The sequence below is a fragment of the Phoca vitulina genome, unplaced genomic scaffold, assembly GCF_004348235.1.
Source record: "Phoca vitulina isolate PV1807 unplaced genomic scaffold, GSC_HSeal_1.0 scaffold23, whole genome shotgun sequence".
Taxonomy (NCBI): Eukaryota; Metazoa; Chordata; class Mammalia; order Carnivora; family Phocidae; genus Phoca; species Phoca vitulina.
The window spans coordinates 18,246,339-18,318,083 of NW_022589726.1; the positions used below are offsets into that span (position 1 = coordinate 18,246,339).

Sequence of the window (71,745 nt, forward strand, 5' to 3'; positions counted from 1 at the left end):
CCCTAGATCAAGAGTCCCATGCTCTTCCGACTGAGCCAGCCAGGCACCCAAGGTTCTAATCTTTAAAGGTACCAAGGGAGAGACTGGGACTCAGAGAAGACGCACTTGATTGGATCCCAGAGCCGTGGGCAGGGCTAGAGCCTCACACTCATGCTGGTGGTGTTGCCCCTGAGAGGAACTTTTGAGGTTCCAAGGAATTGGGAGTCATAAGATGGGTAGCTGAATTTCCAGCTCAGACTTGAGGGACCTGGGGACCAGGTGGTTAGGGGGCTGCTGGAGGGAAGGTGATGAGGAAGGTTGAGAGTGAAAAATTATATATAGGAGGTGGCTTGGAGGGATGAAATTAAAATGGATGGCATATGGAGCCATCCAGACATCCTGACTACCACTTCAGAGCGGTGGGAGCTTCAGAAGGGAGGGGAAAGGGAGTAGAAAGACAGGATGATGTTAGTAAAGGTGGAACAGAATTTCAGAAACACCCTTTGACCCCTCCCTCCATGCAGGTTTTCTTACCTTGACTATGCAGAGGGGAGCCCATCTGGGGACTGAAGGCTGAACCCCCTCTTCCAAGGTCTGGGGTGATCCCATGCCTGGGACTGAGTGTGCTCAGATCCTTGGGGTGGGGGTACTATTGGAGGGCTCTGAGGGGCCTGGGCTGTCCTGGCTGGAAGAGCACTGGGCCAGGGGGACTTTGGTGGAGGGTTTGGGTGCTGGGAACCAGGAAGAGCGGGGGAAGGGGCAGAGCTCAGTCCAGAGGCGGATCGGCTGGCGGAGGACAGAGGGTGTATTGTCCAACCAGGAGGTTGCTGCTGCTGGGCGTGGAGCTGCACAGTTCGCCTCTTCCAAACTCCTTTCTGGTGAGGCGGGAGGGCGAGGGAAGTCGAGTCTCCCCTTCACTTGTGGCCCTGGTGGGGGCTATGACGGTTGCCAAGAAACAAGGTTTTATTTGAGAAATAATGCTTCCCAGGAGCAGATGTGTAGCTCTCCCACTTCCTGAGAAACCAGATGCTGTGAGCTTGCTTAGTGCTTGAGTTGAAGCCTTCGGCACTGACTGGGACCTCCCTGCCTTGGGACCGGAGCCTAGAGCTTGATTCTGTTTAGAATCTATGCTGTGGACTTACAGGGGATCCAAGCAGCTTGGAAGTGACCCTTGTAAAATAGAATGCCATAGCTGAATCCTTCTGGTCACTCAAGATTCATTGCAGGATGACAGGGTGCACCAATCCTGGGATCCATTTCTGCAGCTATGCTTCTGAGAGCGTCCACCCATCCTTCTGAGGATGGGGCCATATGAGCACCTACCTTTTCCTTGAATTTCGAGTGCCCTCTTGGGACACAGTACAGGGAGCTCCTTCTCTACCCTTCCTGTGCCCAACCAATGTGAGGCTGTAAGTTAGATTTTCCCACTTTTATTCTTTCCATTATTTGCCTGGTCCTCTGGGCAGTAGCTCAAAATGAAGGCTTGGAGAAAGTGGCAGACTGATGCCAGCGGTGGAGGTGGGTTCCCCATGCAGCCTGGGTGTTTCTCTCTCACCTAAATCCACGTGGAAGGCTTGCAGTCAGCACAGAGCCCTGGGCCTCTTATCCCTCCACGTTTGAAGAGATCAGTGCACCGCCAAGAACCCCAAGAGCAGCTACTGTGAAAGCCACGTGTGTAACTGGGCTCCCATCTGTCTGCACATCCCCATCTTCCTCCAAATTGCTGAGGTTTCCGGGGTTCTTTGCTCCACCCCCTTGTGACCTTAAGGATTCTCAGCCACTGTCCTCTTTCCTGCCTTGCAACAACAGCCTATCTCTAGCCATTTGGAAAATTCCCGAGTCTGAGCTATAATGGAGAGAGAAGAGGAAAGGGGGCACCTGGGTGGCTCAGTTGATTGAGCATCTGACTTTTTTTTTTTTTTTAAAAGATTTTATTTATTTATTTGAGAGAGGATGAGAGGAGAGAGAGCACATGAGAGGGGGGAGGGTCAGAGGGAGAAGCAGACTCCCTGCTGAGCAGGGAGCCCGATGCGGAACTCGATCCCGGGACTCCAGGATCATGACCTGAGCCGAAGGCAGTCGCTTAACCAACTGAGCCACCCAGGCGCCCGAGCATCTGACTCTTGATTCTGGCTTAGGTCAGGATCTCAGGGTTGGGAGATTGAGCCCTGAATTGGGCTCCACGCTGGGCAGAGTCTGCTTAAGATTTTCTCCTCCCCCTCTGCCCCTTCCCCACTTCTCTCTCCCCTTCTTAAAAAACAAAAACAAAAACCAGGCCAACTTGCTGTGAACTATTAACAATTAACCTCAGGTTAAAAAAAAATTAAGAGGAAAGGGGTCTTAGTTGTAACGCAGCCCAGCTTGTCCAGGGAACTGCTCCCCTGTGCTGTGTAGCGCCGGAAAGCAGAGGTGGCACCTCTCCAGACCGAAGGGCAGAGGTTGGAAGGACGGCATCGAGGCCATGAAGAAGGAAACGCACAGCAGATTAGTTCAAATAATATTAAAGGTTAACACCAGGCAAAAATGCTGGAGGGGAGTGGGTGCAAATTCCCAGTCATGGGCCTCAACAAACAGCTTCCCCTGGTAACCCCACCCTCTGTACTTGCACAGGACAGAATCTAAGGCCGAGAGGACTACAGAGATGGGGGTGGGGAGCCAACAGAAAGGCATAGGGATAGGATCACAAGAATTTCAGCATTAAGGTGAACTTTAAAGATCAGATTTATTTGGAGAAAACAAAAAAAAAAACCCACAACCCAAAGGATGGGATTTTACATCTCAAGACATCTCCCAAGTATTAAGTCTACAGATTACAAATCATTTTCATAGAAGATATTTTGTACAAATTTTACATGTATTAAGGAGTGGGACAAAACCCCCATTTCTGTGGTAATGGGGGCAGGAGGGGAAGTGGGGAAGAAGTTTTGGATACAACCATTTGGAAGGAGTAGACCCAAAGAGGGCAAAACCTACCTTTTCAATGGTATTAAAAAAAAAAAAAAAAAGCAATCCCTTTCAGCCTCGGGTATTTCTCTAAAAGCCACTTCCTGGCTACGGGCCAATCCAAGCCAATTATTTAAAGTTACTTCACTAAGTCTTTTCTGTCCACGGGGTAAACGATTCATTAGCTCACTGCTGCAGCACTCCACCGACAGACACACCTGCTGGCTGGGCAGGTTCTAACCTAGGACTGATGGGAGAAGGGCTTGCGAACAAGAGACCAAGGTGTCATTTCTCTGCCTGTCCCAGTATCACCCATAGGGACACTGTCTCCTGGGCTGACAGTACAAAGGTGCACATAAAAGCAGGCAAGTTAAGCTATTGTGTTGCAACAGAAACCAGGACCTTGTTAAACAGTTCTCTCCATTATCATTTGTTCTCTCTAGGGAAGCTAAAAAAAACAAAACACCAACCCCCCCTCCAAAAAAAAACCACACATTGGTCGAGGCCATATTATAAGTCCAAACAGTGGTGTGGGATTTCAGTGGAGAGAAGGAAACTTGTAAGAACAAAACCAAAAAGCCCCCACCAAGGTTAAGAACAGCTCACAATTTGTCCGTTTATCCACCCTCACTCACTACCTAAGACCATTAATTCTAGAGTTTTCCGAGGTGTAAAAGGGGTCAAAGTAGAAGCAGGGATGGAGGGAAGGAGTGAAAGTCCAAAGACACAAAAAAGCCACGATTTGCTGGAGAAAAGCAGTGATTCCTCATTTGCTTCTGCTCCCTGGGGCGGACAGAGAAAGCCAAGATCAGGTATGTGGTTTAAGTAGAAGCTGCTTTGGGGGAGGTAACAGCAAAGAATAGCACGAGGAATGGAGGACCAGGACGAGAGTCTACATTTTTAAAGCTTCAAGATTTCAACAGAATGTGGATATATGTGAACTTTCAGAAAGGACAGTGTTAAGGGCAAAACCAGGACATAGAAAAGACTTGGGAATTCCCATGACTCCTAAGTGCTTCCTGCTCCAGTATTCACTGGAGGTCATGCCATTTCCCCCATCACCGGTGCAAAATAATTCGTCCCTTCCCCACAGCCTCTTTTCAAACCACGATTTCCCCGCTTATTTTGGTCACCAAGCAGTCCTGTTCTTTAGTGGCCCATAGACTCACTCCCAACTACCCCCCTGGGGGGTAAAAATGAAGGAATTCCCCCAGGCTGGCCCCAGTAACTCAGAATTAAATAAGAGGAGGGGCAGGCAGCCTCCTGGAGACTAAAACAACTTCAGAGACTAAACCTATCTTTCCAAGGATGGAAAATTTATTCAGATAATGTTTGAGAATTCATATATGCCACAATAGGATAATAAGACTTCAAAGGTAGAAATCTCACTCTTCCTTAAGCCTGCCCTACTGCCCAGCCAGATTCCAGACACTGTATCGCTGTCACTGCCATTTGCTAAATGGAGGCTCCCAGGCACTAATCACACAGGCAACTGCATGTGTTGTAAAAACGCACAACTTTTCCATGAAAAGCTGTACGTCTCTTTCTCTCTGGCTACAGTGGCGATTCTCCAGTTAGTTCAATACTTTAAAGGCTGCAGCAGCATGCAAAAGGATTTCATTTCATTTTGTTTTTTGTTTTTTGTTTTTTTAAAAAAAAGTTAAGAAAGGTCTCCAGGAGATGGTGAGTTTTATTGTCTTGTCTGGATAGAGGTTTGATTTGCTCTCGAATGTTTCAGGGTGGAGAGATTAGGAAAAAGCACAGGATGCAGAGGTCTATTCGGTATAATCTCCCTCGTTCTCATCTTCGCCATCAACAGAGAGAGCAGCATACTTGCTTGCAGAACTGAACTTCTGGAATAGACAAGGGTGAGACAATCACCAAGGCCTTGAATTCTCACATCAAAACCCAAGAAACAGGATAAGGCCACTTGGGCAAAATGGAGGGGACAGCCCAGGCCACACCCACTCACTCGCTCAGCATTTTCCACTGGAGAGTAGCTGGGGTGAGTGGCTCAGAGGCCCATGTGCTCTTACTGAAGTTCCTCCACCATCTTTCATCTTGGAGAGGGGATGAGAGGTGTGAAAGGGAGCAAACGGGGACACTCCGCTGCGTTTGCTATCTTGAACAAGCAGCAGGGCCTAACTCCCCACCACTCTGCTTGTAGCCCCAAACGTAAAGGAGTTCAAGGGCAAACATGAGCAAGCACCCAACACTTACGGAAGCTGGATTTTCTTCAGGTTTCTTTGGCTCAGGTGCAGATCGGGAGTCTTGATCCTTTTTGCCATCTTTCCTGCAGAGGTGTAAGTGTAAACCCCATCTTTGAGAGGACTGTCCCAACCCCCACAAGCAACGGGAAGCACCGCATAGGTACCTCCAGTCAGCAGTCCTTGCTACCTGGACTTTTTTTTTCTAGATTCTCAGAAGAACTGAAACTGTCCACATTGGTTGACTTTCCTTTGTTTACAGTAGGAGATCTGGCAATGCTTGGAGGACTGAGAACTTCTTAACTACAAAGATGCATGTACCTAGCATCAGATGAAAGGTTACAAATGACGAACGAGAACACACATACCTATCGGACTCCTTCCAGTGGTCTTTGTTCCCTCCATCTCCTGGACCACGGCCGGAGTTCCCACTTTGGCCTTTTGGGACACTCACCCCATCTACTTTGTTTTCATCTGCTTGAGTGGAGATGCAAAAATAAATGAAAAGCAGGTAGAGTAACCACTCTCCTTCCCCTAAGCTTCCCTTCGGCTGCAGAAAAGTGTGCCCCTGTGTACCGAGGGCAATTCAGCCTCACCCTAACCCAGACTTCCTTTCCCAACCCTTCTTCCCACGTTCCTCCTGGGACCCACTAAATAAGACCCACTAAAAAGTTCCACGGTAGGGTTATGTCATCATGAAGAGCAAACTAGAAATGAAGGACTGTGATGCCGTGTAGTGACCTTGGCCTTACAGATGGTGACATTTCTAATCTGGACTGAGCATGTTAATTTCCTTCCTATTCTTTTTTTCCCCTTTTAAAGAAATGTTCTACCAGGAAAGGGCAGGGCTCCACGCTTTCTCCAAAGAGACCACTCCTGCCCTCTACTGGCAAGAAAAGGCAGATAATCTAAGAATCCTTAACACAAAAACAGGTGCAAATTACACTGGAGTTCTGTATTTCATGAATCCTCTACAGGTTTTTTACTGAGGCCTGTAGCTGAGTGAAATACTGACTTCCTGTTGGTCTTACCTCTTCTCGCTGGTCCTTCCTCAGGTGGCTGAGCTGGAACTACTTTCCCCCCACCACTAGAAGGAAAACATGTAATTATATTCATCAGTCTTAGGGAAGGAACAGATGAGAAACACATAATCGTTCTCCAAATAGTAAACTTTACAGAGAACCAAAAATACATACTGAACATTAAAATATAGGAAAGACAACAATGAAAGCAATTATCTGAACACTCACCAAGTACCATGTCCTGTAGGGTCATCATGATCATGCAAGGTGAATATTATTCTATTTTACAAATGAGGATCCTAAGACTTAGGAAAGTAAATGGACCCCCAAAGCCATGCTGCCAAATGTGGCAGCAGCAGGTTCTGATTACCAATTTGCAGATTTCGAGTAGCCAAAGTGATGCCAACCAGTTATCAAAACTCTAGAAAACGAACAATGGCTTAAATGAGCCACTTCCAGCACAGCACTGAATTTGAACTGAGAGCAAAGATAGCATAATTTAGAATATGCTATGTAAGGCCAACAGCTAGGGCACTCTCCATCATGAAATCACAATGTTTAAGAGTCTACAGCTAAGGAACTGTTCTGCTTCCAAGCTGACTCACCTTGTAGGGGACTGCTGCTCTGTGTCTGAGCTCTGAGATCGAGCAGGAGGGTTAGAACTTCGCTTCACCCAAGCATTCTCCTTTGGTGGAGGGGCTGGCATTACCTTCAGAGGCTGCTCAGATTTGGGAGGCTTAGAAGTTGGAGAGTGACAGTCTTCCTCCTTATTGGGTGCTTCGTTTTCTAGAGACTTTTCACTCTCTCTCCTTCGTGCATCTGTGAAGTCAGAGTAGGAAAGTTACATTATCAGGAAAAGCTATTATACAACCATCTATTCAGGATCTCAAGAGAATGGAAAATGGTCCACCCAAGTTGACCTCTTTTCATCATTATTCCTAAATACAGACCTGTATCTGGCTCCCAATAGATGAAACTATCCCCAAACCAGTGGTTACCAAATGTCACTCTGAGAAAAGTGACATTTTTTATTGATTCAAGAAAACTAATGGCTCTCCAAGGATAGCCACCCGACCTTTCCTAGGAACGAGTGCTCTTTATTTTAGGATCACAGCCTTACTACATTTTCAGTACAGTGTTAAAATGTCTATACTTGGAGAATATGTACTGTGTGCGAAGAGGACCTCTGATGAACCTTAAACCCCAGGTACCACTGATCAAACTTCAATTTGGAGGCTCAAAACACACACACTGTGATATACATTTACAAAAAACAGAACATACATTTTATTTTTAAGGGCAACAAATGTCTCCTCAAAACTAAAAGTTATTTTGTCAGATTCTACGTTTTAGGTGCAGCCTCCTCAGGAGGTATATAATCAACCAACCATCATACTCCCACCTGGCTATAAACAGAGGCATTACCATCCTGTTACTAAAAGGCTACTCCAGTATGAGTCATTTCCAGAAAACTTCTACAACAATCATTTCAGCCCGGAGCCATGCTTTGAAATGCTCAAGTACAAATCAATTTAGAGGTGGGAGGAAAAAATTTAAAAAACACTGGTTCGCAGTAAGGGAGGTGTTATGATTTAATCACTCAGTTTCCAAAACACTAAACATGCTTGTGACCAATTGATAAATTCAAGGAAGGAAGAAAGGATCAAGAGCAGAAGATCATCGCTTGAGACATTGCTCTGGTCATACGTGACATCCAAAAAGGCTGGCGAGAGAGCTGTACGACTGTGACTGCTCTAAACAAAGGAAAACTCTGGAATGTCAAGACATAAAAGGAAGGGAGAAACCTAACCATCAAGTATACTCATTAGTGGAAGATTATTAAACAGATCACCTAAGTCTCTTCTGGTGCCCATTTGTCAGATTTTTCAGACCAGGAGATGTGACATTCTGATCAATCTATGCTAATCCAAATAAAGCTTCCATGACTCTTAACACCCTGAAGTCTCTGCATAATTTGGTTATGGCTAGTTTAGGGAAAGGGGCAATAACACGATACCCACCCTGGTCTGACTTACTTCTGCCAGATGTGGCCGAGGTTCCAGTCTGTGATGACTCACTTCCTGTCCTGGACCGTTCCCGTTCCTGAGTCTCTTCACTTCGCCAGCTGGGGTGTCTACACAAAGAGATTAAAAAAAAAGAAAACTTATGTCCAGCTCAATGAAGGCCACTTTGGACCCATGCTGACCCCTCAAAAACTATCACTTATTAATATTCTATCACACTCACTGTATTTGTGGGTGGGTGTGCACATCTTGTCTCTCTCAAACCACTTGAAAGTTGCAGACATTAAGACACTTTGGCTCTCAATACTTCAAGCACCAAGAACAGTCTCCTATATAACCTACAGCCCTTCCTTACTGGTAACGCAACTCTACAAGCCACTGAAAACTAGACGATTTTTCAGAATGTTATTACAGGAGGTTTCTACCCTATTAGATCCAATTCCACCTTTTAATAATAAACGCTTCAGTAATGACTCCTTTAACATACACGCAAGTAAAAATAGATGGAAAATAATTTACAGTCGATGTTTAATATAAGTGAAAATATTTTCTCTCTACTCTATCGCCAGTAATTTGGAAAGAGGCACACCCACTCACCTCACCACGGTGGGGTTTTACTCCATATACTAAAGCCAGGTTTGGCCAATTTTTTCTTAATGGGTCAGATATACTTTATTCGTAAAAAAAGGAACAGGCTGTATTTTGCCCACTCCTGTATTAAATCACTACCAATTTATATTTGTCAGAGGTTAAGGCTGGTTAAGCTCTTTTAAAAATTGTTAAGGGCCAGGCAACTAAATCTTCATCAGGTGCGACTCTCCCATATATTGCAGCACCCCTAGTGGACCTAGGCCGTGTACAGTAAATGCTGGTAAGTGACAACTAGTAACATCTACATGAGTTTCCCAAGGGTGCCCCGGGGATGTACCGCCCCCGCCCAACAGGGGGCACTGCACTACCAGATGGGAAACCTACCATCCAAAAGAATCTCACCTCTCCCGGGGCCGTCGTTCTAGTTTTGGCTCATCCAGCTGGCGCTGCAGCTTCTCCTGCTCTTTCTGCAGCCGCTCTTCTACTTCTCGCTCTCTAGCAGCTGTGTCAACAGGCTTTGCCCCTCCAAAGATAGAGGCCGCTCGACTGGACTGGGAGGTGCTAGCAGAGGAATCATCTTCCTTAGGAGTACTCCGAGGCTTTAGATTCAGTTTGGGTCTTTGGGGGGGACCTAAGTTAAATAAAACTCTAAGTAACAGTTTTTCAAAATCACCAGAAGCTGATGGCTGAAAGCCAGATGCCCAGACAGAGCGCTAAGAAAATGCCATGTGGGATTCAGAGTAGTGACCTGGCCAATCCAGCCGAGAAGGGAGAACATTAGAAGATGGCTTAAACAACCAAGGACAATCAATCTTTCCACTACCACATCCATGAGGCAGTGCCACACTGAAGGGAAGACTGAGAAAGGTAAACACTTACATGGTGAATCATCACAACTACTATTACCTGCAAGAAATGTCCAATTATGATAAACTACTGGATGAAAGTATCTTGGTGAAAAGTGTGGTCTAGAAGATGGACTACTTCAGGAGGCTAAGAAGAGCTTGTGACAATAATGATGGGAAAGACTCTAGTTCCTATACTGTTGTCTCTGTGTAGAATCTAAATCTGATAGTGATTCATGAAGCAAAGCACACAGCACTGAACAGCTGATGTAAATACTAAAGGAATGTGATTCCTTCTTGGATCCAAGCTGTCAGAATATTTCAAGATAAACCTTAGTGTTTCAAGGGAATTCTATTTCTCAAAATTAGTGTTTATCCTAAATATTTCCAACATACAAAAGATAAGCAAGATAAAACCTATGTGGTCCCAAGCACCCACCTGGCTTAAGTAATAAAACACTCTAAAATCCACACTAAAGGCTCCTGAGTATCTTTCCCCTGATGACATGCCTAGCTGTGTTCTGTCCTCTCATAACCACTACGCTCAAATTTGGGGCTTATCATTCCCAAGGATGTCTTTATACTTTTAGTACAGAACATATATATGTACGTATCAGCAAAGAGGGGATAATTCAGCAAGATTTAAACTTTCCTTTTTTAAAAATATATGTATTTTAAAGATTTTATTTATTGACTTGACAGAGACAGACACAGAGACAGAGAGATAGAGAGAGAGAGTGAGACAGCACGAGCAAGGGGAGTAATAAAGGGAGGAGGAGAAGCAGGCTCCCCACCGAGCAGGGAGCCTGACAAGGGGCTCGATCCCAGGACCCGGGGATCATGACCTGAGCTGAAGGCACATGCTTTACGACTGAACCACCCAGGCGCCCCAAGATTTAAATTTTCTATAAGGATTTTAAGCTGGCAATTTATATAAACTTCCGAAATACAGTTTTTTTAAAAAAAAGATTTTATTTTTAAGTCATCTCTATATCCAATGATGGGCTCGAACCCACAACCCTGAGATCAAGAGTCTCATGGTCCATCAACTGAGCCAGCCAGGAACGGCCCCCGCCCTCCCGAGGTCCAGTTTTAATATGTATAACTTTACGAAGGGCCCATTAACTTCCCTTTTATAGGGTAAAACTGGGGGTCAGAAAGAGTAACTCATTTAAGCCATACACCTAATACTTGGAGGACCAAAGGATGACATCTGTATTAACAAACCAACTCTATGTCCCTCCCACTATAGTACATAATGTCCTTTTCTTCTTTCTTTGATAATTTCCATTTATTTTAGCTACTCAACAAATGACGAGCACCTATATTTCAAATACTGTGCTAAGGCCAGGAATATGACAGTTGGCTAGTTTTTAGTTCCTGCCTGCAAGGAGCCCAATTCAATGGGAAGATCAGAATAAAAAAAGAACACAGTATGCTAAGCTCTACAAAACAGATTTATCCACATGGAAGTTCTTAGACTGGGACTGTGTTTGGGGAAGCCTGTCAAGGCTTCAAAGTGGAACTCCTGAAAGTCTAGAAAACTGAGCAAGCACCTAATGGTACACAGCACTAACAAGGTAAACTGTAGGCAGAATAATCTAATTAGCTCTTGTTCCAGAAAGACAATTTGGGCTAGTGTGAAGACAGAATGAAGCAGGGAAATTGGTTAGTAATGTGGGTATAAGCAATGAAGTCTGAACAAAACCAGTGGCAGTAACTCTGGAGATAAGGGGGCAGATCTTAGAGGGACCACAGGGCAAGATCACCGGAAAAAAAGATGAGGCATGCAGTTACTGAGGGAGGGAAGAATAGCTTGAGAGAGGAAAAGGTCATGAATCAAGGAGACCCAAAGCCCACACCTAAGCCTCCACTATACTCTCTAGTAAAGTGGAAATGAGAAACATTATCTATACCAGATAGAATTCTTTTTTTTTTTTTCCTTTTAAAGATTTTATTTATTTATTTGACAGAGAGAGACACAGCGAGAGAGGGAACACAAGCAGGGCAAGTGGGAGAGGGAGAAGCAGGCTTCCCGCGGAGCAGGGAGCCCGATGCGGGGCTCGATCCCAGGCCCTGGGATCATGACCTGAGCCGAAGGCAGACACTTAACGACTGAGCCACCCAGGCGCCCCACCAGATAGAATTCTTAAGACTGTATAATACCTGTGGGGTGCCTGGGTGGCTCAGTCGGTTAAGGGTCTGCCTTTGGCTCAGGTCATGATCCCAGGGTGCTGGGATGGAGCCCCAAACTGGGCTCCCTGCTCAGTGGGTTGCCTGCTTCTCCCTCTGTCCCCCCACAATAAATAAAATCTTAAAAAAAAAAAAAAGAAGACTATATAATATCTGCGAGAGCGCTCAGCTTACTGCTGGTACAGAGTAAATGCTCAATAAGTGTTAGTATTTCTAGGTTGCATGCATGGGAATAGAGGAAACCGCTAACAGCAATGAAAGTTTAAAAAAAAAAAAAAAGCACTTGGCACACAGGGCTAACATCGGGATGTTAAAAGGCTAGGCAAGGGCGCCTGGGTGGCTCAGTTGGTTAAGCGACTGCCTTCGGCTCAGGTCATGATCCTGGAGTCCCAGGATCAAGTCCCGCATTGGGCTCCCTGCTCAGCAGGGAGTCTGCTTCTGCCTCTGACCCTCTCTCGTGTTCTCTCTCTCAGATAAATAAATAAAACTCTTAAAAAAAAAAAAAAATAAAAGGCTAGGCAAGCTGCTAAAAATAATTGAAGAGAGGGGCGCCTGGGTGGCTCAGTCGTTAAGCATCTGCCTTCCGCTCAGGTCATGATCCCGGGGTACTGGGATCGAGCCCCGCATCACGCTCCCCGCTCAGCGGGAAGCCCGCTTCTCCCTCTCCCACTCCCCCTACTTGTGTTCCCTCTCTTGCTGTCTGTCAAATAAATAAATAAAATCTTTAAAAAATATATATATATATAATTGAAAAGAAAAACTCTGGGTCAGACACCTTACTTTTTGGATGATATTAATGAAGTCAGAACACAAATGTTGGCCATTTACTGACACTTTCTGAGAGGAGAGATTTGCAACACAATAGGTTTTATATAAATGTTATGACATGAGTGGCCTAATTTTAGAAGAGGTATGCTGACACTTCATTAGTTAACAAGTATCAATGACTGTGGTGTAATGGCACTGAAATCACCAACACTTGGTATTTAACCCCGCCGTGCCAATCACTGGCTAGGAGACTGTGTGGCAAATGTTTTCCTTTTCTCGTTTGTATATTCAACCAATTTTAACTGAAAAATCTCTATGCTAAGGCAACTCAGAACTAGACTTTGCTCTATTTCCATTAGGTCACCCTCGTCCCATGCTCTTTCTGCTGTGCTCCGCCACACCTTTTACAATGTATATTCTATCCTGTTTCAAAACCCACCTACATAACTGATAATTTTCTAATCGGTTTCTCCAGTGGGCTGCTTTATTAGTAAGCAAAAGAAAATGATTACCTCTATCATCACGCCTATAGTCATCCCGAGAGTAATCATCTCTGGAGCTCCATGACCGATCGTCTCGTCTGTCATATCTGTCTTCATAGCGGTCCCCACCTCCTCTGTAGTCATCATCCCTACGGTACCCACTACCAAATGCTCTTCTGCCACTGCCTATCCTGGAATCATAGCCTGTGAACATATCCCAAATTATGATCATCACATCGGAGGGAAGAAAGGCAAGAAAGGGGTTCTTGAAAGAAAGCAATTTCACTTAGTTGTGTTTTGTAATAACCTCTGTCGTAGTCCCTGCTGCCTCGGTCATCATAGCGATCCCGGCCCCCGTATCGATCCATATCTCGGCGTGGGCCATCACGATACCCGTCCCGATACCCATCACGGTATCGGTCTGAATCATAACGATCTCGATACTCTAGAGAGAAAACAGACCAAGTAATGTCATTCCCTTTTCTTTGACACCATTAACAGAAAGAAGCTTGATAGCTCATGAAGTCAATTTGGTTTCATGAGTTTACAGTCACTGCTATGTTTTTATAAAAGTAAATCACTTTATGGGATGCCTGGGTGGCTCAGTAGGTTAAGCGTCTGTTTTTGGCTCAGGTCATGATCCCAGGGTCCTGGGATTGAGTCCAGCATCAGGCTTCTTGCTCAGCGGGAAGCCTGCTTCCCCCTCTGCCTGCCGCTTCCCCTGCTTGTGCTCTCTGGATACATAAATAAAAAAACAAACAAAAAAAACACCCCAAAACCAAAAAACAAACCCAAAACACTTTAAATCCAAAGTGGAAAAATGTGAACTGAATTAAGTTTCCTTGGTACTAGTTTGATTCAAAAAATTTTCTCTGATGATTCAATAAATGTTGCCAAGCTAGTAATTTAGCAGTTAAAGAAAAAAATCTCTATATATCTCATAATGAATTTCCAGCATTAAAGACTTAAATACACTAGAATATAATTGGAATCTGTATTTTTGATTGGTTCTAAAGAACCAAAGACTACTTAAAAAGTTTAGCATGGGGGGTGCCTGGATGGCTCAGTCAGTTAAGCGGCTGCCTTCGGCTCAGGTCATGATCTCAAGGTCCTGGGATCGAGCCCCACAATGGGCTCCCTGCTCCGTGGGGAGCCTGCTTCTCCCTCTCCCACTCCCCTGCTTGTGTTCCCTCTCTCGCTGTCTCTGTCAAATAAATAAAATCTTTAAAAAAAAAAAAAATTTAGCATGAGAAAACACACAAACCTCAAATCTGAGAGGCAAACCAAATGAGAAAAATATGTATGACATAGGACAGTGGATTAACTGGCTATCATTTAAGGAACAGAAACTATAATTAATAGGACATTTCCCACCACCAAAATGGCAAAGATTAAAATAAGATACCTCTGGTGTTGGCAGAGTTTAGGGGAATAAGTCAATTCCTTTGCTGCTGCTGAGTCTAAAATAGCACAACCACTCTGAAAGTTGTTTCAGAACTATACACTAAGAGCTTTAAAATCACATATACTCTCCGGGACAACAATTCAATTTCTAGGAATTTAACCTGAGAAAATAACTGGACATATTATAAAGACACATGTACAAGGAGGCTCACGGCAATGTTGTTTATTTTGTTTTAAATTTATTTGAGAGAGAGAGAGAGAGAGAGAGAACGAGTGGAGGGCAGCGGGAGAAGGAGAAGCAGACTTCCTGCTGAGCAGGGAGCCCGATGTGGGGCTCGATCCCAGGACCATGAGATCATGACCTAAGCCAAAGGCAGATGCTTAACTGACTGAGCCACCCAGGCGCCCCTGCAATGTTGTTTATAATACTAAAACTGCTGAGTGCACAAGCTATGGATTAAACAAATCAGGGGGCATCCATACAAAACAATCATTAAAAAATGGAACAAGGAATGTATTGATTGTATGTGTTCATGACACTTGAAAACTGTATTTTACACACATATGTGAATATCAGTATCACAGATGCTGAAATGCCAGAAATTTGTATAAAAGAATGTAGAGCTCCGGTGGGAAGCGACATGGTGTAAGGCATTTATAAAAGGAGGTGGGGGCTACTTAGCTTTGGCTAACTTGCTAGATCTTCCGATTTTCTGAGAAAGTTGGGAATCCCAATTTTTACATGAAAAACCTCAATTTCCAAACATGAATCAAGCAATTAAAACAAAAAAACTTAACATTTTGAGTTTATTAATTTATGTACGCAGACCAAACAAGGACTTTATTTTTATGACTACTTCCTTTTAAACAATGATTTTATTTTGGAAACGGTATCATTTTGTCTACATTCTGTTAGCTTAAATTTGTAAGTTAAAGGACATGTTAATGTTGGTAAAACAATTATACACAGGAGAGAATCTAAAACAATTCAAAAACCAAATATCAGCCTTGTATCTATTTTGAAATATGTAGCTGATTTCTAGAGAGGCAGATGAACTATATAACTTAATTTTACTTAGATAATAATGAAATGATAATAAGCTTGCCCTCACCAAAACAGATGACCAGGAAACACAGAAATGTTTGCTGAGATTTTATGGTAACATTTAGTATAACTACCCCCCTCCCCTAAGTCTTTTATGGGCCTAATGCCTGAGTCTCTAAAGACTTGGCAGAGCTGACCTTGGGGACATCACCTAGTCTTACAAACTTGTTCAAGGTTTCTGTCTTTCTTTTTTTTTTAAAGATTTTATTTATTTGACAGAGAGAGTGAGAGAGCACAAGCAGGGAGAGCGACAGAGGGAGGAGAGGGAGAAGCAGGCTCCATGCTGAGCAGGGAGCCCCACATGGGGCTCCATTCCAGAACCCTGGGATCATGACCTGAGCAGAAGGCAGACTCCCAACCAACTGAGCCACCCATGCACCACCCTAAGTTCAAGGTCAAGTGAGAAAATAGTCCTGTCCCTTGATTCAAAACAGGACCCTTGGTCTGACTGCTTTTTCTTTCAAGAGCCATTTCTTTCTGTCAACAACGGAACCTCTTGTATAAATGTTGACATGAAAGGTAGGTCTCTCGGGTAGTTCTTCCCAAGGCTTTGCCTGGTCACAAAGTCTTGATTGAAAAGTCAGATATAAACTTGATTCCTTCTCCCTTCTCTGACATCTTATTAGGTTAGGGAGGATTCTTTACAAAAACAGGAATTCTATCTCTTGTTGCTTCCTCAATTTTATTTGGTACAGAACTCACAAGGTGTCTCACAAAATTAAAACGCTTATGAACTGAGGTTGTTCTATTTCTTTTTACTTATAAAATATTTCAAACACACAGAAAAGTACAGAAGCAATTATAACAGACTTCTGTATCTGTACTTATTAGGTTATAGGGAACGCTAACAGTTTGCCATGTTTACTTCAGTTTTTAAATTTAAAAGTAGTAGGTTTACAAATGGAGCTAAAGGGCTCCCTCTACCGTCACCCAAGCTCAGGAAGGTGGTTAGATTACCATATATACATTTTTGTAACTACATATTAAACACTGTATAATAGTTTCAAATTTTTATACAGTTTTGCCTCTTCCCCTAAACATTATAGATTTTGAATTTCATCCAAATCATTATGTGTATGTTGTATTTTATTATATGGAAAAATCACTGTTTTGTCTTTTCTTTTCTGAATTAGTGTTCTTTCTTCACCTATTTCAATAAAGCTGCCTGATTTTCCCCATAAAAGTTCTGCCTATCTTTTGTTGGATTTAGGTGGTGTATGTAAAAGTTGTTGATTCACCCCAACTCTTACCCCATGACATTCTCTATTTCCCTTCTTTCTCTAAATTATAGTTGATTTATTTGAGCACTGTCTCTCTCCCCCAGTATAAAGAAAGTCCAATGAGGATACAATTTTTGTCTGTTTTGTTCACTGCTATATCTCAAGCTCAGAACATATCTGGCACATGGTAGACATTTTTATTTTTGAAGTGAATGAACTTTCTATTATTTTAAAAGGTATGTTAAAAAAAATTCCATTTGACTGTTGGCTGTTAGCAATGCAACCAATTTTTGTATAATGCTCTTAACCCAGCAATCCTCCTGAACTTTTGTTAGTTCCTTACTTTATAAGATCCGTTGGGTTTCTTTATCAAGTGTTTCTATTTTATTATTTTTTGGGGGGGGCACAAAGGGAGGGAGAGACAATCTGAAACAGGCTCCATGCCCAGTGCAGAGCCTGGCAAAAGGCTGGATCTCATGACCCTGAGATCATGACCTGAGCTGAAACCAAGAGTTGATGGTTAACTGACTGAGCCACCCAGGTGCCCCTAAACAACTGTTTCTTAAGAGAGAGAGAAATCTCCCATCTACTCTTTGTCTGGCAAGGTTTTTGTTTTTTTTTAAATTATAAATTCATCAAATTCTTTTGTATCTATCATTTCTTTCGGATATTATAAAATTTTTTTGTGTCTACTGCTCCCTTTCTGCTAATGTGATCATTTACATTCATACGTTTATCCTATTACAAAACAGTCCCCAGAACACAGTAGAAACTCACTCGATAAAAATGAACTTACTGTCTCCAAAGCTATCATCACCCCTCCTTGGTGGGTAGTCATCGAAGCTGTCTGTGGCAGGACGGGCCCTCCAGTCTGTATCTGTTTTGTCAGAATCCCGATTTCTATCTCGGCCAAAAGAACGATCATCCCTGTCTATAGATATATAAATTTAAAAACCACAAGTTAGCGCACAAAAACTTCTGCCCGCTATTTCTCACGCACCCCGACCCCTCCCCTGATATACTGGATAAATGAATGAAGCCCTTCTTATGCTGTTAGAGACACCTCATCTATTATTACATATTTAATGTTCAACTAGATCAATCAGGTTTTCTCCAATTCAATACTATTAATGTTTTGGGGTGGATAATTCTTTGCTGTGGGGAGCTGTCCTATGCACATCCTATGATCAACCGCAGGATTCTACCCAGTAGGGGTCAGCAGCACTCCCCAGTTCTGATAACTCGAGATGTCTCCACACATTGACAAACATCCCCAGTGGGGCAAAATCATCCTTAGTTGAGAAGTAGTGCTCCAGTTTTAGGCAGGCCTACTGCTCTCTACCTCTATTAAAATTTTCTGGGAAAGGGTGCCTCTGTTTTGTCATCCCAGGACCAAAACAAAACAGGAAGATTTCTATCAGCTTTCTTACCTTTATCCTGTGCTTGATCAGCAACGTCCACTCGAATTCTCCTGTTACCTAGAGACTGAGAGCATAGGACCACATTAACCAACCTTTTGCCCCATTATGCACAAATCCCATGAGTGACCTTGAACGTCTGGGCATAGCAGAAGCACTGGGGGAAGGAAGATAAAGGAAAAACACTGTAATCTAGCCAACACTCCAATTTGTTGGCTAAAGAATCCTTTATAAAGACTTGAAAACTGAAATAACCCCTTAGAATTGACAAATTTAAGTTGGGTTTATATCAACACCACATCAATTATCTTACCGTTTTATAAAGCTTTATTTCACAAAATAAGCCTTTTAACTATCAAAGGCAATTTATCAAGTGTAATAAATTGAAAATAATTCCCAGGCAACTAGCTAAATAAAAGGCATATTTGGGTCCAGAGCAATTATTCATTCAGACATTTGCAGAGCCCCTACTATGCATAGCAAAGGTACAGCAAGCACTGTCTCTATTATCTCAAGTTCTTTCACTCAAAATTACCTTTGGATAAATCAGTTCCTCCAGGACACCCTCTGACTTCCCTTTCCCACATTATTATTTATACACTTTGAACCCAATTAATTCTACTGCTGATTTTTCCTCATTGCACAGTAGAATCTACAGTTGAAGAAGGGTAACAGTGAATTTTAGTTGAAAACATCCAGAATTACATTAAAAACCAATATGATGAGGGCGCCTGGGTGGCCCAGTCGTTAAGCGTCTGCCTTCGGCTCAGGTCATGATCCCAGGGCGTGGGATCGAGCCCCGCATCGGGCTCCCTGCTCAGCGGGAAGCCTGCTTCTCCCTCTCCCACTCCCCTTGCTTGTGTTCCCTCTCTCGCTGTGTCTCTGTCAAATAAATAAAATCCTTGAAAAAACAAAAAAACCCAAAAAACTACTATGATGAAATCTCTAGAAACAAAGTAACTCCTAAGTCTGGACCATGACAGCATTTTACGTAATAGATAATTCAGCAAACTTCAGATAATAAAACTGTATGGTATTCCTTCCTTTATCCAGACTGAGAAGTTAAGAATTAGTCAGGTTAATAAAACCTTTTTAAAATTGATCTGAGGAAAAAAACTTTGGAACAACTTTAAGCTTTTCATATATTTAATTTTTGACATTTACTTCAGAGTATCATGGTGGTACTCAATTATGAGAAAGGAGGAGTATTTTAAGAAGTATATTGATTTCAGTTGTGTCAAATGGCAGATTTGGACCACAGAATTATGGCACAAATGGCACTGGAAATTGCCTTCTCAAGAAACAGTAAGGGGGTTCTGGAATTAAAAAGAGAAAAAAAGGGGCGCCTGGGTGGCTCAGTTGGTTAAGCGACTGCCTTCGGCTCAGGTCATGATCCTGGAGTCCCAGGATCGAGTCCCACATCAGGCTCCCTGCTCAGCAGGGAGTCTGCTTCTCCCTCTGACCCTCCTCCCTCTCATGCTCTCTGTCTCTCACTGTCTCTCTCGCAAATAAATAAAATCTTAAAAAAAAAAAAAAAAAAAAAAAAAAAAAAAAAAAACCCCCTTTTCCTCCCCAGATAGAATTCGTTTTAGTCACTAGAAATTAAAAAAAAAAAACAAAAAAAAAAAGCAAAAGCAGGTCCTATACTAGAAACTTCCATTACTAACAGGTAGCTAAATGCTTCAAATACCCTGCTTGGGCTAGCTTAAGGATCACTGCATGGCACAAATCACTCAAATAACTAATTATAGTTAGATTTAATACTCATATCCCCCTCATGTATTAACAGCTCAATCTCCTCTCCCTACTAAATCTCTAATGTGTCTGGACAGAACATCTATGGGCAACATTAAAAAGCAGAAGCACTGAATGTTTATTGTCATTTTCCTGTAAGAAATTCCTACGAACATGTATTACAAATGACATCCAACTGAAAAACATTTCCAAACTCTCTTAAAATTACCAGAAACACCATTAACTTCCCTGAAAACCAGATAATACCTTTAACATTAAACTGATTAACATCATTTTCCTATTTGCTTTGATCTGGTCAGATTATTTTAAAAAGCAAAGCCATGAGAGTATGAAGGAGAGCTTCTACTGAAGTCTTGGTGTGGTGGCTTTCTTCCATTATTTTCCACCTAAGTACCTCCATGAGTAATTGGAGCCTGTTTAAATTGCTCAAGCAAAATGCGACTTGCTAGATGTTGAATGTTAAGTGTTACACTGTACTTTTCTTTGTAGATATGACAATCTTTGAAATAGCTACTGACCCAACCAAAAATATATTGATATGTTAAACATAAGACTGGTTAGCTCCCACCCCTCAAAGTCCCCACCTTCTTTTCTTTTCTTTACCTCTTCGTTGAGGCTCAGGGCACTGAGCAAAGAATCCAGGTCCTCAAACTCAGCATAACCAAAACCTTTCAACCTCTCTGGATTGCTGGGTTCACGTGGTAAACGCACTGCACTGATCTGAAGGAGTAAAGAAACATATTTCCCTATTGAGTGTTCTTGTTCATTTGTCTTTCCCCGCCTCCCCTCCCCAACCAGTGCATATGCAGTGAATTTCTCTGAAGAATACACAAGAACTGAGGTGTCTGGGTGGCTCAGCTGGTAAAGCATCTGACTCTTATCTCAGGGTCGTGAGTTCAAGCCCCGCAATGGGCTCCATGCTGGGCCTAGAGCCTACTTAAAACAAACGAAAAAAAACAAACCACAAGAACCTGGTTGTCTCCAGAAGGAAAACTGGTGTAAAGGGATAGAAGAGAGACTTCACTGTATGCTATTAAACCTTTCCAGTTTGAACAATATGAATTTAACCCTTAAAAAAAACCAAAAAACAAAAAAAACCCACATGAGTTCAGGGTAGTTCTTGCATCCCTGACTTTTGCCTCATTCTACAAAAGTGTAGTTTTTAGTTGTTTTTCAGTAAAGATCAACTGTTTAGTCATCTCTTTATGCCTATATTGTAGTTGGTTTTAATACATATTTCCAGTTCTATTTCAGAAATTCAATTCAGTTTTTGCCAGTTTTCTAGGCAGTGTACTTTCTGGAGACCCTACCTGAGAAATGTTACTATCTTCATATATTAACAATAGCTTGGCTGAATCAAACACTGGATTGTAAACCCCTGTCACATTGCCCTCCTCTGTTGAATTCCAAGATGGCGAACTGAATTTTGTACTCTTAAAGTACAGAAAAAATTTACATTAATCTGGTTTTGAGATTACCTTGTGTTCTCTAATTGTAGGTTTGCAGGATTCCTTCCTTTCAAGTTTCATAAAAAACTTTCCCTGGCACTAAACTGTATTTATTATTTATAACAGGGTATATACTCTTCACTTCCAATTTTAGAACCATTTCCATACACTTTTAACTATTTTCTGGCCACCTTTTTGATGGCTTCCATATGTTTTCTTACCCTTTTACTTCATTTCTTCAGTATTTTGTATGTATTCAAGTTATATTCTTCTGCAGCACTGATTTGATACTTTAACTCTGGCTCCTGAGATATAGATTTTCTTATAGCCTCTTTTAAATTCTAGTTTAACTCACCTCTTGAATATAGAAGGAAAAAGAAGAAAGTATGAAAGGGAGAAGTAGTTCCAGACCAAATCTAGAGCATTAACAGTGAAAAGCCTGAATGGGCCCGAGGTTATTCAACACTCTACAGAAGAGGCCAAGAAAGTGAAATCAAAAACAGGTCAGCCTTCTAGTTGTACTACGTATTTGTACAAAGAGGAGATTTATAGGTGGCTTTCAAAAAATAATCACATCGTGGGGTGCCTGGCTCGCTCAGTCGTAGAGCATGTGACTTTTTTTTTTTCCTAAAGATTTTAACAACACCAGAAAAGCCACCCATAGAAGTTGGTGGCCCAGTGCAGAGAACAGGATCTAGGAAGGAAGTCAAAAAACAAAGTAAGAGTGAAGGAGACAGCAGATCTTTAAAGGAAACACACTTTTTTAAAGAGAGGGGGGGAAAAAAAAGGTGAACTCTACCCCCAACGTGGTACTCAAACTCATCACCCTGAGATCAAGAGTTGCATACTCTACTGACTGAGCCAGCTGGGCGCCCCAAGGAAATGTACTTTTTAATGTGTTCACATTAGCAAAGATTCTGAAGAAAAACCCAACAGAACTGGAAATTGTGACTCATTCTGATTTTTTTAAGTCCTAGTATCCTTCTTTCTTTAAAGATTTTATTTTTTGGGGCGCCTGGGTGGCTCAGTCGTTAAGCGTCTGCCTTCAGCTCAGGTCATGATCCCAGGGTCCCGGGATCGAGCCCCGCATCAGGCTCCCTGCTCTGCGTGAAGCCTGCTTCTCCCTCTCCCACTCCCCCTGCTTGTGTTCCCTCTCTCGCTGTCTCTCTGTCAAATAAATAAATAAAATCTTAAAAAAAAAAGAAAGAAAAAAAAGAAAAAGATTTTATTTTTAAATAATCTCTACCCCCCAGTGTGGGGATCGAACTTACAATTCTGAGATCAAGAGTCGCATGCCCTACTGAACCAGCCAGCGTCCTAAGTATTTTTATTTTTTTTTAAAGGTTTTATTTATTTGACAGACAGCAAGCACAAGTAGGGGGAGCGGCAGGCAGAGGGAGAAGCAGGCTTGCTTAACGACTGTGCCACCCAGGTGCCCCTCCCTTAAGCTTTTTAAGCATGCCTATAAACACTGTGAATTCCACTATATGTGGCACCAGGCTCACAGAACCTGTAATAAATTTTAGCACACTCTTGTTAATATAAATTATACATCTTCCAGTTAAAGGTATTCAGATATAAAATTAAAAAGTGATTTTGATATAAGCCTGAGTGTCATTAACAGAGTGAGTTCAGAGAAACTTTCTGCCTTACAACCTAACTGGGTGTTTTTTTTTTTTTTTTTTTTTGAGTAATCTACATGCCCAATGTAGGGCTCAAATTCATGACCCCGAGATCAAGAGTCGCATGCTCCACTGACTGAGCCAGGCAGGTGCTCCCGGGAATATCACTTTTAAGATTCTTAATGAGAAGAGGTATAGGTTTTTGAGAGATTCTTTCTGCATCAATACAGCGTTAAGACTATCGGATTGGTGGGACACCTGGGTGGCTCAGTTGGTTAAGTCTGCCTTCAGCTTGGGTTGTGATCCGAGGGTCCAGTGAGGAGTCCCGAGTCAGGCTCCCTGCTCACTGGGGAGACTGTTTCTCCCTCTGCCTGCCGCTCGCCCTGCTTGTGTGCTCTGACAAATAAATAGGTAAAATCTTAAAAAATAAATAAGTAAATAAAAATAAAGACCATCTGATTGGTGTGGGACGAGAACATTCTCAAAGGGCCTAAATGCCACTTAATCAATTATATACCCATTTCTTCCAAGTCTAGACACAATCTGAGAATCTTTCCCAGCTCACAAATTCAGGGATAGTCAGTCACAACCAATATGTTACTCTCCACATCGAGTTAATTGCCTTAAACCTTTACACTTACATTTAATCCTCTAAAGAATTCCTTAATGGATTCTTCTGTCACATCATAGGGCAGGTTCCCTAGAAAAGCAGTATAGGGTGGCGATTTCGGAAGACGGCTCCGGTCGATATTGGGTTCCCGAGCAGCCCGTGGAGCAGTGGGCAGGATAGAACGGTCAATTGGAGGTGCCCTGTACACGTCGTCATCATTACTGTGCCAAGTGGTTGAAACTAGGATAGGAAAGTGAACAGACGGAATTACAGCAAACTTCCCTTACTGCTGTTGTAGAATAAGTGGACTCATGCTAAGTGCCAAGGATTAAATAAGTTATATCAGGAAAGAAACAGATAAAAAGGCACTTAAATAAGGGCACTTTACAAAGAGACAGTGCTTCTGAAATGTCAGAATCAGGTTAGCACTGCAAAAAGACTCAGTATTCACTGTCTCTTGGTTTCTAAGTATTTTAAGGCCTTTAAAGGCCCAGGCTTTTGTTAACAGTATAGTAACTCTTATTCCTTATGCATCAAAGAAAAAGAAAGTTATCAACTGTTTATTGAATGTTACGATGAGCCAGGTATTTTATATTCATTATATCCCATCTTATCTTTTTAATAACGCTGTGAGGTTGTTCCCATTCTACGGAAACAGAAACTCAGATTTCAGAAGATTCAATAACTTGCCTAAGATCACAAAGATGGCAGAAGAGTAGATGATAATCCTAGGAGAGGCAGGACTCGAACCCTCAGTCCAAATCTATTTAAACATTGTTGACAACTCTCATATTCCTAACTTTCTGGGTGGACAAAGTGTTTTCTTCATGGTTTATTCTCCTCTTAAAAATGAAACAAAATCAACACAACTCAATTCTGTCCCATTCCTCAGACCAGTTTTGTTTATCCATGACTTCATAAAAATAGCTCTCAGAACAAATTATTCTCTTGATTCTGAATATAAACAGCTTATAGATTACATTGTAACATCAGGACATCATAGAATTTTAGTAATCTAGTCCTCAACTTTTGAAATGAAAATGAGGATTAAATTAATACCTTGAGAAAAGTCTGTTAACAAAAGAGACAGAATTAGTACTAAGCTCTCCTGAATCACCCCTTCAGTCCCTAATCATAAACTCTTACAACCTAAACCTAAAATTCTATGAAATACACAAATATAAGACTTAGGGTTCTATAAAATGAGTAAGTTCCTTTCAGATTACAAGTGTGAACCATTACTATGGAATGGGTTTGGCCTCAAAGAGAGCAAAAACTCCAAGCATGATGGGGAAAAAAAATTACCATCTCCTTCCAGGTCATCTGTTTCATCAGCCCAGCTGACTGGTTTGGGGACATAGGTGCTTCCTCCCCCAGTCCCTCCATCCTCAGCCAGGAAGTCTGTTAGGGAGATAGTTTTCCCCTTCTTATTCTTCTTTTTTGCTGTTTTAAAAAGGCAAAAGAAAGATTATTTATCATTCCTTGGGTATTAGAGAGTTGTACAGGGCACTACTGTTAAAGAAAGCAACATAAAGGGCCACCAAAGGATACGATGGTATACTACACAGATGTAAATAGGGACAAAGTACAATATACTGGCACAGCAAGAAAACCCAATGAAAACCGACAAAATAAACTGCTTATGTATGGGAAAAGGTCTAGAAAGAGTTTCAACATTAAGACTGGGGTGGGGTCAACCTTTTTTCTACTATATTCAATCATGTATCATTGGAAATTTTTAAATTTAGTAACTACTTGTTTTTAAGACAGGTGACTATATCCATTGCTCCTGGTATACAAAGAACTAAAACAAAACTCCTACCCCTAATAACATACTCTTTTTGGCATTTATGAGGATTGTTTGATACTTGTAAAATGACCACATGAGGTAGGAATCATTACTATCAATTTACAGAAAAGAAAACTTAAGTCTCAGAGAGGTTAAATGACTATCCTACAGTTACAAAGATATTAGATAGCAGAGCTAGAATTAAACCCAGGGTTTTGGGTACCAAATCTAGGGCTCTTCCCACAGGAGCCCCAACCTCTAAGAAGCTTGTTATTAGTTCTACGGGAGAAGGGGGGGGTATCATAACCACAGTAAACTGTGTTACTGTCATTTGAATGTGTTCACACAATAAGACTCTACACAGAGCTGGCTCTCCTTGTCCTCTAGGAAAAAAAAATTCTCTCCTTCCCTAAACACCACATATGAAGACGAGATAGGGTACTGAAGGAAAAATATAAAAAACCCCTAAGAACCAACACATTCTAATGTTTTCTGCGGTTATGAAATCTTTACAAATTTCCAAATGGCTCTGTTTAGTGGACTGACTTCGGCTCTTTAACTATCTAGTTCTCAGGACTTTTTCTGAGATCGCACCAGTCAGCAGCTACTGCAGAAGAGCTGAAAGGACTAACTGAAGTTCTAAAACTGGCTCCTGAGAGCAGCCCCTACATGATAAAAAAAAAAAGCAAGCAGCTTTGTTGTAACAAAAACCAGTTTTGTGGCTTTTATAACCGTGAGTTCCTCCTCCATGTTCCAATTCTCATCTAATTTTCAACCCAGGAAGACTAAGAATTTGTAACATGATGCAACCATTTGTTTAACTGAAGGCTGCTCTCTCACCAGGACCCTTTCTTTTAAAATCCAACTTTCAGGAGGAGCCTGGGTGGCTCAGTCTGTTAAATGGCCAACTCCTGATTTCTGCTCAGGTCATGATCTCAGGGTGGTGGGATTGAGCCCCCTCATCTCTGGGCTCTGCACTCAGCAGGTATTCTCTCTTTCCCTCTGTCCCCCCCACCTTAAACAAACAACAAAACACCCAACTTTCAGGAAATAAAGATGACCTGTTTGCTATGAATGTTATGAACAGCCTTCTGGACAGACAAAGAAGCTGAAGCATCATGGTCTCAATGAGCTAACCAGATGAACGTGGCTGCAATAATATGGAGAAAAGACGGTGTTGAATGTAGTTTCCATGATTCTGTCAAGTGACTTATTACCAGTCCTGCTCTAAAAGCATCACTTCTGATTAACCAGATTATATTTTGGATCTATTCTATGCTTTGAAAGAAAGCAGTTATGCAGAGGCTGGGTCCTATAGCATCGATATTGCCCCTAGCTTATATGCAAAGGCCTAGGAGAAGAAATTTACTAAGCAAATGTGAATAAGACACAAAGCCTGCCTCTGAGGTGGAATGCTCACGGTGCACAGGTTTATTTTCATCTTTTCCACATCCTCTAATTCAAAGTATTGGGGACTAATATGATGCTAGCTAGAGATCCTTACCCTCATGGGGCTTAACCTAGTATCATCAGCTAATACCCAATTATTGATATGTCTAGTTACTGGGGAAATAAAAATAGAACTGATGGCCAGTCCATACAATGAGGTCAAGTTCAACATAAAAATAATTTGATTAAAGCATCCCTGTCCCCTTCGTCCTATATACGTATCTAATACTAAAAGAGCAGAATCTGGAATTAACCGGTCTTTGGTCTGATTCTGGCTTATACCAACTTTCTAGATCAGGGTTTCTCAACTTTTATCCCTTGACTTTTTTTTTTTAAAACCCTTGACTCTTGACCAACAAATCTTCCTCTCCTTTAATGTTATTGGAAATTTCAAAATAATAAACTAAACATCATAACTAAAACAAAACAAAACAAAAACTAAAGCACTGTTTGGCTCAGAATGTCTTTTTAAATCATGTATCTCCCTTTCTCCTGATTCTGTTGCCCTCCCCTCCAAAAACCTCTGGCTGAGAAATCACCGATGATGGTTGGTCTTCATTTAAAAACAAGCTAAAATTCTTTCACAAGATCTGTAACTTATGTTTCTTTAAATCTAGCAGCAGCAATGACTTAGTACAAATATAAACAGATTTAAAAGAACTAACTGGCCCTTTAGAAAGTAAAATCAGTAAACTAAAGTGGGTGCCAGTGTTTGTTCCACTCTATTTTACTCGAATAACTGGGAAACGATGTTATCTAAATCCTCTACGCCCTTTGCTACTCTAGTATTAGGCCCATTACAGGTTTAGGATTTCAACAGTCTTCTCTGGATTAAGTAAAGCACCGTTTAATGTTCCAGGTTTATCATCCCTTGCCACACGATCAAACTGGTCCAACTCTTAATTTTCTTTAAATCTGATGTGAATTGGTTAAAAAGTTAAACCAACCACTTCATGTAACAAACAGTAAGTGTCTCAATTATTTAAGGCCAAACCCATATGGACTAAGGGAAAACGCACACACATCCCAGAAATTTTAAATTCTGTATGCCTTAATTACTCCTGCAATTTACTGAACAAGTACGAGGTACTTGTGAAGCTCTTTATATACTCGTATAGGTTAAATAAGAGCTTAAAAGATAGCATTTTCAAAAACTTTTAAGTCTACAAAAGTCCTTAAACAAGAGACAAAATACCTGTGTCCTTAATAAACAGGGTTTCCTACAACTAATACCAGCTTAACCCTTATTTAGTTTCTCAACTTCTGCACCATTGACATTTTAGGCTGGGTATTTCTTTGTTGTGGTGGGCTGTCCTGTGCACTGCAGGATGTTTAAGAGTATCTCCAGCCAGTACCAAAACCTTCACCCTGCTGTGACAACCAAAAATGCCTTCAGACACTGTAAATGACTCCTCTGCGAGTGATACAAATTGTCTCATGGTTGAGAACCACTGGTGTAAGTGGTTTCACATCAATAAATAAAAGGACAAACAAAAGGGGATGCTAGCCCCTAAATGCTAAATGAAAGAAGCTAGTAACAAAAGTCCACATATTGTATGATTTCGTTTATATGAAATGCTCAGAATAGGTAAATAGGAGGAAAACAGATGGGGGGGTGGTGGTGGAAGAAATGACTTCTAACGGGGCAAGGCGTTTCTTTCTGGGAAGTGAATCCTGCCAGATTCTCCAGAATTAAAAATGAATTAATGATCAACGAATGTTTCCTTAAAGAAACAATACTGTACAAATGCAATGAGTCTACCTATACCAGAGTGCCTAGAACTAATTAAGCTGCTCTTTAGAGCCAAGCCATGAGATTTCATACAATGCAATATCATGATGTTCACAGGCCTCACTTTTACTGTACTACAGTAGAGAATAAAAACCAAGTCAGCATATGCTCCACCACCTCGACCCACCAGTTCAGTTCCATGACCCAACTTCTTCAAACTGACACAACTGGAGGGAAAGGCCATGTTGCCTTCCCCATACCTTTTTCCACTCAATTTGGTCATTTACGTAAAAAATATAAATCAAGTGCCCAATACACATCATGCTGACCACTACACAAAGTACTTGGAGCTTCTCTGTAAGAGAAGAGCTATAAAAATTCAAATTGACTTTGGTGCGTGTACTTGTAAGTGTACATACACATAATTAGAAATATGCACTTGGGGGGTGCCTGGGTGGCTCAGTCGGTTAAGCGTCTTTCTTCGGCTCAGGTGGTGATCCCAGGCCCCATGGTGGGCTCCCTGCTCAGCGGGGAGCCTGCTTCTCCCTCTCGCTTCCCCTGCTTGTGCTCTGTCAAATAAATAAAATCTTAAAAAAAATAAAGAAAGAAAGACAGACAGACAAGAAATATGCACTTGGTTTTTAAAAACAATACTCTGAGGTTAATTCTTTCCCCCACCCTCATGAAAAGTGAATACATTCTAGGATGTTCTGAGACGAATACAAAGTGGTAGGGTATATTGTCAAGCCATACACAAATGGTATGTGAATTAGACCTTAAAGCTGTTTAAAAGTATGTATGTTTCAAAGATTTTATTTTTATTTTAGAGAATGTGTGTGCGCATGTGAGCGAGCAGGGGGAGGGACGGGGGGAATCTCAAACAGACGCAGTGCTCTCATGACCCTGAGATCAAGACCTGAGCCGAAACCAAGAGTCAAGTGCTAAACTGAGCCACCCAGGTGCCCCTAAAAATATATATATTTTAACAACCACATTACTTAGAAACACTATGTTTTACTTTGACACTCTCCTTGTATCTGTACTTGAATTTTCAGAGTTTCAGTCTTCGCCTTCTGAATCGGGGTACCCTACTCCCAGAATAACAAATATATGCTAGAGGATGGAATTTAAAAATAGTAATGTAGGTAAACCTTGCTTTTCAAAAGGCTGCATTATGCCACTTTGCCTTTATGAAAGACTTACATTATTACTTGTTTCCCCTAGCCAAAAGAAATCCAGAGAGAATCTTTGCTCTTACAAAAAAAAGAAAAAGTGAAAACAGTGTTAGGCATTTGTTTTGCAGTGAGCCATCACAGAGGCAGACACACTTCTAACCGAGTGGCACGTCCAAGCTCATTCCCCAAGAACTATACTCAGCATCAAGCCACCATATAGTTTCGAACTGTGCCTGTGAACATCTGTACTTTATCTTGATTTATTTTGTTAGCAAGATATGCCCTAAGGTATTAGAAAAGCCAGAGAGGTTATTTTTGGGGTCTGGGAATGCTCCCAAAAATTTCCCTATAAGCTAATAGTCATTGCTTCTTTGCTTTATGCCATTTCAGCTTACAAAATGTTCTACTTTTGGATAGCAGGGGAAACCTGTATGTGAACAGCTTATAATGAAACTATTTTAAACTATTTTTAAACTATAAGGACCAGCACTATATGAAAACAAATACTGGATACTGTCCTCTCCCTATGAAAATAATTAAACAAGATGCCACATATGACATTTTGAAGTGCTATGCAAATGAAAGGCTTTCTGTGCATACAAGCACTATTTCCAATTTGAAAGCATTTGTCTCAAAAAATGTTAACCTATATCAAACACATTTGATTCCCTGTAAGTAAGGAGAGCAGTTCAATAGTCTGCTCTGGGACACTTTCAGATCTTGAAAGTCAGTAATGGGTCAACTGGATACTGATATTGCTGCAAAGAATTTTTCGGTCTCATTTACAAGAGGGCTGTTAAGTTCTATCATGTATTTTCACTGAGAAAATATAAGATCTACTTTCAACAAGACACTGGGCATCATCATGAAGTATACTGAAAATATACCAAGAATTTTATAGTCTCATTAACAAAGCCGTATCTGGGAATATTGGCCACTCAACAAAATCAATGAGATTGGAAAAGGTTTAAAGTGGGAAAACAAGTTTGATAAATCCCAAATTCCTCGAGGGCAGACTGTCAGATGTAACCCTGTACTCTGACACTATCAGCGTCCCTTACATATACTACACAAAGCTAAAAAGATTTATGGAACCAAATTAAAGAAAAGAGATTAGGGGTTCAAAGGGGGTAGAGTAAATGTGCAAGAACAGAAGGGGACATCAAGCAAATCCCTTTAACCAGTCCAGATTTCACTCAATTCTGTAAAATGAAGGGCACAGACTGCCAAAGTGTCTTCCACCCTTAAAAATGCCACAAGTTATACTGAAAAGGGAATACAGCCTTTTCGCTCAATTATGGCACTAAGCCGTCAAGATGGCAAATCCAGCCCAAATAAGTACTCTAATTCAGATGAAGTTTTTGGGTAGATCCCCAACATATGATAACTAAGCTAGGCACGGTTCTAGCTGTCGGGGATGGATAAAATGGTGAACAAGATCAGAACATGGAAGCCAACCTTGTTATTTCCAAGTTGATAATGGAGAACAGTCAGGAGTCTCAAAGATTTCGACCTTGCTCTGCTACCTGCAGCCATGTGACCTTGAAAAAAATAATTTCATCTTTCTCATCTGGGAGATACCACTATCTACCTACATTGTCTCAAAAAGGATCAAATGAGACAACATACACACAAGAGCCGGGTCAACTGTCAAGTGCTACACCAATGAAAGGTATTACGTTCAAATGCACCTCAATTCCTTCAACGTTTTCCAAAAACATACATAATTCTTAGTCTTTTACGTAACAGAAGAAATAAATTCTTGGTGAGAAATGAGTGTCCAGAGATAGCAAGGGTTCAAGCACTGTTTTGCAGAATGCATGATCATGACAGAGAAACTATCATCCCCCAACTAAAATAAATGAATGCTGAAAATGTTCCAAAGCCCACTGCCAAGTCCTTGAGAAATGCAAGCTGACTGTACGACACTGATATTCCCTACTCCAAAGTCGTCTAAAAAAACCTCAACTCTATCCACCAGTATTATTTCAAAAGCACTCCCCAGTTGTGCAGTTATCTTAAAAGAAAAAAAAAAAAAAGGAAAAACCTAACTCTACTATCGGAGCTATCAAAATAAACCAAAATGGAAGCTGTCAAGGGTTCTGATCTTGTTCACCATTTTATCCATCCCCGACACCTAGAACCATGCCTAGCTTAGTCTGCGGTCAGTAAATAGGTACTGATTGAACAAGAAAAAAAGCCTAGAAGAAACCTAGGTCTCCACCCTTGCTTTCTCTCCTCCAACACGTGGGCGCACCACACTGGGTTCCCCACCCCCACCTAACTCCAGTAGCTTCAACCTCCAAACCTATCACATTTACACTTGGAAAAATATAGGGACCGGGCCACACTCTAAAACGGGAAAAACAAAGTGGAAGGACATAAGGGAAAGCACCACATGCGCGTAAAACCTTCCCATCTGGGCCCTCGCGCGTGCTTTTAAGGCGCGCCGGTCTCCGCTACCCTCGTCTCTCCTACCGCGCACGCGCGTCGTTGCCTTCCCCCGCCCCTCCACCGACTCGCGCTCGTGTTCTAACTGCCCCCCCCCTTTATTCCCCTGCCCCCACTCCCGTCCGCAACGGCCTCGCGCCTGGGAGACGTAGTCTACTGTGCACCCGTCCGCGCGCCAACCGCCTCCTTCCTTCCTCCACGCGGGTACAGTGCTTCACGTCTATGAGAAGGCCTCACGCCTCCCAGAGATCTTTCTGCTCCTCATCACTCCAACTCAAGCCAGAGTCCATCATTACTCCCCGCTCCAACCTCGCGCTGACGGGGTGAAAAGGGTGTGAGGGGGAGGGGAAGGTGTCCTTCCCCTCCCCCCAAACATCCCGAGGCGATAACCTAACATGGCCAAGCCGCCAGCCTGCCGCAGCCCCAAAGTCCGAAGGAAAGCGGTGCCGCCCGCTCCCCGACTCCAGGGAATCAGTGGATCAGGCTCGGAGAGTGGCTAATGAGCCTGGTCCTTGGCCGCGCTCGGCCGCTCACTCACCTGAGGCCGCCATGTTGGGAGAGGGAGAGAGAACGCAAAGGACCCGGATGAGGCAATCACGTGATTATAGCGGGACGTCGGGCTAGGAGATGCGAAACTGGGAGGGGGCGGGGAGGTGAGGAGAGAGACAGGAGGCGGGGCGGCGCTGCTCTAGGTTCGTAAAGCAGCGCGAGGAGGTGGCGCGGCGTCCGACGGGAAGACCTGCGCGACATGTGGCCAAAGGGGTGGGGCCTGGGCTGTCGCGAAATCCTTCACGCTTTACGAAGGGCTACGCGCGGACGAGGGGGCGGGTTTCACGATCTGCCGACTTCCTGCCAGTGGGGTAAGCGGAAGGGGCGGGGTTAGGCATGCTGGTTCTAGTTGTCTGGGACCGAATGGAAGTGGGCTGGAACCCGGAATGAGTGCCACAATTGACTTTATGAAAGGGAAGATTCTAAGTTTCTTTTCTTTTGGTTTTCCACGTGTGAAGACATATATGGTTAATTTACTGAGGTTTTTATTTATTTTTTATTTATTTTTAAGATTTTATTTGTTTGACAGAGAGACACAGCGGAGAGAGGGAACACAAGCAGGGGGAGTGGGAGAGGGAGAAGCAGGCTTCCTGCCTAGCAGGGAGCCCAATGTGGGGCTCGATCCCAGGACCCTGGGATCATGACCTGAGCTGAAGGCAGATGCTTAACGACTGAGCCACCCAGGCACCCCGAGCTTTTTTTTTTTAAATCAATTTTTGTTGAAGCAAAACAAGCCCAATATCTTGCCTAAGGATGGTTTTAATTGGTTATGTTTAGAAGAATAAGAAAGTAACAAATATCGAACACTTAATTGCCATGGACTTTTACCTCAATTAGTCCTTCATTTTATCGACTACCTTCAGTCAGATCCGGGCCCTTATGATTTCACAGCCGAGTGTTATCCATGCTTCCTCTACCTAATGCTACATTTTATTATATATTATCATATACTGTATTAGTATGTTACTTAATGAAAATTTTCATTGAGCGCCTACCATGTGTCAGGCACTGTTATTGGCATTTTTTTGATAAAACAGAAAACAAAACTCCAAAGGACTTTATAGTCCAGTGAGGGAAAGAGACAATGAGCAGTGAATGAATAGTAGAAATGATAAGCACTCTGCAGGTAATTAAGATGTTTTGATTAAAAGATGATTGGATGCAACTTTAGACTGCCTGGTCAGGGAAGGCCTCTGAGGAAGTGACATTTAAACACATCTGGAGGGTCACTCAGTCCGTTGAGCGTCTGCCTTCGGCTCAGGTCATGATCCTGGGGTACTGGGATGGAGCTCCGCATCAGGCTCCCTGCTCAGTGGGGAGTCTGCTTCTCCTTCTCCCTCTGCTTGCCACTCCCCCTGCTTGTGCAAGCTGCCCCTCTCTCTTCCTCCCTCTCTCTCTCAGTCAAATAAATAAAATCTTTAAAAAAAGAACAACAGGGGGCGCCTGGGTGGCTCAGTTGTTAAGCGTCTGCCTTCGGCTCAGGTCATGATCCCAGGGTCCTGGGATCGAGCCCCATATCGGGCTCCCTGCTCAGCGGGAAGCCTGCTTCTCCCTCTCCCACTCCCCCTGCTTGTGTTCCCTCTCTTTCGCTGTGTCTCTCTCTGTCAAATAAATAAATAAAATTAAAAAAAAAAAAAAAAAGATCTGGATTACAAATAGCCAGTCCTGTGAACATCTTTAGGAAGAGCTTTAGGAGAAGGCAGAGGATGCACAGCTGGGTCATAAGCTCCAGGACAGCACCGCCTTGACAAATTGATGAATTTAAAGGCTGGTAGCTGGGATATGGTGAGGGAAGAGGAAGAGTGGTACAAGATGAAGTTTGAGAGATAGTTAGGAGTTGAATCGTGTGAGGCTTTGTAAACCATGTTTAGGAGTTTGGATTTTATTCCAAGTGGGTTGGGAAAACGTGGAAGGATTTTATTTTTATGCAATAAAATTATGCAATTTTATGTCATGACTTGAAATAAAATTTTGAAAAGGATTACTTAGTGTCTTGATGTAGGTGGTGGTTACATCAGTGTATATTTATGTAAATATTCATCAGAATGAATTATAAAATTGTACGTTATGACTGCTGGCCAATATATTAATATTATACATTAAAACATTTTTTGACCTAAACATTTGTTTTTTATTATAATTTTAAACTAAAATGTTTTTGAGGGCCCCTGAAATTATGATGGAGCCCAGCCACTGTGCCTCCTATATACGTACCGGATAAGTTGGCCCAGCTGCTGTAATCCTGGTGAGAGAAGATGGTGGCTTAGATGAGAGGGTAGGGATGGAAAGAGACAGATGCAGATATATCTTGGAATTAGACTTGGTGATTGGTTAGATGTGAAGGGCACAGGAGAGGGAACTATCAAAGATGACTCCATGTTTTTGGCATAAACACCTGGATGATACCATTTGCTTAAACGGCCAAGCCTGAGGTGAGGCAGGTTTGGAGAGGCACATAGGCTCTCTTTTGGCCATATTAGAGTTGGGATATGTACTAATCCAGTACTTGTTATGTTTCGATGAATTTGCTTATCACCTGGGGAATTTGTTAAAGTTAGATTCCAATTCAGTAGGACTGGGGTAAGGCTCGAGATTCCATATTTCTTCTGGTTTGGATCATTAAAAGGAATGTTATTTGAAAATTAAAAAAAAAAAAAAACAACGTTGGCCATTGGGGACAGATTTCAGAAAGTGTACAGAAAAGCTAGATGAGGTAGGGACATGTGGGGTAGGGAGAGACTTAGTTACCAAGCACCTAATATATCCCAGGGTTATATCAAGCACTTAACAAACTAGCTTATTTAGTGCTCACAATGGCCCTCTAAGGTAAATATATTTTTTTCTTAAAGATTTTATTTGTCAGAGAGAGAGAGAGAGAGTGCACACAAGCAGGGGGATCATCAGGCAGAGGGAGAAGCAGGCTCCCCGCTGAGCAAGGAGCCTGATGCGGGACTTGATCCCAGGATCCTGGGATCATGACCTGAGCCGAAGGCACACACTTAGACTGAGCCACCCAGGTGTCCCACTCTAAGGTAAAAATCCTATTTTTAGATAATGACTCTGAAGTTCAGAAACAAAGAGTACCTAACCCAAGTGCACACAACCAGCAAGTGCAGAGCTGCAGGGCCAGAGCTATCAGGTTCATGTTCTTTTCAGTTTCCCAAAGGCTTCTTAAAAAATAAAACTGTTAAAATCACAAAATAAGTCTATGGTAACCACTTTGTGGCATTTGTTCTGAAGAAATCCAGAAGGAATAAACTGTTAATTACCCATTGCTATGTAATGAATTACTCTAAAATTTACTGGCATTATCTCAGTTTTTGTGGGTCAGAAATTGATTATCAAAAATTACTTGCCAGGGTGGGGGGCACCTGATGGTTCAGTCAGTTAACTGTCTGCCTTCAGCTCAGGTCATGATCCCAGGGTCCTGAGATGGAGCCCTGCCTCGGGCTCTCTGCTCAGTGGGGAGCCTTCCCCCGCCCCCACTTGTGCTGTCTCTGGCTATCTCTCTCTCTCTCAAATAAATAAATAAAATCTTAAAAAAAAAACACAAAAGCAAACAAGCAAATGCATGTAGGTTTATATTTGTTTTCTGGAGTCTGAATTTACTAAGCTAATTGGCTTAATTTAGTATTTGAGGTTCTTAACAATAATTAGTTGAAATTGTCCAAATTTTCTTTTGAAAACTACACTTTTTCTAATATATATAAATAATTATATTTGGAAACTTGACATTCTTCTTCTTCTTTTTTTTTTTTTTTCTTCTTTTTTTTTTTAAAGATTTTATTTATTTGACAGAGAGACAGCGAGAGAGGGAACACAAGCAGGGGCAGAAGGAGAGGGAGAAGCAGGCTTCCTGAGGAGCAGGGAGCCTGATGTAGGGCTCGATCCCAGGACCCTGGGATCATGACCTGAGCCGAAGGCAGACGCTTAACGACTAAGCCACCCAGGCGCCCCGACATTCTTCTTTTTTTTAAAAGATTTACTTATTTATATTAGATTATGAGCAGGGTGGGGGAGGTGGGGGAGAAGCAGAGGGAAATGGAGAGAGAGACTCCTCAAGCAGACCCCTGGCTGGGCTCGATTCCAGGACCTTGGGATCATGACCTGAGCCGAAGGCAGCTGCTTAACCAACTGAGCCACCAGGTACCTTAAAAAAATCTTTTTTTTTTTTTTTTTTTGTCATTTTATGAATCTGTGATGCTAATTGTGGATATTATGATCTTCCTTCTGGTGAAGTGGGCAAAGACATTTCTCAGATAACCAGGACTAAGCTAATCCATTAATAATGGAATATGGTTCATTTACCAGTTACTTCTATTTTGTTAAGCTTAGATAGCTGAAATAATCAAATTATCATTGTTTGCTGCTTTATGTCCTCACAACCCAAGCAAAATATATCAGTGCTTTAAAGATGTGTATTTCTCCAAAATAAAAGTCTTTTTTATCACTGAGTTTTTACTGTGTAAGATTAATTTTAAATATATATCAAGATTATATAGGAGTTCTGTTTCTGGTTTGGTAATAGATTCCCAGAGGATTAACTCTCTTGAAGGTAAAAATAAACTCTGAATAAAAATTAAAAAAAAACCCCGCAACTATCTGAAAGCTGTGGAACAAAGACAAGCAGATTTTGGAGGGGAGCTAAAACTTGGAAAAAGGTACCAACATGGGGTGTTACAGCCTGGTGTGGTCCAGGGTGGCTGAAGCTTTGCTAGAAAACCTGCCACATTTCTGCCATTAAGAATGCATTGCCCAGGGATGCCTGGGTGGCTCAGTCAGTTGAGCGTCTGCCTTTGGCTCAGGTCATGATCCCAGGGTCCCTGGATTGAGTCCCGCATCAGGCTCCTTGCTTAGCAGGGAGCCTGCTTCTTCCTCTGCCTGCCGCTCCCCCTGCTTGTGCGAGCTCTCTGTTTCTCTCTCTGACAAATAAAGAAAATCTTTTTTTTAATGATTTTATTTATTTATTTGACAGAGTACAAGCAGGTGGAATAGCAGGCAGAGGGAGAGGGAGAATCATGACCTGAGGCAAACGCAGTTGCTTAACCAACTGAGCCACCCAGGCATCCCTAAAATCTTTAAAAAAAAAAAAAAAAAAAGGCATTGCCCAGGACAGTCTCTGCTCTCACAATTGAGAGGGAATCCTGCAAAGAAGAGAGAGTTCTGGTGTTGATTCTGCCCAAGTCTCTGGCTGGTCTTTGAACCACGAATGCATAAAGCAGGCTGTAGACAGTTCAGCTGAGGAAAGAAAAAACAAAGGAGAGAGAATTGAAGTAAGGTCTGAACTGCTTGTCTATTTCAAGTGAGAGAGAGTTTGCAGTTTGGGTCTAACCAATTTCATTGCTAAAATAAAAACATGAACATCTTTGGAGGATACATTAGTTTCTTGTTCCCACTGTAAGAAGTTACCACAGACTTAGTGGCTTAAAACAACACAGATTTATTCTCTTATGGCTCTGGGCCAGAAGTCTGAAATGGGCTACACTGGGCTAAAATCAAAATGTTGGCAGGATTGCAATCTTTCTGGAAGCTCTCTGGGAGAATCTGTTTCCTTGCTTTTTCCACTTCCATATAATGCCTTGACTCATGGTCCCCTTCTTCCATTTTCAAAGACAGAAACACCAGGTTGAATCCTTATATTGATCACTCTCATCTGACTTATCTTCTGCCTCCCTCTTTCACTTTAAAAATTTTTAAAAAATTTTTTAATTTTTAAAAAAGATTTTATTTATTTGAAAGAGAGAGAGAGCAAGTGTGCGCGTGAGAGTGAACATGAGCAGGGGGGAGGGGCAGAGGGAGAGGGAGAAGCAGACTCCCCGCTGAGCAGGGCCCTTTGATCAGGACGTGGGCCAAAGGCAGACACTTAACCAACTGAGCCACCCAGGTGCCCTCTTTCACTTTTTTAAAAAGTAACCTCTACTCTCAACTTGGGGCTTGAACTCATGACCCCAAGATCAAGAGTCACATGCTTTACCAACTGAACCAGCCAGATACCCCCTCCCTCTTTCACTTTTAAGGACCCCTGTGATACATTGGGCCCACTTCGATAATCTAGTATTATTTTAAGATCATCCAGTTAGCAAACTTAATTCCATCTGCAGCCTTAATTCTCCTTTGCCTTTTGACATAACACGTTCCCAGGTTCCGGGGATTCAGATGTGGACATCTTTGAGGGGCCATTATTCTGCCTACCACAGGGATATAACCGAATCTAGAGTCTCCATAACGTAACATTTACAATGCACAGGATACAATCAAAATTATTCAACACATAAACATGGAAAATGTGACCCATTCTGGAGGGATAAGACAATCAACAGAGGCTAACCCTAAGATGACTCGGATGTTGAAATGATCAGAGGCAGACTTTAATGCAGCTGTTATAACTGTGCTCAATGAGATAAAATAAGATTGTAATGAAAATACTTGTAATGAATGAAAAGGTGGGAAATCTCAGCAGAGAAATACAAAATATAAAAAGAACCAAATGGAAATGCTAGAATTGAAAAACACAGTGTCTGAAATAAATTTTGTGAGATGAGATTAACAGCAGAATAGAGATGATAGGAGTCTATATTTGAAGGTAGATCAGTAGAAATGATCAAATCGGAAAGAGGGGGAAAAAGTTGGAGAAAAAAGTGAAGTGAGCCTCAGGGACCTGTGGACTGTATGAAAAGATATATTACTGAAGTCTCAGCAGGAGAGGAGAGAGAGATGGAGCTGAAGAACATTTGAAGAAATTTCCCACATTTGTTTAAGATTCAAGAAGTTCAGCAAACACTGAACAGCATAAATACAAAGAAAACTGCATTGGCTTATCATGGTCGATATGATGAAAGCCACTGATAAGAAAATCTTAGAAGCGTTCAGAATAAAGTAACCCATCACATACAGGGGAACAATTTGAATGGCCATGGGCTTATCAAGAATGATGGAGTCCAGAGGACAAACAAGATTTTTAAAGTGCCAGATGAAGAAAATGGGTCACCCTGGAATTCTGTACTTCAGAATTAAGTGCTGATACATGCTACCCAACATGGATGAAATATTATACTAAGTGAAAGAAGCCAGTCACAAAACACAACATATTGCATAATTTCATTTCTATGAAGTGATCAGAACTGGCAAATCTATAGAGACAGAAAGTGGTTAGTGGCTATCTAAGGCTGGGGGGATGAGAGGAACGGAGATGTCTACTGAAAGGTATGGGGTTTCCCCTGGTGGGATGAAAATGTTCTGAAATTGATTGTGATGATGCTTGCTTCACTCTTAAGAACTTTAAACTCCATTGAGTTTACTGAGAGCTCTAAAATCCACTGAATTGTATACTTTATTTTTTTAAGATTTCATTCATTCATTTGAGAGAGAGAGAGAGAGCACTAGCGGAGGGAGGGGAGAGGCAGAGGGAGAGAGAGAGGAACAAGCAGACTCCCGGCTGAGCAGGGAACCTGATGTGGGGCTCGATCCCCGGACCTCGAGATCATGACCTGAGCTGAAGTCAGATGCTCAAACGACTGAGCCACCCAGGTGCCCTTGAACTGTACACTTTAAATGAGTGAATCGTCTGGTATGTAAATATATCTCAAAGCTGTTAAAAAAATGAAGGCCAAATAAATACATTTTCAGATACAAGAAAACTGAAAGTTCATTGTTGGTAGACCTACGTTATAATGAAAGCCAAGGGAAGTTCTTCAAGCTGAGGGGAAATGATACCAGAGGGAAATTCAGATCTTCAGGAAAGAATGGAGAGTATCTGAAATAGTAAATTGCTGTGTGAATACGAAAGGTTTTTTTCCCCTCTTATTTCTTTAAAATACTTTTGACTGTTGAAAGCAAATATTAGAAACTTGTGGGATTTATAATGTATTTAGATGCAACGTGTATGTTACAACTATAGCGTAAAGGATGATGGTTCTTCTATCCGAGGAGATACAATATTAACTCTAAGTAGGCTCTGAAAGGTTAAGAATATATATTCTAAGCCTTAGGGCAAGCATTAAAAATAATACAAAAAAGCATAGCCAAAAATACAATAAATAAGTTAAAGTGGGGTCTAAAAAATAATTAAATTATCCAAAAGAAGGCAGAAAAGGAGGAACAGATGAAGGTAATAATTTTGAAAGCCAGAGGGAAAAACAGATGTATAAAACAAGCACTTTTAAGGGACAACACATAAATTGAGTTTCTGAAAAACCTTTTGCACGGGGACTGGCACCGTCCAGAGCATAGTAAGGCAGATTATCTCAGCTGTGTTCCTAGTCAGCTCTGCAGAAAGAGGGTCAACAGAAGCACAATGCAGGGGCAAATAAAGTGGACAGAATATAGAAGAGTCTTCTTGACTGTGAAGACTTTGATATCTGCAGAAGTGTTGTAACACAAGAAAGTTTTGAATCCCCACCTCTGGGGAAGAAGCAGGTATCCCCTCAGTGGTGTGCCCGGGAGAGTGGGGAAGATATGGCCGGGTCACTCCCCAGGTTCTGTCCATAGCAACTACCTTGGGCAGGAAGACACCTGCCGCTGTCAGGTTCAGTTGTCAGCTACTCCCTGGTAGCATCCCACAAGGTTCTCTCCCCAGCCCTCCTCTCTTTTTTGCACCCAACGCTACAAGTACAGATGCCTCCAGGAGCCAGGAAGATGAAGTGAATGATGTAAGGCAGTCTGGCAGGCACTGTGGCAAACTGCACGCAGAGCATGTGCTCCCCGTGGCAGAGACATTTACTGCTTACCCCAAAGCTGTGAGCGCCCCATTTCTCAGCCCCCTGCTGGAGGGTATGTGACTAGATGAGGCAGAGGGATTGTCAGTGGAAGTAATCTATCTCACATCAGGTGGGAGGCACGGAGAAGCTACTGAGTAGTCTGATCTGAATAGCCCCTGCTCCCTGCCGATCATGAAGAACACAAGGTGGGATAGAGCCAGGAGGTGTGAGCAGCCTGGACCCTGAGTCGTCGCTAGGAGGGAAACCGCCCTGAAGAGGGGCCCAGTTCACCCTGGACTTTGCTTGAACAAGAAACAAATCTTCATTCTGTTAAGGCCCTTCTATTTCGGTATTGCAGCCCAGCCTACCCTATACACTGCCTTTAAAGGCAGCAGCTACGACTCAGTCCAGACTCTTACTATCAAGTAAAATGTGGGCATCAGCTAGATCTTCCAGTTTTTACAAGATAAGCCAGAAATAAGCATTTTTTTTTTTTTTAGTGAAAATTCCAACATTTGAAAGTGGACTTGGGGGCGCCTGGGGGGCTCAGTCAGTTAAGTGTCTGCCTTTGGCTCAGGTCATGATCTCAGGGTCCTGGGATTGAGCTCCATGTCGGGCTCCTTGCGCAGCAGGGAGTCTGCTTCTCCTTCTCCCTTTGCTCCCCGCTCATGCTCTCTCTCTCACTCTCTCTCTATCTCCAATAAATAAATAAAATCTTAAAAAATAAAAGTGGACTTAATTTGAACAATTAAAACACTGTGTAGCCCAAATAAAACATATCTGGGGGACAATTTAGCCCCCGGGGGCACTAGTTGCAACTTGTGGTGAACATTTTCTTTTTCTTTTCTTTCTTTTTTTTTTTTTTAAGATTTTATTTATTTGAAAGAGAGAGAGAGGGAGAGAATGGGAGAGCGAGCGAGCAGTGGAGGGAGAAGCATAGGGAGAAGCAGACTCCCCGCTGAGCAGGGAGCCCGATGCAGGACTCGATCCCAGGACCCCGGGATCATGACCTGAGCCGAAGGCAGATGCTTCACCGACTGAGCCACCCAGGTGCCCCTGTGGTGAACATTTTCTTCCTAGTGACTCATCAATTCCCAAAGCTTCTGTTGTCACTCCTGTTCAGATGGGGCAAAGACCATATCTTTGTATCACAGCTCTTAATGAACTCAATAGATGCCTCCAACTCTGGGTTTCTCACCTTGGCCTGAATTCTGGGGGGCAGCTCTAGGTGTTCTGTAAGCAATCCGTCCTATCAGGCCGCCATAGCTAACACCCCATAGATGCAACCTTGTAAAAGGCCTAATGGTTCTCTCTCGTGGTCTTGACCCTATCTCCTTTTCCTGACATTTTTCGTCTTCAACCTAATCATTTCTTTATTATTTCTGACCTAATGATTTACTTTCCATTTGTGGCCTCACATTGTGCTCCTCGTACCTGACACTTGTGCTTCTCCATTAAACTTTTTTTCCCTCTTAGTTGCTTTTTTTTTTTTTTACTCTTTGGAAATTTGAATTCTGCCTACCTCTGCCCTGTGTGTTTGCTCTGGACTAGTCCTGGATTTTCAGTGATCTCTTAGACATCTTAAATTCAAACTGTCCCAAGTTGAATACACTCATTTTTCTATCCCAACTTCCCTATCTCTGTTAATGAGACTACTGTCTTCCAAGTCACAGTCTCAAATCCTTGGTATCATATTAACCTCCCCATCCCAAACCAACCCAAATATTCATTGAGTATTCATACTGTGTGCCTTGTTCTGGGCAATGGGGACACAATGGTGAACTTAAAAAAAAAAAATCTGTGTCTTTACAGAGCCTACATCCTATTGGAAATGGACAGACAATAAACAAATATATATTAGGTCAGATAGTGAAAAGTACCATGGAGAAAAATAAAGCAAGATCAAAGGGCTAGGGGGGCCCATGGTGGGGAAGGGTGCTATTTTATGTTTGGTAGCCCTGGGGATTTGAGTAGAGATGAAGGAAATGAGGAAGGAAGATGACAGGAGTCTGGGAAAAGTGTTGCACCTCCACTGAGGTGGAGGTGTGCCTGGTGTCTTTGGGGTCCAACAAAGAGACCACTGTGGCTGGAACTGAGTGGGTAAGGGTGGTAGGGGTTGTTGACCACCTACCCCATCCTTCCCTCCCCATCCATCCTTACTGCCTCTGCTCTCACATGGTGCCTAAAGCAATCTTCCTAAAACTGAGCTCTGTGATGGCTAATTTTATTGTGTCCCCTTGACTGGGCTATGGGATGCCCAGAGAGCTGGTAAAACATTATTTCTGGGTGCTTTTGTGAGGGTATCTCTGGAAGAGATTAGCATTTGGATTGGTAGAGTGGGTAGAGATCACCTTCACTGATGCTGGTGGACATCATTCAATCTACTGAGGGCTTAGATAGAGCAAAAATGCAGCTGGATGGACAAATTTGCTCTCTCTGCTGGTGCTAAGTCATTCATCTACTCCTGAATTCAGACGTCTGTGCTTCTAGTTCTCAGCTTTTGGACTCAACTGAATTACACCACCAGCTTTCCTGGTTCCCTAGCTTACACATGGCAAATCGTGCAGCTTCTCAGCATCCGTAATCATGTGAGACAGTTCCTGAATAAATCTCCTCTCTCTCTCCCTCTCCTCCGTCCCCTCTCGTATTGGTTCTGTTTTCTCTGGAGAAATATAATACACATCCTATCTCTTTCCAAGGCACTAGTCCCTAGCTTTGAAAGCACTTAGTAATCTGCCTTCAGCTTGCTTCTCTAACCTTATCTGTCACTCCCAACTTCTGCCTTGCCCTGAGATTTCCCAGTGTTACTCACTGTTCTCTTCACTTAGAATAGCCTGTACCTTCTCAGTCTTGCCAGATCATTTGCAGGAGAAGCCTACCTACTCCAACTGGTGTCCCAAGACATCATCTTGGCCTGGTCTCCTATTTAATTGTGTATTTAGTTTATTTCATCTTCCTAATTTTAAACTCCAGGAGCTATTTTATACATGTTTGTGTTTCCTCTCTTCCAAGACCATGTACCCTGTAATCTTCTTTTTGATGAGAATTTCTGCTTGAGGGGTATAGGTGGTCATCCCCCCACCCCCCAAATACAACCTGCACTATGAAAGATGGTATAGTTCCCACGCCCTGAGTTGGTGATTGTTAGTCAAAGGAGAGATGCATGAGGACTTTGGCTAAAGATTTGCCATGTAGTGTTTTAAACCTGAACCCACCTCTGGAGCCAGGCAGGAGGGCAGTCTGGGGTTGTTTGCTAGGACAGCCTTGTTTGACAGCGCAGGCTCAAGTTCTTGTTCTTTCCTTCTCACTTACCAGGTCAAACTTTTAAAAATTTATTTATTTATTTATTTATTTATTTATTTATTTATTTATTTATTTGAGAGACAGAGCGTGTGCATGGGGGTGGGGCAGGAAGAGGCGGAGGGAGAAGGAGAGTGTCTTATGCAGATTCCATGATGAACTTGGAACCTGAAGTGGGGCTCGATCTCATGACCCTGAGATCACGACCTGAACTGACATCAAGAGTCAGACACTTAACCAACTGTGCCACCCAGACACCCCCAGGTCAAACTTTTTAATGCTGAAGTGTGTTTGAGAAACAACTAAAGGCCCGACCCCTGCCCCTCAGGAGTTTGCAAATCTATGGTTAGTTGTGTGCTCTTGGTAGGTACTGATAAAGAAATAATTCGCCTGATTAATGTTTTTATTGTAGGTCTGTGGATAAATGAGAAAGGAATCGTGAAGTACTCTCTAATAGACAAATCAAAGGTAATGGTAAGGGGCAACTGGGTGCTCAGTCGGTTAAGCATCTGACTCTTGATTTCTACTCAGGTCATGATGTCAGGCTGGTGAGATTGAGCCCCACATCAGGGGCTTTGCTCTGGGTGTGGAGCCTCCTTAAGATTCTCTCTCTCCCTCTCCCTCTCCCTCTGCCCCTCCTCCCCTCTTAAAAACAAAAAAAAAAGGTAAAGATAAATGCAATAGGGGAAGGACCTGGGGATGAACTCATCAAGAGCCTGGTCAAGTTATACTCTTCCCACCTTGACCTTGCCTTGCCTGGTTTGGTCTCCTCCCCCTTCTCTTTCCTTCTGCAAATCCTGCCCATCCTTCGAGGACCAGCTAAGAAACCACTCCTCCTCTGGGAAGCCTTTCTGGATTACTCCAGACTCCAATAACCTGTTTTAAATACCAGAATTAATAACCTGTAATGTACAGTGTAGAGCTTAATGATGTATTGGAACTCTTTGCTTCTGTGTTGTGTGATTTCCCAACTAAAGTCTAAGTCTTGTAGGGGTGCCTGGGTGGCTCAGTTGGTTAAACGTCTGCCTTTGGCTCAGGTCATGATCCCAGGGTCCTGGGATCGAGCCCTGCATTGAGCCCCATCGGGTTCCCTGCTCAGAGGGGAGTCTGCTTCTCCCTCTCCCTCTGCCTCTTCCCGTACCCGCCCTTGCTCGTGTTCTCGCTCTCAAATAAATAAATTAAAAAAAATCTTTAAACTCTAAGTCCTTTGAATAATAAAAAATAACAACAATAAAGCAGCTGATATTTATTAAGCATTTATTATGAGGTTTGTACTGTGATAATAATACATCTATATATTTTCATCTAATTTCATGCCCTCAACAATCTAATTTCATGCCCTCAACAATCCTATGGGGAGGTATGGTTATTATTGCCATTTTATAGATGAGGAAATTGTTGTAGGATAATTTTCTTTTTCTTTTTTTTTTTTTTTAAAGACTTTATTTATTTGACAGAGAGACACAGAGAGAGAGAGGGAACATAAGCCGGGGGAGTGGGAGAGGGAGAAGCAGGCTTCCCGCTGAGCAGGGAGCCCAATGTGGGTCTTGATCCCAGGACTCTGGGATCATGACCTGAGCCAAAGGCAGACGCTTAACGACTGAGCCACCCAGGCGCCCCGTGGGATAATTTTCAAAAAGGTAAAACAATGATTTTCGCACAAACATAAAGTGAGCACCCATTGAAGATTTTATTTAACTCATGAATTAAAGGGGAAACGTGCAATTTGTTAAAACCGATTGCAAGGAGGATCTAAAGAGCAAGCATTTATAGACAGTCAGGAATGCCAAAATAATTTTGCTAATAGGTACAAAACTGGTTAATATCCTATAGGTATTAAAATGTCATATTTGGAATCATCTTCTCTACTGGACAGAATCCATTTTTATCTCATTAGACAAAGTTAATTTGCATTTCTATGGACAAAAATAATTTGCATTACTATCGGTTTTTCCAGTTTGCAGAGCTATAAATTAGTCTAGTCAGAAATGATCAAAGGTTATATTGAACACACAGTTTATCTTCTTGGTATATCTGAAAATAAGATGTTGAAGGTCTATGAAAAATCTTGAAAATAAACTATTTCTTAAAAAAATTTAAAATATTTTGATTTATTTATTTGAGAGAGAGAGAGAGTGAGCAGGGTGGGGGTAGGAGCAGAAAGAGAGGGACAAGCAGACTGTACGCTGAGCATGGAGATTGACAGGGGGCTTGATCCCACAACCCTGAGATCATGACCTGAGCTGAAATCAAGAGTCCCACACTTAACCAACTGAGCCACCCAGGTGCCTCTAAAATAAACTATTTTTATAAACTTAAAATTAAAGGCGCAGAATCAAACAACGCTGAAGGGTTTCTCGACAAAGCCCAACATTCCACTGAAAGGTACTCTGTAAACTTTTGCTCATTTCAAAGTCTTTCAGGGCTTTTCCTGCATAGCCTAGGTCTGAGAGTTCTTTTATACTTCAGCATCTAGTGCATATCAGGTGTTCAGTAAGTGCAGACTGGTAACTGATGAGGATTATTGAATGATGGAGTATAAAGCTTGTGATTGGAAAGCATGACCAAAACATTAGCTCCTTTATCAAGAGGTAGAGTCTAGGGGCACCTGGGTGGCTCAGTAGGTTGAGCATCTGCCTTTGGCTCATGTCATGATCCCACGGTCCTGGGATTGAGTCCCGAGTCAAGCTCCCTGCTCAGCGGGGAGTCTGCTTCTCCCTCTCCCTCTGTTCCCCCCAACTCATGCTCTTTCTCACTCTCAAATAAATAAATAAAATCTTAAAAAAAAAAAGAGGTAGAGTCTACTTTCCTACTCCTTGAATCTGGAATTGCCTTGTGACTTGCTTTGGCCAACAAGTATGTCAGAAATGACAGTGTATGCGGGCACTTGGCTGGTGCAGTCGGTTAAGCATCAAGCTCTTGGTTTTGGCTCAGTCATGACCTCAGGGTCATGAGGTTGAGCCCTGTATCTGGCTCCATGCTCAGCAGGGAGTTTGCTTGAGACTCTCTCTCTCTCTCCCTCTTCCTCTGCCCCTCCCCCTGCTTGTTCTTTTTATTTTTATCTCTCTCTCTCCCTCAAATAAAATCTTAAAAAAAAAAAAGAAAAAGAAATGACAATGTATGACTTCTGGAGTCCAGACTTCCAGAGACCTCACAGCTGCCACTTTCACTCTCTTGGGACTTGCTGTTATTATGTAAGGAACCCAGGGTATTCCAGCTGGAGAGCCGTATGGAGAACCAAGGCACCTGGCTGACAGCCCCAGCTAACCACCTCTGATGTGCGTGAGGCCATCTTGGACCATCCTAGCCCAGATGACTGCAGACACAATGAGCATCTCCAGGTGAGACCAGCAGAACTGTGCAGCTGAGCCCAGTTAAATGGCAAAGTTGTGAGCTAATAAATGGGTATGGTTTCAAGCCTCATAAGTCTTGGGGTGTTTTGTTATGCAGCAACGGCTAAACTGGCGCAGGGCTGTCTGTGTAGTCATAGAATGTCAGCCAGGGGCAGGGGACAAAGGTTTCTTCTTTGGGGATATGGGTTGCTCACCATGGTTGAATTTCATGGCTCAGCTGTCCAGTCCCCCGGCTGGTTGGGACCCTGGTGCTGCTCCCGGAAGGAAGTGTCACTATCTGGGTATATGGTTTGGCTCCAAACCTTCTAGGTGCCCATGCAGCCCCTTTGACAGGCTCATTCTCTGCACTGGGCTCAGGCTCGAAGAGTCAACCCTCTGCAAAATAAGAGAGGCAGCAAACAAGCAGCCCTCTTCTAGGAACTTAACATCTGAACAAGGACAGGTATGTCCAAATTAAAGTACGAAGTTACCCCATCATCAACATCCGCCCCTCCTTTCCTTGAATCTGTATGCCATTTTAACTTCCCAAACCTCTTTCTACTTAGCTTGTTTCAGTCCCAACATAGCCCAGTGAATAAGAGGGACAGGTGAGGAAATCAAGAGACTTGCCCAGCACTACGAAGCAGCTTGATTGTGGGATGAATCCAGGCCTCCTGCTGGAGTGCCCAGTGCCCAGTGCTGGGGACTTCCCTGAGCGGCTTCCATGGGCAGTCCTCTCTCTTTGGGGGTCTTCAATCCAGGATGCACCCTCAGGACATAGAGAAGAACACAGGATGATACCCGGGTAGCAGTGTGGTGTCAGGGAAAAGCTCTAGCAATCAGTTCTCTTAGCTCCGTCAGCTGTGGGATCTCAGGCAGTCACACAACCTCTCTGAGTCTCAGTTTCCTGATTTGTAACATGGGGTTAAAATTATATCTACTATACATAAAAAACTATAAGTCACCTTTGCATCTGGGGTGAGGTATGGGGTAGGGCATCTGAGATAGGAGGAAGACTTAATTTTTCATTGCCTATCTTTTGTACTCTTCAACCTTGTAATTGTGATGATTAATTTTAGGTGAACTTGACTGGGCTAAGAGATGCCCAGATCCATGGTGAAACATTATTTCTGGGTGTGTTGGCGAGGGTGTTTTTGGAAGAGATTAGCATTTGATTCAGTGTACGGAATAAAGAAGATCCCCCTCACCGGGACAGGTGGGTTTCATCCAATCTCTTGAGGGCCTGAGTGGAACAAAAAGGTGGAGGAAGGGTAAATTTGCTCTGTTTGAACTGAGGCATCCATCTTATCCTGCCCTTGGACACTGGGGCACCTGATTCTTGGGATTTCAGTTTCGGACGAGGACTTCCACAGCTGGGCACCATTTCCCAGTTTTTTGGACTTGGACTGAATCATACCTCCGGCTTTCCTGCTTCTCCAGCTTGCAGACAGCAGACTGTGGGACTTCTTGTCCTCTACAACTGTGGGAGCCAATTCCTATTATAAATCTCCTCTTTTTTTTTTTTTTTTTTAAGATTTTATATATTTATTTGACACAGAGAGGGACAGCGAGAGCAGGAACACAAGCAGGGGGAGTGGGAGAGGGAGAAGCAGGCTCCCCGTCAAGCAGGGAGCCCAATGCTGGGCTTGATCCCAGGACTCTGGGATCATGACCTGAGCCGAAGGCAGACGCTGAAAGACTGAGCCACCCAGGCGCCCCTATAAATCTCTTATGTATATCTCTATATATCCTATTGAATCTGTTTCTCTGGAGAACTCTGACTGATAAGGTAATTGTAGAACAAATATTATCAATTCAATAACAATATGAATTAACCAGGGAATAAATCATTAGTTCATAATAATTCTAATTAACCAACGAATAAATATCATATCTAAAAAAATTCGGTCTCTCCCGTGGCATACCTAGAGTATTTGACAGTCTAAAGGACAAAATTACAAAGAATCATTATTTTCTTGATTCACTTTTCAGTTTTAGAACAATTAACAATTTAAACATATTATTAAAAAATTCTCAACTGTTACAAACTTCTCTCAGAATGCACGGGTATAGTGGAAAATGCTGGCTGTTCACCTAATTAACTTCCATATAGAATACTGTTTGCTAAAAAACAATGGAAGTGTGTTAATTTGAAGCTTACACATTTATTATCAAAACTCAACAGTAATCGTAACAATTTGTTTAGAACCTTTAGAACTTAGACCAACAAAAGATTTTCCCACGAGTATTTTGTCATGGACCTTGTTTAGAATTACCCACATATGAAGATAATAAAAAGTTAGATTTTCAGCCGTTATACTGTTGTTTTTAAATTCCCTACAGACAATGTACCCCCTTGTTGCCTAACTCAGGGTGGATGGGTCCCATAGCTCTGCCTCCTTACATGGTCCTTGTTAGGGCACCTGGGTGGCTCAGTCGGTTAAATGTCTGCCTTCGGTTCAGGTCATGATCCCGGGTCCTGGGATCGAGTCCCAGGTCAAGCTCCCTGCTCAGCGGGGAGCCTGCTTCTCCCTCTGCCTGCCATTCCCCCTGCTTGTGCTCATGCTCTCTCTCTCTCTGACAAATAAATAAATAAAATCTTTAAAAAAAAAAGTCGTTGTTAGAGATCACATGGGATGGTATTTTCCGGGGTCTCAAGTTCAAAAGCCGTCAGGGTTCAGAGAGGAGCTATGTGAAGCGATGTAAGTCACGGAGCACATGTCCTGCCCGGAGGCGTTCACAGGCAATTTTCCTGACAGCCTGTGACACCCACAACTAATAAACAATCCAAACTTAGGTCAGGGCTGACTTCAAAGCTCTTTCCACTATGCCATTTGGCCTCGCCCTAAGCCCCTAAGCCCGTTTCCTCTCCTGCAACAAAGGGCCACTATTACTCACCTATCTTGGGAAGCCTGGGGAAAATTTATTTCAAATTCGAAGCCTAGGACCTGGCATACAGTGAGCACTCAGAGTGGTAGCTCTGTATAAAATAGCTGATAAGCTGCAAAGCATTACACAAATAGTAGGTATTATTCTGAGGGACATAAACAGCAGGGTGAAAACAGCCAGCCAAGATCAAGTTTACCGATCAATGAGAACGGCAGAACTCCAGCATTAGGGGAATACAGCACATAGAATTCATGGCTTTTTTCCCCATGATTCTTTAGTCTTTCGAAGTTAATTTTTTAAATTTTCTTTTTTTTAAATTTTATTTTGTTGTGTTATGTTAATCATCACACATTGCATCATTGGTTTTTGATGTGGTGTTCCGTGAGTCACTGTTTGCGTGTGGCACTCAGTGCTCCATTTGGTACGTGTCCTCTTTAATACCCATCACCAGGCTAACCCAGCCCCCATTTTTCTTCTTCCCTTTTTCACCAACATCTTATCAATCCCTTTTTTAAAAATCTTTTTTATTTTTCATTTTTAGAGTCATATTCTATCCCTTGTAGTTAACCTTATTTTTGGTATATATATAAGTTGTTCTCTCTTTAAAATTTTGTGATACAGTTTCTTCTAACAGTCCAAAATATACCCTAAAGCTCTAGTATATGGCTTTGTTCTAGTCTCCTGCCTGATCACATTCTCTCTCTCTCTCTCTCTTTTTAACTTCTCTTCTTTCTTTTTCAACCAACTTCTTATCTTATCAATTCCTTTTGTAAAATCTTTTATAATTTTCATTTTCACAGTCATATTCCATCCCTTCATTGTACTTACCCTTATTTTTGTACATATGTAAGTTTTTCTTTCTTTAAAATTTTGGGAGGCAGTTTCTTCTAACAGGCCAAAATATGCCCAAAATCTAGTGTGTGGCACTGATCTATTCACCAGTCTGATCATATTTGATCATATTCTTTTTTTTTTCTTTTTCTTTTTTCTTTGTTTCCCTTTCTTTTCCCCCGGTTTCAGATCTCTTCTGATTTGTTTAGTGTATATTTTTCTGGGGCTGTTGTTACCCTGTTAGCATTTTGTTCTCTCATTCATCTGTTCTCCTCTGGACAAAATGACAAGATGGAAAAACTCACCTCAAAAAAAAAGAACAAGAGGCAGTACCAACTGCCAGGGACCAATCAATATGGACATTAGTAAGATGTCAGAACTAAAGTTCAGAATGATGATTATAAAGATACTAGCTGGGCTTAAAAAAAGCATGGAAGATATTAGAGAAACCTTTTCTGGAGAAATAAAAGAACTAAAATCTAACCAAGTCGAGATCAAAAAGGCTATTAATGAGGTGCAATAAAAAATGGAGGCTCTAACTGCTAACATAAATGAGGCAGAAGAGACAATCAGTGATACAGAAGACCAAATGATGGAGAATTAAGAAGCTGAGAAAAAGAGAGATAAACAACTACTGGATCACGAGGGCAGAATTCAAGAGCTAAGTGATACCATAAGATGAAACAATATTAGAATAATTGGGATCCCAGAAGAAGAAGAAAGAGAGAGAGGGGCAGAAGGTATATTGGAGCAAATTATAGCAGAGAACTTCCCTAATTTGGGGAAGGAAACAGGCATCAAAATCCAGGAGGCACAGAGAACCCCCCTCAAAATCAATAAAAATAGGTCAACACCCCGACATCTAATAGTAAAACTTACAAGTCTCAGAGACAAAGAGAAAATCCTGAAAGCAGCTCGGGACAAGGGGTCTGTAACCTACAATGGTAGAAACATTAGATTGGCAACAGACCTATCCACAGAGACCTGGAAGGCCAGAAAGGACTGGCATGATATATTCAGATATAATTCTCATTTAGTATGAGAAAAATATGCAGCCAAGAATACTATATCCGGCTAGGCTGTCATTGAAAATAGAAGGAAAGATCAAAAGCTTCCAGGACAAACAAAAACTAAAAGAATTTGCAAACACAAAACCAGCCCTACAAGACATATTGAAAATGGTCCTCTAAGCAAAGAAAGAGCCTAAAAGTAACAGAGACCAGAAAGGAACAGAGACAATATACAGTAACAGTCACCTTATAGGCAATACAATGGCACTAAATTCATATCTTTCAATAGTTACCCTGAATGTAAATGGGCTAAATGCCCCAATCAAAAGACACAGGCTATCAGATTGGATAAAAAAACAAGACCCATCAATATGCTGTCTGCAAGAGACTCATTTTAGACGCAAAGACACCCCCAGATTGAAAGTGAGGGGGTGGAAAACCATTTACCATGCTAATGGACATCAAAAGAAAGCTGGGGTGGCAAACCTTATATCAGACAAATCAGATTTTAAACCAAAGACTACAATAAGAGATAAGGAAGGACACTATATCATACTTAAAGGGTCTATCCAACAAGAAGATCAAACAATTGTAAATATCTTTGCCCCTAACATGGGAGCAGCCAATTATATAAGGCATTTAATAACAAAATCAAAGAAACACATCGACAACAATACAATAATAGTAGGGGACTTTAACACCCCCCTCACTGAAATGGACAGATCATCTAAGCGAAAGATCAACAAAGAAATAAAGACTTTAAATGACACACTGGACCAAATGGGGACTTCACAGATATATTCAGAACATTCCATCCCAAAGCAACAGAATACACATTCTTCTCTAGTGCCCATGGAACATTCTCCAGAATAGATCACATCCTAGGTCACAAATCAGGTCTCAACTGGTACCAAAAGATTGGGATCATTCCCTGCATATTTTCAGACCACAATGCTTTGAAACTAGAACTCAATCACAAGAGGAAAGTCGAAAAGAACTCAAATACAGGGAGGTTAAAGAGCATCCTACTAAAGAATGAATGGGTCAACCAGGAAATTAAAGAAGAATTTAAAAAATCCATGGAGGGGCGCCTGGGTGGCTCAGTCCTTAGGCGTCTGCCTTCGGCTCAGGTCATGATCCCAGGGTCCTGGGATTGAGCCCCACATCGGGCTCCCTGCTCAGTGGGAAGCCTGCTTCTACCTCTCCCACTCCCCCTGCTTGTGTTCCCTCTCTCGCTTTGTCTCTCTCTGTCAAATAAATAAATAAAAATCTTTAAAAAAATTCATGGAGACAAATGAAAATGAAAACACAACTGATCAAAATCTTTGGGATGCACGATGTTTATAGCAGCAATGTCCACAATAGCCAAACTGTGGAAAGAGCCAAGATGTCCATCAACAGATGAATGGATAAAGAAGATGTGGTATATATATACAATGGAATATTATGCAGCCATCAAAAGGAATAAGATCTTGCCATTTGCAACAACGTGGATGGAACTGGAGGGTACTTTGCTGAGCGAAATAAGTCAAACAGAGAAAGACATGTATCATATGACCTCACTGATATGAGGAATTCTTAATCTCAGGAAACAAACTGAGGGTTGCTGGAGTGGGGGGTGGAGTGGGAGGGATGGGGTGACTGGGTGTTGGACACTGGGGAGGGTATGTGTTCTGGTAAGCGCTGTGAATTGTGCAAGACTGTTGAATCTCAGATCTGTACCTCTGAAACAAATAATGCAATATATGTTAAGAAAGAAAAAAAGAAGAAGAAGAATGTAGCAGGAGGGGAAGAATGAAGGGGGGGAAATCGGAGGGGGAGAAGAACCATGAGAGACAATGGACTCTGAAAAACAAACTGAGGGTTCTAGAGGGGAGGGGGGTGGGAGGATGGGTTAGCCTGGTGATGGGTATTGAGGAGGGCACGTTCTGCATGGAGCACTGGGTGTTATGCACAAACAATGAATCATGGAACACTATATCTAAAACTAATGATGTAATGTATGGGGATTAACATAACAATAAAAAAATAAAAAAAAAAATCTTTGGGATGCAGCAAAGGCAGTTCTAAGAGGAAAGTATATAGCAATATAAGCCTTTCTCAAGAAACAAGAAAGGTCTCAAGTACACAACCTAACCCTACACCTAAAGGAGCTGGAGAAAGAACAGCAAATAAAGCCTAAACCCAGCAGAAGAAGAGAAATAATAAAGATCAGAGCAGAAATCAATGAAATAGAAACCAAAAGAACAGTAGAACAGATCAACAAAACTAGGAGCTGGTTCTTTGAAAGAATTAATAAGATTGATAAACCCCTGGCCAGACTTATCAAAAAGAAAGGAGAAATGACCCAAATAAATAAAATCATGAATGAAGGAGGAGAGATCACAGCCAACCCTAAAGAAATACAAACAATTATAAGAACATATTATGAGCAAATATAAGCCAGCAAATTAGATAATCTGGAAGAAATGGATGCATTCCTAGAGATGTGTAAACTACCAAAACGGAACCAGGAAGAAATAGAAAACCTGAACAGATCCATAACCACTAAGGAAATTGAAGCAGTTATCAAAAATCTCCCAACAAACAAGAGCCCAGGGCCAGATGGCTTCCCAGGGGAATTCTACCAAACATTTAGGGAAGAATTAATACCTATTCTTCTGAAACTGTTCCAAAAGATAGAAATGGAAGGAAAACTTCCAAACTCATTTTATGAGGCCACCATTACCTTGACCCCAAAATCAGACAAAGACCCCATCAAAAAGGAGAATTACAGGGGCACTTGGGTGGCTCAGATGGTTAAGCGTCTGCCTTTGGCTCAGGGCATGATCCCAGGGTCCTGGGATTGAGCCCTGCATCGGGCTCCCTGCTTGGTGGGGAGTCTGCTTCTCCCTCTCCCTCTCCTGTTCCCCCTGCTTGTGCTCTCTTGCTCTCTCTGTCAAATAAATAAATAAATAAAATCTTAAAAAAAAAAAAGGAGAATTACAGACCAATATCCCTGATGAACATGGATGCAAAAATTCTCACCAAAATACTAGCCAGTAGGATCCAACAGTACATTAAAAGGATTATTCACCACGACCAAGTGGGATTTATCCCTGGGCTGCAAGGTTGGTTTAACATCCGCAAATCAATCAGTGTGATACGATACATTAATAGAAGAAAGAACAAGAACCATATGATCCTCTCAATAGATGCAGAAAAAGCATTTGACAAAGTACAGCATCCTTTCTTGATTAAAACTCTTCAGAGTGTAGGGATAGAGGGTACATACCTCAATATCATAAAAGCCATCTATGAAAAACCCACAGCGAATGTCATTCTCAATGGGGAAAAACTGAGAGCTTTCCCCCTAAGGTCAGGAACACGGCAGGGATGTCCACTATCACCACTGCTATTCAACATAGTATTAGAAGTCCTAGCCACAGCAATCAGACAACAAAAAGAAATAAAAGGCATCCGAATCGGCAAAGAAGAAGTCAAACTCTCACTCTTTGCAGATGATATGATACTTTATGTGGAAAACCCAAAAGACTCCACCCCAAAACTGCTAGAACTTATACAGGAATTCAGTAAAGTGGCAGGATATAAAATCAATGCACAGAAGTCAGTGGCATTCCTATACACCAACAACAAGACAGAAGAAAAAGAAATTAAGGAGTCAATCCCATTTACAACTGCACCCAAAACCATAAGATACCTAGGAATAAATCTAACCAAAGAGGCAAAGAATCTGTACTCAGAAAACTATAAAATACTCATGAAAGAAATTGAGGAAGACACAAAGAAATGGAAAAACGTTCCATGCTCATGGATTGGAAGAACAGATATTGTGAAGATATCAATGCTACCTAGAGCAATCTACACATTTAATGCAATTCCTATCAAAATACCATCCACTTGCACCTGCAAGTGGCATCACTGCTGGACATGCTGCTGTTGGGCGGTCTCTGGCTCTTGTGGCGGTGGCCTCCTGCGGCGGGGGTCCCAGGAAAGAATCTCCACTTCAGGAAGGTCGCCTCTGGCGTCTCTCCCCTGGGCAGCACCTCGCCTAGAGCCCTAAATATCTTCCACCGGGATTTGAAGAGGAAACAGAAAAACTGGGCGGCCCGGCAGCCTGAGCCGATGAAGTTTGACTACCTGAAGGAGGAGGTTGAAAGTCGGATTGCAGACCGTGTGTATGACATAGCCAGAAATTTTTCCCTTGCTTTGGATATTGGTTGTGGAAGAGGTAACATAGCACAACATTTGAATAAGGAAACTGTTGGAAAGTTTTTCCAAGTAGACATTGCAGAAAATGCTTTGAAAAATATCTTAGAAATGGAAATTCCTACTGTCAGTGTTTTAGCTGATGAAGAGTTCCTTCCCTTCAGAGAAAATACATTTGACCTGGTGGTTAGCAGTTTAAGTTTACACTGGGTGAATGACCTTTCTAGAGCGCTTGAACAGATTCATTACATTTTAAAACCAGTTGGAGTAATTATCAGCGCAATGTTTGGAGGTGACACACTCTGTGAACTTCGGTGTTCGTTACAGTTAGCAGAAACAGAAAGGGAAGGGGGATTTTCTCCACACATTTCTCCTTTCACTGCTGTCAATGACTTAGGACATCTGCTTGGGAGAGCTGGCTTTAATACACTGACTGGGGTAACTATCAAGAGAGTTGATTAATTCTCATTAACCCATTGATCACACAGTTCAGAAACAACTTCTCATTAAAGTAGAGATCTGTAGGTATCAATGGTATTATGAAAAAAAAAATACCACCCACTTTTTTCAAAGAAATGGAACAAATAATCCTAAAATTTGTATGGAACCAGAAAAGACCCCAAATAGCCAGAGGAATGTTGAAAAAGAAAAGCAAAGCTGGTGGCATCACAATTCCAGACTTCAAGCTCTATTACAAAGCTGTCATCATCAAGACAGTATGGTACTGGCACAAAAACAGACACGTAGATCAATGGAACAGAATAGAGAGCCCAGAAATGGACCCTCAACTCTATGGTCAACTAATCTTCAACAAAAGCAGGAAAGAATGTCTAATGGAAAAAAGACAGTCTTTTCAACAAATGGTGTTGGGAAAATTGGACAGCCACATGCAGAAGAATGAAACTGGACCATTTCTTTACACCACACAAAAATAGACTCAAAATGGATGAAAGACCTAAATGTGAGACAGAAGTCCATCAAAATCCTAGAGGAGAACACAGGCAGCAACCTCTTTGACCTCAGCCTCAGCAACTTCTTCCTAGAAACATCGCCAAAGGCAAGGGAAGCAAGGGCAAAAATGAACTACTGGGACTTCATCAAGAGAAAAAAGCTTTTTTTTTTTTTTTTTTTTTTAAAGATTTTATTTATTTGAGAGAGAGAGAGAGAGTGAGAGAGAGCATGAGAACAGGGTGAGGGGCAGAGGGAGAAGCAGACTCCCTGCTGAGCAGGGACCCCGATGTGGGACTCGATCCCAGGACCCTGGGATCATGACCTGAGCCGAAGGCAGTTGCTTAACCGACTGAGCCCACAGGCGCCCAAGATAAAAAGCTTTTGCACAACAAAGGAAACAGTCAACAAAACCAAAAGACAACGGACAGAATGGGAGAAGATATTTGCAAATGACATATCAGATAAAGGGCTAGTCTCCAAAATCTATAAAGAACTTATCAAACTCAACACCCAAAGAACAAATAATCCAATCAAGAAATGGGCAGAAGACATGAACAGACATTTTTCCAAAGAAGACATCCAAATGGCCAATAGACACATGAAAAAGTGCCCAACATCGCTCGGCATCAATGAGATACCACCTCACACCAGTCAGAATGGCTAAAATTAACAAGTCAGGAAACGACAGATGTTGGCGGGGATGCGGAGAAAGGGGAACCCTCCTACACTGTTGGTAGGAATGCAAGCTGGTGCAGCCACTCTGGAAAACAGTATGGAGGTTCCTTAAAAAGTTAAAAAATAGAGCTACCGTACGACCCAGCAATTGCTCTACTGGGTATTTACCCCAAAGATACAAATGTAGTGATCTGAAGGGGTACATGCACCCCGATGTTTATAGCAGCAATGTCCACAATAGCCGAACTGCGGAAAGAGCCAAGATGTCCATCGACAGATGAATGGATAAAGAAGATGTGGTATATATATACAATGGAATATTATGCAGCCATCAAAAGGAATGAGATCTTGCCATTTGCAACGACGTGGATGGAACTAGAGGGTATTATGCTAAGCGAAATAAGTCAATCAGAGAAAGACATGTATCATATGACCTCACTGATATGAGGAATTCTTAATCTCAGGAAACAAACTGAGGGTTGCTGGAGTGGTGGGGGGTGGGAGGGATGGGGCGGCTGGGTGATAGACATTGGGGAGGGTATGTGCTATGGTGAGTGCTGTGAATTGTGTAAGACTGTTGAATCACAGACCTGTACCTCTGAAACAAATAATACATTATATGTTAAAAAAAAAAAAGAAGATAGTAGGAAGGGAAAAATGAAGGGGGGGAAATCGGAGGGGGATGAACCATGAGAGACTATGGACTCTGAGAAACAAACTGAGGGTTCTAGAGGGGAGGGGGTTGGGGGGATGGGTTAGCCTGGGGATGGGTATTGGGGGGGATGTGTATTGAATGGAGCACTGGGTGTTGTGCTTGGGCAATGAATCATGGAACACTGTATCAGGGACTGATGATGTGATGTATGGTGATTGACATAACATAGTAAAGTAAAATTAAAAACAAACAAACAAACAAAACCGCTCCAAAAAACCAGCAAGGTGAAAATACCACCTTACTTCTAGGTGAAGTCATACATGGATACTGATTTTTGTCCTAGGTGAGAAGAGAATAAGGAACATGGGAGCCCTGGAGGAGGTGAGAGCTCAGGTGGCTGGGTTCAGATGAGAAATGAGTCTGGTGGCCCCTGGGCTTGCGGGAGGAGAGAAGGGGACAGACTGTAGTGACAGCAATGTGGCTCTGCTTGAGGGAAAGAGGTGTGGTCCAGCTCCATCTCTGGGGTCCTCATGGTTTAACAGGGTAAGTATGCCACCGAGGAACACTTACAATGAATTATTACCTTTAAAATAGCCAGAGGGGAGGGCGGCCTGGGTGGCTCAGTCAGTTAAGCCTCTGACTTCGGCTCAGGTCATAATCTCAGGGTCCTGGGATCGAGTCCCGCATATGGTTCCCGCTCAGCGGGGAGTCTGCTTCTCCCTCTCCCTTTGCCCCTCCCCCCGCTCTTCCTCTCTCTCTCTCTCTCTCTCTCAAATAAATAAATAAAATCTTAAAAAAAAATAGCCAGAGAGATGTTTGCTGCAGTTCAGTTTATGGTAGCAGACAACTGAAAGCAATGTAAATATCTAAAGCTAGAGGGGGCTTGGTTAAATAAATCATCCTATATCGATCCCCTGAGAGAATACTATTCAATCCTCAAAACTAATATTGTTAGAATCTATGTAGATGAGTATTAATTGACAAGGACAGAAATGCCCTTTATATATGTTGTGTGTAAAGAGGAAATAAAACAGCGGGTACAATGCAATCTCACTTTTGTGAAATGAAAGCAAGTGCCCGTTAAAAGATCCTGAAGGATGCACATCAAGGTATTAACAGTGGTTATCTCTAGGTGGTATTTGGGGGGTTTTAAAGTTTTCTTATTTCTGCTCATCTGTGTTTTCTGATTTTCCACAGTGAATATGTTCTGCTTTTGTAATGAGGAAAAACGACATTTATTTTTAAAGTGTGGTGACAGTTAGATGGACAGAGATCAAAGACTGTGTTAATAGGGAGGAAAAAAAGACTGTGTTAATAGGACTCAGCTAATCTGGAAAAGCATCTGTTGGGAGGCCCCAGACTCTCCATGCCAGGAAAAGGAGGGTGAGAGGGGTTTTGGGGGAAGGGCAGGTGGGGGCAGGGCAGGAAACCGGGGATGGCTCAGGCACAGGGAGATGGCAGAGGTGGGGGCCTCATGCCTGATATTCATCTTGTTGGCTCCTTGACTGATGGACCATGGTCATTTGCCACTCTACCCACACGTCCAAATGGCCCTCCAGAATAAACCGCAAGCACGGATGAAGCTCTGGATGGGACTTTGTCCTTTGATGTTGCTTGCGGGCACTCCAAAAGGCCATGCTATGAAATTGGTGAATGCAGGTGGAGAAGCCGATTATTAGCAGTTTTGGCCAAATGGTGGTGCTACAAGACAGAAGATCAGAGCACAGCCTAGCAGTCCCGGGTTAGGCTAGAATAGTCAGCTGCGACTGGAAGGCCACCAGGGGGCAGAGGAAGGTTAAGAGGCAGCTTCCGCAGGGTCATCTTAAGTCACCTAGTCACCGGTCTACAATGCCCTCCGCTGCCATTCAATAAAATGGATCATTATGATAATGAAGTGCCAGGAACGAAACAGAATAACTCAAACAGGTGTGGATCTTGGAACTAAACGCTCCAAGGGACAGCTCAAGGCACCTCTCCAAGCTCCTCTGTCAGCCCTCCCCTGCTCCCACAGGACACCCCCTTGCTCTGAGCCTCACCTACCCATCATGCTTTTTCCTTCCCTCCCTGTGTCATCCCTTCCTTCCCCATATGCACTGAGCACTTTCTGGATACCAGAGCATTTAGCCAGATCTTGGGCAGGTAAGGGAAAGATTCCTGAGGATGAGGTGGGAAAGAGCTAGATGAGGGGCAATGTATGTGCATGGAGTGGATGTGTCAAGTGTGATTGGCAGAGAGGACCACGCTCCCAGGTCCTTGGGCTGGAGAAATGGGGCTGGTTGGAAGAACCAAGTAAAGCCCTAGTGTGGCTGAAGGCTGGTCAACAAGGGGGAGACTGGCAAAGATGCGACTGGAGAGAGGCGGGGGACTGACTGTGTAGTTTGGACATTGCGAGACCACTGGAGGATTCTAAGCAGGCGAGGGACATGATGAGATTGATTTTCTTTTTTTTAAAGATTTTATTTATTTATTTGACAGAGAGAGAGATAACAAGAGCAGGAACACAAGCAGGGGGAGTGGGAGAGGGAGAAGCAGGCTTCCTGCTGAGCAGGGAGCCCAGTGTGGGACTCGATCCCAGGACCCTGGGATCATGACCTGAGCCGAAGGCAGACGCTTAATGACTGAGCCACCCAGGAACCTGATGAGATTGATTTTTAAAGAAGACCTCACAGGATGGTGTGGGAGAAAGTCTCATGTGGCCAAGAGAAGACCTTCTAACAGGGAGGTGCTAACAGGACAGAGGAATGATGACTGCAGCCTGTGCATGGTGTGTAGATGGGGAGAAGGGGAGAAGTTCTGTATTTTGGGAGTAGACTTAGTAATTTATTAGATGCAGGAGGGGTGGGGTAAGAGAGAACAAGTGGTCAAATATGATTCCCTGGTTTCTGGCATGAACAAGCAGATGGATGGTGTGTCATTTACTAAGATGAGCAGTAATTAAGGAGTTGGTGGGGGGCTAAGAGCACTCATTTCAGTTTTCCGTTTTGAATGGGTTAAATCTGAGATGCCGAAGAGACATCCAAAACAAGCATTAGGTAGAAAGTTCCACAGACTGTTTAGGCCCTCAGAAGAAAGATCTGGACTGGACATCTAAAATTTGGAAGCCTTTGCTATTTAGAAGGTGCTATGGAAGCCATGGCAGTGGATGAGATTACTCAAGGGAATAGTACATAGCAGCAGGAGGAGAGGGTCTGGGACCTGGCCCTGAGGAACGCCCTGGCCCAGGGAGCCCGCAGCGGGACTTGATCCCAGGACCCTGGGATTATAACCTGAGCCGAAGACAGATGCTTCACTGACTGAGCCACCCAGGCGCCCCAGGGGGTCTGTTTGAAGGTGGGCAACACTAGAACATGTTGGAATGCTAATGGGAAGGATCTAGCAGAGTGAGAGAGAAAGCTGATGCAGCAGAGAAAAGGTCAGTTGAGGTGTGCGGGAGGGGATGGGGTCCAGACTTCTGCTCCTGCTTTTCCCTCTGCCTACAATTGGTACCTGCCCTGGCTTATCACAAGCTCACCTCGTATAATCCTCCAGAACCAGCTTGGATGTCACTGCTTCTGGGATCTTTCTCTAGTCCTACCAGACAACTTGGTCTCCCTGCCAGGCACGGCATGTTTTATGGCTGGGTGATAGCTTCTATCATCTATTATTGAGGACACAGATTCCCACAGAAGTGTCTGTCAGCCAGCACTGTGTCTGGCACGTAGATAGCAGGTCCTCAGACGTGATTCTGAACGGACAGTTGAATGGATGAATGCGTGCAGTGTCAGCACCCCGGACATCCTGGTGGCGAGGGCGCTGGGGGTGATGGCAGGACAACTGAGAGAACTGGCTATTTCAGCCGCTAGTTCTGATTTTTTTTCCCTTGCAGGACTGGAGTCCTGACAGTTCCCAGACTCTCTGCGTTATCACCCAAGGAATCCAGCTTCTAGGATCAGCCCAGTGTAGAAGAAGAAACAAATGGAGACAGAGTCCTGCTCCCATCAGTCCATCCACACAGCAAGCCGGGAGGTCAGAGGTGAGGGGAGCGGTGGGATGGGGGTGGGGGGCAGGGGAGGCACCTGAATTCCTCTCTCCCAGTACACAGGGATCCTCAGGTATTTTTTAATTAAGCTGAGGAGAAGCAACAGGGACCCTCTGGAATGTAAACACGAGATAAGACCAGGCTCCTCTCCTCTCCAGGAAGCTTCCATTTTCTTTCTTCTAGGATGAATACCACATTCTTTCCCAGGAGCTAGTTTCGCTCCCCCACCCCCCTAGTTACTGCAGGTCATCCTCTGCGGGGTGGGGGGAAGGAGTCTGCCTCCCAAGTTCTTTCCACACCCCCTACGCCAGCCTTTGTCTCCCTATTTGGGTCTTTTTGTATCCCTGGTGGCTGCGTAGTCTCAGGCAGGGCCTGTGCTTCTGGACCTGGAGGGGGACCTCCGATTTTATTCAATATATGGATATCTCTCGGGTTTGTGCTGTGGCTTCTTGACCCCTGCTATGGGCCTCTCTTCCCTGTCTCTTCCGGGACGGTAGAACCGGCGCCATCACTGGGCCAATCCGACATCCATTCGATAATTAATTAATACCAGCCAGCACATGGCACTGGGCAGCCAAAGTACTGGAAGAACAGCCTGGGCGGGCGGTGCTAATAAGAGGTGCCCAGAGGAGGAGAGAGAGCGCCCGCAGCCACAGTTCCAGGGAAGGCTTCAGGGAGGAGGTGTGGTTGGCCTGGTTGAGGGAAGCGTGGCGTGCAGGAGAGAGAGGCCGGCGCAGGAGGCAGCATCGGAAGCATGGCTTCGGATCAGCTCAGCTGGAGCAGAGGGTTTAGAGAAGGGGGAGACTGGAGAGTTAAAGATCGGGACAACTATGGGGGTGGTGGGAGAGATGGAATGCAGGGATAAGGAGGCTGGGTTTTATACCGGAAACAATGGGAAGCCATTAAAGGTGTTTACCATTGGGGGAGGGATTGGTGATGAGGGGGCAGACGTAGATTTAAAGATAATTCTGGAAGCAACGTGGGGACTGTTGTTCAGGGCAGAGAGGCAAGGGTCCCATTCTCTCTTATCTCCCCCAGAGATCCCCCCTCAGCTGGTGCTGTTGGCTCGGCCATCCCAGCAGTCCCTGGAGCGAAGATCTGGAATCTGTGGGACTGAGGGAACCTCAGTGTGGGGACTCGCAGACATTGGGTCCACACTTGGCCAGGGGTTCTGTCCACAATAAAGCTTGGACCTCAAAGCCTTTCCTGCCTTTCGGGTAGCACAGGACAGGATGAACTGTTCTGGGCCAGAGTGTCTGGCATCGCCCAGGGAAGGGTTCGGGTAACTGTATGCACCTGACTTTCACCTCAGCCTCAAGAGCAAAGGGGATGGTTTGGAACCAGCTCACTGGGTCCCTGGGGACACTGCAGAGGCTCAGTCCATCTACAGAGGTGCCCCAGAGTATCCCCTCCCTCTCTTTGTGATCCCCAAACCCAGGCTTCACTGACACCCACTTTTCCTACCCTCTCCTCCTCCCTCAGGGGTCAGGTCTTGGGAAGAGTCCACTGGAATGCCGAGCCACACTGAGTCCTGGGGTCTCGGAGAATGTCTCAGAGACAGGGGGATGGAGGCAGTGACGTCTCCAGGATTGTTCCTGTAGGGGCATTGGCTGGACTCTTTGGCTTCTGTCTCTGGGAATCGGGGACTGTGCTTTAGAGCAGCTCTGTGCTTTAGAGCTGCTCTCACAGGAAGGGATTCATCCTTCTCTTTGTCCCAAGGCGGGCCGCTTGCCTTTCTTCATCTCCTGGTTCCCCTCCCCCCACCCCTACCTATCCATTTCTCCTTCAGGACAGGGCTGGAAAGGTGGGGGATGCCAGACTCAGCTCTGTCCTTCGTGCAGGGGTGCTGTCCACAGACACTTCTGTGACCCGCAGACACCTCAGGGGTGCTGTCCCCTACACTTCGTGCAGGGGTGTAATTTGGCCCCTCTCTGGCTCTGGAACCAGAGATGCCTCCATATCTCTCTATCTGTCTATCTCTATCTCTATCCCTATAACTAGCATGCTTCCAAATGTCAAGGAACAGGAGGTATTTTCATATTATTAAATCGATGTCCCCACCTCCATGATCCCTAGGTCCTCTCCAAAAATGGCCCCTGCTTTACTTCTGGAAGGGGATTTCTCTGTGGATCCAGGCAAGTGACTCTCCAAGCCCTGACCTATGGTGCTCCCATCACCACTCCCTGCCCCCATCCTCTGACCACCTACATTCCACTCATCCTTAGCTATCAGCAAGATGCCCACCACCTCCAGGAAGCCCCCCACCCCTTCCCCTGCATGCCCTCCTTCTCTGTATTTCTTGGTGCAGCTCTCCTTTCTGGTGACAAAACAGGGCAGACTCTGCTGGACCTTGGTCCCCTGTGGCTTCCTGTGGATGGGTTAGTCCGGTTTGCCTGGGCACACTTTACACTCCTCAAGGGCAGCAGCTGCATCTCCTCCTGGGTGGGGTGGGGATGGTGGGGAGAGAGGCTGGTATGATGGGTCAGAGGGAGGAGAGAGGTATGTGTGTTGTGTGTGTGTGTGTGAGAGAGAGACAGAGACAGAGATACAGAGACAGAGAGAACAGGGGCAGAAATGCCCAACTGGAGAGGTGGTGAGGACACGGACTGTCCCCTAAACCCCTGCCAGCCCTTGTCACAACTAAGCCCCCACTGATTATATTCTGTTCTTTGGTGTATAATTTGCATTTTGTGTATTATGTGCATAGATGACTATAAGTTCCCTTCCCTTAATGGGCAATGTGCATCACATCCGGGTGCCCCAGAGGATGTTTCTTCTCTATATCCAGGGTCCGGGGTCCCCATGCCTCCTTGAGGACTGGGACTTGAGTTCCTGCCCCACTGTCTTCAGACCTGCCGCAAGCATGGAATTGGATGGCCCCATCTGGTAAGCTGGCAAGGGCTCTGCAAACACGGGGCCTCTCTTGAGGTTCAGTTTACAGAATCCCAGTAGCTGATACCCACCGAGTTCCTTCAGTGAGCTGCATGCCTTTCCTCCCCGCCCAGGGCTCTGAGGTGCGTTCATTTCAATGAAGACGAAACCCAGGTGACCTGTGTCTCAAGCTTTGGCTCCCAGGCCACAGGTATGCCTATGACCTGCTGTGTCCTTACAGCCTTGTGTCCTTACTGCACTGGTGTCCCTGTTGGTAAATTGTCACTGCCTGAGCTGTTGAAATCCCCCCCCCCCCCCCTTGTCTTCCTAGGACTCCTCCCCGCCATCAGCCCTAAGGAGCAGGCATGCAGGCTCAAAATCGTTTCCCTACCAGCTCCAAAGCCTGGACTTCTGCTGCTCGTGCCCAATCCCTGAGCCGAAAACCCTTGCGTCCAGATGACTCTCTTTTCCTTTTCTAGAAAAGAAATGTAGTGCAGGTAAAGTATAAGGAAAACCACAGTGGGGTATGAGGTGGCCCCTGGAATTATGGACTCAGACACATGAACATTTATTTCTACAGCAAAACTTAGGAATAGTCACACTGAATTGGAGATGTAAAAACTATAAATAGCCCATGTCATGTTTTGCATGCAAGTGAGTTACAAAGAACTTTTGGTCTCCAGAGCTTCTGGAATTTGCAATTGTTGGGGTAGGAGTTGAACAATAAGATACTGCCTTTGAAGGGTGATTGTGTGACTTGGTGGGAGTGTGAGTAAGTTGGAGGACTTGCTGAGAAGGGCTGGATGGGATGACAGAAGCCTGGAAGTGGGGGCACATGACAGAGCTCCAGGGGACCCCAGGAAGGCTTTGATTAGACCAGGGTTGTGACCATCCAGATACCCTTTGCCCTGCCAACAGAAGGATTTGATAGGTCTGAGGAGCAGAGTGTGGCTGGGCCCGGCGCCAGATAGGGCTCAAGGCAGCACCAAGGTGGGCAGCAGGCCTTTAAGACCTGGGCTGGGCAGAGCCATGTTCTGCAGGTAAGATGTGACTTCCTTATTTAGGCCTGGGGCCTTGGGCAGCCCTGGGAGTGTTGCAATCCTGGAGAGTAGCTGCAGGGACAAGACCCTTTTGTCCTGAACTTTTGGCTCAGCTCAGTTCCCTGTGTGCCTATGTTACTCCTGCCAGCTCAAGGTTATCTCCCTGCTGATGTACTGCGTGAGGCTTGGCATTCGCCCACACATGCTCACTCGCTACTGCTACAGCCAAGAGCAGACTCAGATTTTCTGGGACCCTAGGAACATGTGTTTATTGAGTGCCTTCTATGTGCTAGGCGAGCAGTTGAGCCTCCGGGGCTACATTCTCCTTATTCTCTCTCTCATCTGGAATGCACGCCTCTCCCACGGCACAAATCCTAGCATCCCTGAGTTCTACTTCTGCCATGAGTCATGATCACCATCCTTTCTTAGAATGCCTAGCATTTACTGCCCTGCCATTCCTTGGCTCTGAATTCACCTCCTGAGCTTTCTCGTATCCTTGTCTTCCGTTTTGTTACTTGAATTTTTATTTGAATGCTTGGTGTTCTGAATCATTTAGGGCTTAAGACCAAGGGTCTGCACCTAGGTCCAAGCTATCCCCAAAGTAGGCACCTGCCCCTCCTTCCCTGAACACGTGTGGAATGCAGGAGTGACCCCAGGGGAGGACTATAAAAGCCCTTCAAAGAAGAGGGGGAAAATGGTGCCGTGGGCCCATAAACATTTGCACTAAGCATTCCTAAATGACAGCAAGATTTACAGTTTTAGCACTTTCCCATTACAGAGGCCATTTCAGTGACTGAAGGGGACTGTAATTTCTGTATCAGGGAGAACTGGAAGCAGCCACCTCGCAATAGCCATTGCACTGGGTTCATTCCACGTGCTTGTATATTCATTCAATAGCTTTTGTAGCCGATAAGATTTTCCTCTGGCTAGAATGATTTAGGCCTGCTGGAAAGCCTTCCAGGCATCTCTGGTTCCAGAGCCATAGAGGGGCCAAATTACACCCCTGCCCAAGGACAGAAGGGTCTGCGGACAGCACCCCTGCACGAAGCTCAGAGCTGAGTCTGGCATCCCCCACCTTTCCAGCCCTGTCCTGAAGGAGAAATGGATAAGTAGGGGTGGGGGGTTTCTTAAAGTTGGGGTGGGTTGGTGGAGGGGGGCCACAGAAACGAGGAAGTTCAGCCATCCTCCCACTGTGTTCTGTTTCTTGGTACAAAGAAGAGCTACAGAGGGAGAAGGATGGCCGATGACAGCTTCAAATGTCCCTCGACTCACCTTTTTCCTCCTTCCCTTGGGTGTTCTGCCTGCGGAGTTCCATCCTGGTAGCTTATTTGTTCCTTTAGTTGTTCATTCAAAAGCTAATGAGAGGGGTGCCTGGGTGTCGGCTGCCTTCGCTCGGGTCGTGATCCCAGGGTCCTGGATTCGAGCCCCGCATCGGGCTCCCTGCTCAGCGGGGAGCCTGCTTCTCCCTCTCCCTCTGCCTGCCTCTCTGCGTACTTGTTCTCTCTCTCTATCTCTCTATCAAATAAATAAATAAAATCTTTAAAAAAAAAAAAGCTAATGAGAGCTGATCGCTAACTTCAGAAATTTTGCTTGCCAGAATTAAACCCCTAATAGCTTGAAATTGACCACCGTGGGAGTATTTACACTATGAGAATAGGAAAATGCTATAGGTTGGGGCTACTTTTTTTTTTTTTTGCCTCCCCCTGTCACCCCCTCCCCCCCATTTATTGGTGACTTAACCTATGTTAGAGCTGTGCTAAGTCCCAGGAGTACAAAGGTGAACAAAGCAGCCTAGTCTTTGCCCACAGGGAGCTTACAGTCAGAATGGCACCGTGCAATATGGTAATCTGTAGCCCTTAGCCACTAGTCTCTACTGTGGCTATTTACATTAATTGAAATTAAATATAATAAAAAATAATTTCCTCAGTCACACTAACCATATTTCAAGTGCTCAATAGCCCCATGTAGTTAGTAGCTACCGTATTAGACAACACAGATATTTTCATTACTGCAGAAAGTTCCATCATTGGATGGTGCCTAGAGACAGGAGAAGGAGAAGAGGAATGGGTAGGGCTGATAGATCATATATACCCAGACCCAGACTAGACCTTCAAGATGATAGAACCAAGTGCTCTGGTGTGGGGGTGGGGCGTGTCCCACAAGTTTCAGGAAATAGTATAGCAGTATTCTCCCTTACCTTACCATGTGGTATGCATGTTGATCTAGTTTATTCTACCCTATCCTATTCATTTTATTACAAATATGCTGGTTAATCAACTCTCCGTGTTCATACCCTGCAATTTGAAAAACACTGCTTTGACGTCAGTGGGGGTGGGGCAGGGTGATGGGGGCAGAGCAGAATGATGCAGGTGGGGAGGGTGTCCTGGAAGAGACCACGGGGGTGGTGGGGAGAAGAAGGAAAGGGAGAGTGTAAGTCTGGCAAAGGGAACTAACTTGGGGTGGGAGCCAGGGGCCACAAAGAGCTGGAATTCACTCCTCAAACATGGGTTACTTTAAAGCTTCTGCCTTCCTGCCCTCTTTTGGCCTCCGCTGCCAGCCTTTTCATCTGGCCTTGAGTGTAAATCATTAGCTCTAGCAGTGGACACAAAGCGGGACTCAAACACAGGCATGTGTGGGAAGGGCCTGGGGGCAGCTCCACGGTGTAAAGAATGGCTTCAGATCTCTCAAGGGGGTGAGTGATGGAGAAAGGTCAGCCAATTTGGCAGGTCAACCCTGCTGCCTGGGGTGGGAGGGGGTGGAGAACTCTGTGGGTTTTGAGCCCACGGCATTGCAATGCCTTCAAATCCCCAGTTTACTATAAATTACGCTGGCTGTAGCACGAGCCACTTCACCGTGTTCTGATCAGGGCCTTCGGTAGAGACACTCTCCCAAGACCCGAGGATCACTGAAATTCTAAGTCCTTGAGATGTTCCTAACTAGAGGACTGCTTCCCCAGCTCATCCCTGGGCAGGTGGGGTCGAGGCCAGCAGTGGAGCTCATGCTTACACAGTGCTCGGGACTCCCTCTGCCCAGGTTAGGAGAAGAGTACTCACTCACACATGAAATCTTACGAAAGAGGGAGTTCTGTGTATCTCTAGTGGGCAGAGTTGGTCTAGAAGGTTAGGAGGCAGATTTCAGCCCAGTAGAAGGAGTGATAATGTTCTAATAATTAACATGCCCAAGGGGGCTGTGCTGTTTTAAAATCTTCACACAGAAAAAGTTGGGAAGGCCAGAAAGAGGATTTCTACTTTGAGAGGCCAAATTTGAACCGTTTATTCATTCATTCAACACCTGTTTATTGACCACCTATTATATGCACTGTGCTAGGTGCTGGGGTTACAACTGAAGATGAAGCAGACAGAAATCCATAACATCCTGGAGCTGACACGGGTGGGTAGGTGGGGGGAGTGGGAAGAAAAGCACAAGGTGATTTGGAAGGCCTCCTATAATGTGAGGATTGTAGAATGTATGGAACTGGTTGGAATGCCATGACTCACCTCCACCCACATTATTCTGGGTGATCTTCACAACCACCCTTCAAACAGTCAGAGCAGGCCAGGCCAGTGTCTCCCATCTAGTAAATGTGGGCTCAAGAAAGGAATGTCTTGGGGCACCTGGTGGGCTCAGTTGGTAGAGCATACAACTCTGGATCTCGGGGTAGTGAGTTCAAGTCCCACATTGGGTGTAGAGCTCACATTAAAAGAAGAAGAAGGAGAAGGAGAAGAAGAAGAAGAAGAAGAAAGAAAGGAATGTCTTTTTTTTTTTAAGATTTTATTTATTTATTTGAGAGAGAGCACATGAGGGGGGAGGGTCAGAGGGAGAAGCAGACTCCCTGCTCAACAGGGAGCCCAATGTGGGACTTGATCCTGGAACTCCAGGATCATGACCTGAGCCAAAGGCAGTTGCTTAAGCAACTGAGCCACCCAGGCGCCCAAGGTATGTCTTTATGTCACTGATGAAAAACTGAGGCCCAGAGAGTGGCTGACCTGAGGTCACAGAGGTAGTGACAGGGGACTGGATTCAGATTTTAGAACTTGCCAGCTTTTCCCACTCTGATGGGCCATCCAGACCAGTGGAGGCCAGAGCATCTCTCTCCTTAGCTCCCTTCATCAAGGAGAACTGAGGCTTTCCCCAGGGTTGGGAGAGGGAAAAGGCACCTGGGCCAGGATGAGGGTACTGGCCGGGGGGGGGGGGCTGCAAAGCGCCCTTCTCATTCCTGGTGACCAATGGGCATTACCTTCCAGAGGTTATATGGCAGGCCTTCCTGAGAGGGAAGGGACAGGGGCAGTTATGCAACCTGGGAAGAGAACACCTGAATTCTGGTGGGTGCTCAACTACTTATGATAACATCAAGCCCCACGAAGCACTTATTGTGGGCTAGACAGAACCCTAAAACTTTGCATATGTTAATTCATTTAATCCTCTCAACAACCCCAAGAAGCAGGCACTATTTTAGCCCTATTTTAGGACAAGGGAAACTAAGCCTG

The 71,745-nt window shown here is 43.6% G+C and overlaps 2 protein-coding genes across 9 annotated transcripts; one reads left to right on the forward strand and one right to left on the reverse strand.

The window, feature by feature from the left end:
• Positions 1–2,680: 2,680 nt before the first annotated feature.
• Positions 2,681–32,866, reverse strand: EIF4B (eukaryotic translation initiation factor 4B). Of its 8 annotated transcripts, none has more exons than XM_032420280.1 (16): positions 32,771–32,866; positions 24,942–25,079; positions 23,668–23,876; positions 20,560–20,676; positions 18,214–18,268; positions 17,580–17,714; positions 13,362–13,499; positions 13,085–13,258; positions 9,169–9,397; positions 8,188–8,285; positions 6,757–6,970; positions 6,161–6,216; positions 5,498–5,603; positions 5,143–5,215; positions 4,895–4,982; positions 2,681–4,775 (listed from the first exon to the last, which is right to left on the reverse strand). In XM_032420280.1, exons 1-15 carry the CDS (start codon positions 32,781–32,783, stop codon positions 4,899–4,901), a joined length of 1,839 nt encoding a protein of 612 aa, XP_032276171.1. In that variant the 5' UTR covers positions 32,784–32,866; the 3' UTR covers positions 2,681–4,775; positions 4,895–4,898. The 8 variants fall into 8 exon arrangements, with proteins under 8 accessions (XP_032276171.1, XP_032276170.1, XP_032276166.1 ...); XM_032420279.1 differs by having other exon boundaries at positions 5,498–5,606; XM_032420275.1 differs by having other exon boundaries at positions 8,173–8,285.
• Positions 32,867–56,769: 23,903 nt separating this feature from the next.
• LOC116642606 (arginine-hydroxylase NDUFAF5, mitochondrial-like) lies at positions 56,770–57,510 on the forward strand. The gene has a single exon (XM_032421087.1). The coding sequence runs from the start codon at positions 56,770–56,772 to the stop codon at positions 57,508–57,510; it is 741 nt and encodes a 246-aa protein (XP_032276978.1).
• The last annotated feature ends 14,235 nt before the right edge of the window (positions 57,511–71,745 follow it).

Excerpts from the sequence above, each read along its gene's own strand:
- LOC116642606 (XM_032421087.1), top strand. The coding sequence starts at position 56,770 with ATGCTGCTGTTGGGCGGTCTCTGGCTCTTGTGGCGGTGGCCTCCTGCG.
- EIF4B (XM_032420274.1), bottom strand. Across the intron at positions 13,500-17,579 it reads TGATGATAGCTTTGGAGACA|AGTATCGAGATCGTTATGAT; the intron begins GTAAGTTCATTT and ends TTTTCTCTCTAG. Across the intron at positions 13,259-13,361 it reads CAGCAGGGACTACGACAGAG|GCTATGATTCCAGGATAGGC; the intron begins GTTATTACAAAA and ends ATATGTTCACAG.